The 72089-nt window shown below is 43.3% G+C and overlaps 1 protein-coding gene across 3 annotated transcripts; it reads right to left on the bottom strand.

Annotated features, from left to right (window-relative positions):
• Positions 1-26986: 26986 nt before the first annotated feature.
• DYRK2 (dual specificity tyrosine phosphorylation regulated kinase 2) lies at positions 26987-42369 on the bottom strand. 3 transcript variants are annotated; one of them, XM_082491810.1, is made up of 3 exons: positions 42093-42369; positions 41192-41328; positions 26987-32729 (listed from the first exon to the last, which is right to left on the bottom strand). In XM_082491810.1, the coding sequence occupies exons 1-3, from the start codon at positions 42145-42147 to the stop codon at positions 31128-31130; spliced, it is 1794 nt and encodes a 597-aa protein (XP_082347936.1). In that variant the 5' UTR covers positions 42148-42369; the 3' UTR covers positions 26987-31127. The 3 variants fall into 3 exon arrangements, with proteins under 3 accessions (XP_082347936.1, XP_082347938.1, XP_082347937.1); XM_082491812.1 differs by lacking the exon at positions 41192-41328 and having other exon boundaries at positions 42093-42130; XM_082491811.1 differs by lacking the exons at positions 41192-41328; positions 42093-42369 and adding an exon at positions 40758-40825.
• Positions 42370-72089: the final 29720 nt, after the last annotated feature.

Raw genomic sequence — 72089 nt, 5'->3', positions numbered from 1 at the left:
AAGCAACGGAGAGGACAACACACAGGGAGCCAGCCCCCAGGTTGGAACAGACTTCGAGCTGTGAACTCAACCTTTCCAGCTTTCGAGGAGCTCTGAATTTCCTCACACAAAGATTAGTAACCAAGCATTCTTCTTAAAATGGCTTAGAGCTAGCAAAGCTCAATCGTGAAAGTGTTTGATGCCAAAACAGAGCTTTCCTTCCCATCCACAGCTGTGCGTGCAAAAGATGATAAATTAAATTAGCTATTGTTTCTCCAACTGTTTGCTGGGACGAAGAGTGTGTTTTTTAAAAAAAGCTCTGGAATTTAACAATGAAACTAAACCAGCCCCATTTTAATATTTGTATACATAAACTGAAAACAAAAATTCACTTCCATTTGTGCATTGTTCCCTCCCAACTCCCATACCAATTAATGAATATACATCAACTTAGCTGAACGATCTGTTGTCCAAGGCTCTGGATTTTTGGCTTAGTGCTGATATGCTTGGCACCAATTGCACTAATTTAGAAGTTATTTGGACATTCTAGCTTGCCATTATTCCATTATTTTTTTAAAGTGAAATCCCAAACAATTATTAATGCTCCAAGGAGAGGCTCAATTGCTTTCAAAATCGAACTGAATTATACAAAACCAGGGAGACTGTTGCACTGTGAAGAGAAGAGCTCACGATGCCCTTGCCCCAGCTTGTTTTCCCAGAAAGAAAGTGCAGGTTGAAGCTGTTGAAGCAGCTGGTTCATTCCTCAGCGCCAGGTTCCTGGGCTCCCCGCTACTGCTGGGAGAGGGGACGTGGAAAGTACAGAGAGGGAAGCATCAGCTTTGCTATTTCAACTCAAAGACCCCGGGGAGCCAGCAAATTACTACCGAAAGTCAAAGGGCCGTCCTGAGGGACAGAAGTCAAGCAAGAAAATCACAGTGAAAAGGTTCCTTAGTAAGGACAAATAGCAAGGTAGCCAAAAGCTGCAGGAGACTGGTGCTGATGGAGCCAGCATTCACTGCTCCTCAGCAACAATCCCCCGTAGAAGAAGGGCTGCAAAGAAGATGGAGGCTTCTCTGAACTTGTGGAAGGGTGGGGGACAGCCCCTTCCCCAGGGGGCTGGGCATTGAGACACATTCCCCCATCCCATCTCCAGGAGGATCCCACACTTTACGCAAACCTTAGATGTATCTCCCAGTCCAGTTTTCTCTTGCCAGGATACAAGCAGTCCTTCGCTTATATTCTTGGCAGGAAGACTTGCTTCATAAACAAGTGTTTAGAAAGAAGAAGCAGATGCTCTCCTCCTTCGGCACGTAACAACAGCAAATAGCATAATCGTGGCTGATTACGAGACTGATTTCCACTCTGTAATTTAAGACGTGGAGCAGGTAATGGCGTGTACTGCACACCATGTGCCATGGCTTGCGTGCTGATCATTCCACGCTATAACCTCAGCTCCTGCAAGGCAAGGCTTTTTCAACAGCATTTCTTATTTCTGGGCAAGTTCTCTTAAGGCTGTGAGAGACGGAATAATGTCCTTATTCCGCCTGCAACAAAATGTGTGTTCTGAACACGTAATCCATAGTCCACAGGCTGAGAAGATCAGAAACCCAGGAGGACTAGGCAATTTTGCAGGATCCATTGTGAAAATGTCAGCAACCGCACAGTTTGTTCCAATGGTAATAAGCTCAAACAGGGTGTTTAAACATAGCAATTGAATCACCCAAATGATAACCCTCATTATATTGTGTAAACTGTGTCACAAGTTACACTACAGCAGGAACAGAAAGGGTATCAAAAAAGCAAGATAACGAAAGCTGTACTTTAAACACCGTTCTGAGCAAAGAAAGGCAAAAGACAAGGAGCAGTTTAAATGGGAAGTATCTGAGGTTGCTGAATAGGAACGGGCAATGAAATAATAAACAAAATACAACCTGAGCCCTAGCACTATAAATCAAGCAGGGACAAAGAGGCACAACATTTTTGAAGCTCATCAGGCCACACTAAACAACCAGCCCGCCCCTGGAGCGCCACCAGCATGCCTGCCGCAGCCCGGGAGAGGGACCTGCATGAAATGGGTGGGAGCTGATGGAAGAAGCAGAAATTCATTGCTGACTGGTGGTAACCTCGCTGTGCAAGCTGAGAGGTATGCAAAGATAGATAAATGCCACTTAGAGAGAAAAGCTTTGGGGTTTTGTTGTATTTTTAAACATACAGCGCTTCAGTAGTTTGGGACTCACTCCACTGAGCTTTGTCTTCATTCTTCACTTTCCAGTTGCAAAGGATTTTAGCAAGGTAGCATCTCTGCTTTCGCCCCATCATGGCAGGAGCAGTGTGTGTTCTGTCTCTGGCCTTTGTTCTGTTTTCATCTTCTGCTTGTCCCTTCCACCAAAACCTGATATTCAGGCCATTTATTACAGTTATGGCTCCTTTCTGTGTAACTCCAAAACCACATACCCTCATCCTACCAAATTTTTACCTCTTCCACACTCTTGACTGCTACTGCCTCCTCCTCTCTGGCAACTGTTCTGGAACCATTGCCATCCTGTCTTTTGATATCATGACCAGCACAAGTATAAAAAATAGTAAATATAAGAAATATTGCTGCAAAGACCATTTTTACTATACTTCCTTTCTGACCCCTTTGAGTGACCCCATTGATTTCACCTTCCACCACATCAAACACCAGCTTTCTTTCCTATCTCTCAAAACCCCTTGGGACACAATTCCTGTCATGTCATCTCATTTAGAGAAGGTTACTGTCACTCCATCACCAGGAGCATCCTCAGCCACCTGAATCTCTACTTCTCCAATGTTTGCCCTCTCCCACTTCTCCCTTTACCATCAGCAAAATCCCTTTCAGTATTCATGGAAGCAGCTTTCACCCACCCACCTCAAAGCTTAGTTTCCCCACAAACTATCCAGAAGAAACAATCTGAGGAAGGATGGTCATGCAGGGAGCTGGCTCTTCCACTCCCACGAGAGGAAAAGAGGGTTCACGCTGCCCCTCTTCCTGCTTCCTTTTGTTTTGCACATCGCGTGTACTTGAAGACCGAGACTATGATTTTCTGTACATAACACTCTGCACAAGACCTCTGCCATGACTGGCTTCAGGTACGTACCATTAAGTGAAACTATTACTAGTAGTAAATTTCTAGTAATGAGACTTAAGAAGAAAATTCCTCTCACCTTTTACATCATCTTGCTACCTTGATCTTATTCATATTAAGAATTCTAATTTAATTCTAATTCCAAGTCTAATTTATATTTCTTTTAAATGGTGTTCGTGAAAGACTTCAGAATTTGGAATCACAACCCAACGCTGCCACGTGCCAATGGCGCATGTGTGTAGGCTCATGTATATACACATAAAGACCCTTGATGTTTAGTCTCGCAGATTCTCTTATTAAAAAATAAGACCAGGTTTTAATAAAGATTTCTCATCAGAATTCACCAAGATCATGCATCAATTTTAATATTTATTTAAAACAACTGTGACCTTTTAGAGGCTCACTCAAGCCTTATTACATTTTTCTATCCAAAATGAAATTGCTTTAATTTTAAGGGTTTATTGTTGTTATAAAGATGAGGAATGGCAGGGTACAGACAACTGTAATACAGCAGAATGCAATAAATATGGTTTAGTGCAGAGACTGGCCGAAGTGACCCACTGACATACAGCACTGAACGAAAGCAAGTGTTTTCAAATAGAAAGAATAACAACTTGCAGAAGTCTTCCAGTAAGTGAAAGAACCAGGGAAGGTGCAGTCTGAACGTTGAACTTTCCTCTTTATCGCCCTCCAGAAAGCTAATAAGGGAGAGGAAGGGCAAAGGCTTTCGTCTCAGGGTCTTCCATGGAAGTAGTACGACAGGAAGGGATGCACATCACACCAGCTGGAGCAAATTTTATGGACATCCTGGTATCAGCACGCCCCAGGTGTGTTTGTGTCAGCAATAGCCGATTAATGTACGCACTGGGGTGTTTCATTAGATTTACAGAATTGGTTTGTCAATTATTTTTTTTTTTTAAATTCAATTTGATTTCCATTGCCAAAATTGATTCCACACAGGATCCTAGGAGATCTGAGGCAGCCTGGCAGAAAGGTAGCCACGTTTCTGGCTGCATTTTGGCAAAGGTTTTCTGACACATTTCTGCAAAACCTTTTAGTTTTCCTGCAATGTTGCTGGGTGGCTCTAACAAACAGCTCCTTGCTTTCCTCTCGCTCCTGTCCGTTTATACCCACATCCCTATGGAAACACAGAGGTAACATATATTCATTTAAGAGCAGGGACCGCCACTCTTTCTGGCTACTGGAAAGGAACCTTTTCGCCTGAAAAGGCTCTCGTGTCCCAGGAGAAGCCTTCATCGTTGCTGGGAGCGGGCTGGCCCTAAGCAATACCTTGACCTCACTTCTGGCTCTTGCTGTCAGCGCGGCAGCTGGAGCCTCCTTTGGGCAGGGGGAACAGTTTCACTGCAGATTTCCAGGGCTGGAGAGCTGTGAGCATATCTGTTTACTGAATACTAATAACCTCCATGCGTTATGCAGCTTGATTCTCTAATGTCAGTACTCATTCAGCACAGAAGATAATAAACTGAAGAGCAGAGAGCCACCCCTGCCAAATCTAGCAAACAGAAATTCACCTCCTCTTCTGTATTACAAGCACAATCCCATATTTTAAAAATCTCATCTGTCTATTAGGATATTTACCGCATTCTGTATTCATCCCCATGACTGCTGAGCACTGGCTTATCAAAGCATTTGTCTGTAAAGCGGTAAAAAGATAGCCATTTAATTCTGACCTTAAAAGAAAGGGGGGAAATGCTTAAGTGGCTGACTGGATTGCAAACAGGACAGAGAACCTTCGCCCTTTGGACCGCCGTCTAAACAGTAGCTTGTGGAGGTCTTTGGTGAAACTCAATCAAATTTGCAGCAGACGGTTGTCTGGACTGCATCGGGCAGGTCGCAGTGGCTGTGGAAGGGCTGTAATCCATCTCTCCCTGGCTCCTTCCTGGGCAAGGACTGCTCCAAGCTGAGCCGAGGCGCTTTGGCTTAGTGGGGCTGCACCTCTATTGCGAGGCGGCTGAGGGGGACATCACCATAAACAAGTCATTGCCAGAACTGTCAATGCCTTCTTCCATTTCAAAGCGTGAAGCTTCATTTCCTCCTTACACCTATGCTATAATTTTGCTGTGTTCAATGCTCTATGAGGACTGTTGATATATAAATAACGAATTAGATAAGGCTCCATTTATCTGAGAAAGCCACAGCCTTCTGAAGGCAGGCTCGCAGCAGAGCGGAGACTGCATGAGTTGTATAATGTGCTCCCAGCTTTTGAAGGAAAGCCAGGCCAAGTTCTGTATCGCTTTGTTGACTAAAGGCATACTTTTCCAAATAAAAAATCAAAGCTTAAGTTGGATTCCCAAGTCTGTGTTTAAGCTTCAGAAGTGCAGCTGGATTTTCAACCTACCAACACCCTTGAAGTCGGAGTATGTTCCAAGTGTGCTGGAAGTCAGACCAGTTATGTAGGAGCCAAGGTCTGGCAGCATGGCCAAGATGTCCAGAATGCTCTTCAGTGTTTCAGAGGCATGCAGGAGGCCTTAGCTAAAAATCCCAGCCAAGACATGGGCAACCATCATGTTTTTCTTCCCTTTCCTAATACAAGAAGCATTTCAGTGAAAACAGTGCTCTGACTTTCTCGTGCCCTGTTGCCCTGAGGACTGTCCATCTCCACTGTTAATTAGCATATAGGGTTTGGTCTCTGTTTTAGACTTGGTCAAGTTTCAGACTTGACCCTGGGACATGAAGTACAGAGGGTGGGAAAAGGAAGAGACAGAAAAATACTAGCTAAAGAACTAGAAGACAACTCTGGCAGCCACCAAGCAAGATTAGCCATATACTTAACAGTCAGAGAAGGCTTTTTTTCAAAAAATAAAAACAACAAACCAGAGTTGATAAAGCTTACCTCCAGTTATATGTCCTTCCTGTTATCAGAAAACAGGATAAGTATGGGGATAAAATTCCCCCACCCCCAAAAAGAAGATATTTCTTACTGAGAAAAACATTGATCTGACCATTTTTGTGGATTGAAGTTTGACGAGGCAGCAGCAGAGTCTCTCTCTGGCCTTTAAATACAGGTCTATGACAATAGGAGTGCCTGAAATCAAGGACACTCTCTGTCTCAGTCCTCAGTCCTGTGATGAACACAAATCAAATGGTATTAGACCCCAAGGATGTCTACTCAGAGAGGTTTTTAAAAGGATCCAGAGGTGGAAAAAGGTCTCCAGGCAACCTATAATGACCACTTTTCATGCTGGAATCAGCAAGTTTGGGAAAGATGGAACACCTGTGAAGGCCAAGCAGCAGAGAGACATCTAGCACCTTCAGTACAAAAAGCCTGTGCTGTCAGAGCTTGCCCTAAGCAACTGTCCAGGATCAGGGCCTTACGGGTGACAGCTTTATAGATAAATAGATGAAAGTCTCTCTGATCAGTCTCAATGTATTCTGGATAAGAAGGTTATCTCTGCTGGATTTACTTTTTTCTGTATAGGCACCCAACATTTACTCACCAACGATGTCCCTGTGTGTCTGGTGTACTGCAGTGGCACACTACCTTCTCATACCCCTTGAATATTTCCTACAGATATTGTTTTATTTTACAACACTATGCTACCATGATTAGGGTGTCCCATCTCTTGGGTTTTGCATCACCGCATCATCTTCTTGTCACAAAGAACAGGGAAGTTAAAAGCCAAAGAAATGAGAACCAATTCTGTCATGGCAAAATAAAGTATGACTAGAGTTGAACAGAGTTGGACTACAGGCTCTGCACTGATAGCTCTTGCAGGGGAGTCTGTAGGCAGCCCGTGTGTCCAGATGGTTAAGGTGAAAATATTGGGATAAATTTTTGGCCAAGAAAGCAGGTTCACCCTACAATAATCTGCAAGATGAAGTGTGTGCAATAGTTAAAATGGGCCAGGATCTGATGGCGTGTTATTCCTGGCACTCCTCAAAAGAGCAAACGAGAATACCCCTGCTTTCCAGAAGGTGAGCTGGTGGGTAAGACAGGTTTCACACCGGGACTGCAACTGTTCTGTTCCCTTCACTGCACAGAGGTGTATGTGATGGGATGGGGAGCGTATTGCCAACGTCATGCTAGCGTAGGGGTAGAGTTGGGGCTGATGGAGAAGACAGATGGGCTGGGAGAACGGGCCGTGTCATGGAGCACCAGTTTGGCAGCAGTCGCTGGAGCTCGGTGAGTGATGAGAGCCAGCCTCTGGTGTTCACAGAAGGTGCTGCAATGACTGCACTGGCAAAAGGCACCCCTCTCCTTCGCAAGAGATGAAACTCAGGGCAGACACCAGCAAAGTAATGGTGGCTGCTGGCAAGTATCCTTTAAGCCTGTCTGGAAAGAGCTCTATTGGGCATGAAGAGGACGTTTTGTCTGTCATTTCAGCCTTTATCTTCTTTATTCAGTCTGCTAGAAAGGTTGACAAGCTGTTCAAATGACCTTGACAGCTCTGTGACACAGGTGCCATTACTGGACTGAGACCAACAACTGATTTCAAATAGTCCAAGTAGCCCTACAGTTAAAGAACTTCTAATTTCATGTTACGGACAGCAAATGGAGCCTCATGTCACATTGCATGAAGGTCTTTCTTCCAGCAAATTTATCCAACAGTGGATATGAGTTGCAACAAAAGAAATTCTAATTAGACATTAGGAAAAAAAAATCACCACTAGGATGAACAAACACTGCACCAGGTATCCAGAGGGCTGTGGAGCCTCCATCCTTTAAGCTGTTCAAACCCCAACCGAACACAGCCCTGAGCAATGTGATCTAAGTTAGCCCATTTCTGAGCAGGGGATTGGCTCAGATGATCTCCTGAGGTCTCATCCAACCTAAATTATTCTGTGATTCTGTAATTCTTCTATAATTTCTTAAAGATTTGTGATAAAATTACCCAGGCTTAAAGGAGATGGCTTGGGGATATTGTGGCTTTCCTGTACCCCTTTTGATAGGCTCAGCATTAGAGAACACTTATCTAGTCCAAAGGCAGTTATGTGACAAGAAGAAAGTTCTAGAAAGCTATTTTCTCCTGAAAGTTTGAAAGATGATGTCAGATAGAGATAATTTGGCATTTTTATATAGACCTTTTAAACAGACAAGACAAGGTCACCCAAGCCTCTGTTGTCAGAATCCATCTGGGCAGGTCTCCCCCTTGCTCAGTTGTACAGCCTCAGCATCTTCTGGAGAACCAGAAGGGCAAATCAGAGCCTGGGAGATGCACCACAAATGATGCCAAATGAGCATGGCAGAGGACCAGCTCAACCAGAACCCCATGGAGGATGGGCTGTAGAGCCACTGAGTGCGGGGATGGGGGCAGTGGGTTGAGGGGGGCAGACGGTAGAGTGGCAGCCTCCTCCATCTTCCCATTAGAGACCAGGGCAGATGGAGCGCACCACTGCACTCCACATTTCTGCAGGGACAGGTGAAGGGTACTATGCCATGAATAAGCAGATGCAGAAAACCATAACAGCAGCAGAAATGGGGAGTTTACAGCTGCATTGAAGCTTTTGCATTGTTCTTTCCAAACCAAGTTCAGTTTTGTAGTGCTTTTAATAGCTAAGGGACAAGATCTGAGTACACTGGGAATGGCTGAATAAAAATCATCAGCTTCATGCAACTGTGGTAAAACAAATAAAATGTGCCTGGTGGGAGAATCAAGAATAGTCATTTTTTAATATATGCTATTACAGAGTGTGGATGCTGATGGGATGGTGCCTTCAATGTTGTATTTATCATGTACGTCACTGCCTCTCATCAAAAAAGAGGATAGGAAGGAGAGCGTCCCAAAAGGAGGAAATTACTTCAGCTATGGTGTTCGGGTTGCTGAGATGAGACTCCACATGAGAGATGTAGATCAAACCAGGGAGTACACCTCCCACTCCCACTCAGAGGTGCCTGCTTGTCACAAAATTTGACCAAGTGCAAATTCTGCCAAAATGTGGTCACCCAGCACCTCTGGAAAATCAGCATTGTGAACTATTTAGTTTGGAAAAGAGTTAAGGGAATATGAAACAAGCACTGATTTTTGCCATTTTCCACAATAAAGGGAGATTGAAGGGGGCAATGCTCTAAATAAGCAGGGAACATAGTAAGATTTTTTAAAAGCCCACGTACGTTTTGACATGACTTCTCTTGCTGTTTGCAAAGGACAAGCAGCAGAGAGACATCCTGCACCTTCAGTACAAACTCTGTGTTGTATACAGTTAGTAAGACTGAAAGGAGGGTTAGGATTTATTTTCAGATGCCATTTTAGTTTAAAATAAAGGTGTAATTGGCTCAGACCTCTACACATGAGCATGATAACTTACAGTCATGGAGGAACACCCATACAGAAAGCACTGCAAAATGCTACTTGGTTTTGGCCAAAGGGATTTTTTTTTTCCCACTGCCCATTTTTCTCCCCTTCTTATGGCCAATACTTCCCAGCTCCGAAGTTAAGGATCAGCAAGGCAAGGCAATAACAAAGCACATGAAATTATATACAGGGCTCAGAGAGTTACAGTTACTAAATGCCTTGATTACAAAACAGAGCATGAACAGCCCCTAGATGATGAAATCCATTCCAGCAGATCTGTGCCAGAAAGCTAACTGGGACCGTGATCTGAGCAGTTAAAGCAAACCACAACATTGTTTTACTGCACTCACCACCCTCAAAAGATTCAGTTCAGTTGCTAAAATGATTGCAGTGCTCAAAGGGGGAGAGAAATTTTTTCTTCTGCAATTAAGGAGTCTTAAAAACAAAAGTTGGTCTGTGCCAATGTGTCATCTACTGCTCCAATTATGCTCATTATTCATTATTAATATATTTGTTAAACTATATCAATCTTAATCAATCAACCCATGAAGCAGATTTGCAGTTCCCTCATCCAAAATTGGTTTGATAAATTAAGTAGATTAACTTCATCTTGTGTCATTCTTAGAAGTTTGTTTCCATTTAATATCTTTGGAAAGCAAGATATCCTAAGCGTAAGCAGGAATTCACAGCAACAAAATGTCATCAAGCTTTCATTTTCTTGGGTTTGTTTTTATTGACATTGGAGTCATGTCATACTGGTCAACAGTATATCTCCCTATAAGAAGGTCTGAGCTAGCTGAAAAACTACTTTGTCAGATATATTCTGGCATGAAAAGTCTATAGATGTGCACATTTCAGTAACTCTTGAGCGGGCCATTGCTTTACTGTTGTCAGTTGTCTAATATTTTAAAACACTTCTGATGCAAAAATGTCATAGAATCATAGAATCATAGGGTTGGAAGGGACCTCTGGAGATCATCTAGTCCAACCCCCCCGCCAGAGCAGGGACACCTTAGAGCAGGTTGCACAGGAACATGTCCAAGTGGGTTTTGAATGTCTCCAGAGATGGAGACTCCACCACCTCCCTGGGCAGCCTGTTCCAGTGCTCTACCACCCTCAAGGTAAAGAAGTTCCTCCTCTTGTTTAGGTGGAACTTCCTATACTCAAGTTTGTGCCTGTTAGCTCTTGTCCTGTCACTGGGCAACACCGAAAAGAGCCTGGCCCCATCCTCCTGGCACCCACCCTTTATGTATTTATAAGCATGGATCAGGTCCCCCCTCAACCGTCTTTTTTCCAGACTAAAGAGACCCAATTCCCTCAGTCTTTCTTCATAAGAGAGGTGTTCCAGTCCCCTAATGATCTTGGTAGCCCTATGCTGCACCCTCTCCAGCAGTTCCCTGTCCTTCTTGAGCTGGGGAGCCCAGAACAGTACTCCAGGTGCGGCCTCACCAGGGGGGGAGACCTCCCTTGACCTGCTGGCCACACTCTTCTTGATGCACCCCAGGATGCCATTAGCCTTCTTGGCCACAAGGGCACATTGCTGGCTCATGGTCATCCTGTTGTCCACCAGGACTCCCAGGTCTCTTTCTACAGAGCTGCTCTCCAGCAGGTCAGCCCCCAACCTGTACTGCTGCGTGGGGTTATTCCTCCCCAGGTGCAGCACCCTACACTTGCCCTTATTGAATTTCATAAAATTCCTCTCCGCCCAACTCTCCAACTGTCAAGGCAGATTGAAAAACTGTAGTTACATAAACTATATAATATTCAATGCAATAATTGTGCCACAGTTTACATATGATAGTAATGAAGAGCTAGATATCAGAATGACTAAAAGGTGTCCAAAATTGCTGCTTGCCAGCAGAGAATTATATTCCCTATGAGGTTTTTTTTGCACCAGCCTTGTCATCAAAACATCTTTAAAAAGTTATTAACACCTTCCACGATTTTGCTTTCCCTTTTCTCATCCTCTCCTAAGAGAGGATTGCATTCACTTTCTACTGTTACGTCCTAATAGTGGTTATTTTCATGACTTCTGCTATTGTTTTACATCTTCCTCTCTTTTTGACACAGGCTGGTAGGTACTTACATTAGAGAAGCCAAAGTCACTTGGGGTTACCTGCAATCAGGTCACCCAGTTGGGTTTGGCAGGACTCAGGGAAGCTGAAGGTGAATGCTGGGACTTGCAGGGTTGCAAGCGGAGCAAGTGGAGCAAGTGGAGCCTACCCAAGCTCTCGTGCTGTCTGTCACCCTGGGGCAGTGAACACCACGGACTCCAAAGCTGGTGGCAGTACTACAGAGATGAAGAAGGAGATAAGAGTAGTTGGATGTTACATAGTTGGAGCTTCACATGAAGTACTTTTTTTCCACATTGAGAATAAGTATATGCTGTGCAGGATATCTGTGGAGGACTCCGATTTAACAGGTAAGTACTTACAAAAGGTTGTTCAGTATAAGATATCACAGTAATGCTGCATTACTCTGAAATGCAATCTGAATCCTAAATCCTAGGCATTGACTACTTTGGAGAATGAATGCAAAGCCTCTGAAGTATATATCAAACTAGCCCTGGGGAAAAAAAAGTAACGAAATGATGCTATTTGATGGGTGTGTGTGTGTGTGTGTGTGTGTGTGTGCATTCAGGTCACCCAAGCCAGTGTGCTAGCACTCTGCATGGCACTCCAAGAACCTCACCCAGTTTCAGAAAAAAATGTTGCACCACATTGCAATGCGGATTTTATTGTCTCATCTTTCAGGAGCAGCAGGAGGCACTGAGAGAATCTGCAGTACAGTTAAGACTACTCGATATCTAACAGAGTACTTTATTAGATCCTTCCTTATGGGAGTCTTCTGTTAAACACTTGAAATATAATGTATTGGCATAGATAAATATGTAATAGGAATTGGGAGTTATTAATGCATTATAAAAAGTCTATTCCAGCAAGAGCGGTTACCTTATTAATTAGGAATAGCAATCCTGAAGATTCAGTTATTTATATGATTTTAATTTAGTTCCAATTCTAAACGAAAGTTTAATTATAATTGCACCTAATTCACCCAGAGGATGAAAGGGCCCATTTAACAAAGGACATTCTGCCTTCATTAAATGATTACAACGGGAACTAGGAATTGATGATATTTTACTATATTGTTCCAAATCCCAGGGGATTTGCATTAGATATGCTCCATAACATTTAAGGAAATCAATTCTGGAACCTCAGTAAATGAATCCATAAATTACACTTTAATATCTCAAAGTGCTGCCTTCCTCAGATGGAATTTGTCACTCCCAGGATCGATACGGGGAGTACAGGGTTAGACGGGCTTCATGGAGAGCAATTCATGCGACTGCATCATTCTACTGTGTTTCAGCGTGTCACGTTGCCAATGCATTCGTACCTAAATGAGCAGACACTCCTGTCTTGGAGTGAAGTCTTGATATAAAAATTTGCTACAGGTCAATCCTGTTTCAGAGGAAATAATGGAAATTCATGTTAACCAAACTTGACAAATGCATGGGGAAAAGCAACACCCGTACACATTATTATGGCACTTAACACTTTGTAAAGTTGCTGTCATGGTCTCAGTGCACAAAAATCAAAATGAACACTCCTTTTCAGCACCACCTTATTGAACAAATTTCTCTCTCGGGAGAATTAGATGAGCAAAATTGCCCCCCACTAATGTCCAGATATGATCAGTATGTGGACAATTTCTTCATACCCCACACAGCGAAAGGGTTTGTGGCATCCCTTTGTTTAACTACCCCGGCAGCGAAAGTGGAGTGCCACGAGGGATTTATTTGGTGGGGGTGCCAGGTTTTTGATAGGCACTCTCATACCCGGACTCTGGACTGAAGTGCCTCACTTCAAAGGCATTTTGGAGTGTAATGCTATAGTAGCTCCACTGGGGACAGTGGGACCTGTTGCCATCTCTGTGCCGACACCAAAAGTGGGACAGCTGACATCAAGGGAGACCTATGTAAAAACATAAGAGGAATCGTATGCTGCAGGTAGGGAGTGCCAGTACATATCCATGCGTCTGGCCCTGAAAAGGAAGAGCAGCACTATATTTTCACACTATGAGGGCAAGAAAGGAGAGAGTGTCCAGGGATGGAGAGGTAAAATGAGAAAAATCCTCATTTTCACTCTATTATAATTATGTGAGTGAAACTGCCCATGTTAGCACGAGCCAAGGTCCAGCAGTAACCCATCGCTGTTGGGAGTCCTATGCTTGCATTGTAAGCATTTGGGGCTTTTTACTGTGGACTGGACATAGCCCATGTCCTCTGGGATCCCCTGTGCATGTGGTGGGGGGTCCTGGTTGGAGGACACCTGCCTCACACCAACTGTGGGAGCATCTCTCCACCTGCCATTGCTCACTCAAGACCTCACGCAGAGGAAACCCCTTTTCCTCCTCTGACTCATGCTGCTGGCTCATTTCTGCTTGTTTTGGTCCAGGGCATTTACAAGCAACGTGGGTGCCTGCTAGCCCAAGGGCTTGCTGGCCAAGCCGAGGAGCAGGAAAGTGGTGTAGGCTTGGGAGCAGCTGGTGGGACCTTGGCCCTTGTCCCCTGCCCCATACACTGTGGGGTTCTGCCACCAGCCTGGGCCCCATCAGGACTGCACCGTGATTTTTAACCTCATCCCTCGTTCTTCAAAGGAAGGGCTAATTAATGGGGGCAGACAGCAACAGACACCGCTGGGCATCGCAAGAGACGGGCAAAAGCTGGCACTGTGCTGCCTCATGGTACAACAGTTGAAAGTTTCCATTCTTGGTCCTCATGTACATCTGCAAAATTGTCAATCAATGCCAGGTTTGTTGCACAAGAAAACATGAGAAGAGTTCACTGGTGCGTTCCCACCAAGCAGCCTTGTGTAAGCGCTCTGCTTCTCACACTCTGCTGCTTGCTCAGTCAAGAAAACGTGCTCCTCTCTGGCAGCAGCCAGGATGCCCTGCACAGGGCTCAGCCTCCTCTTGCTTTCTCAAAAGCGGTGCAGCAGCTTTTCCTCCTTCCTTATTTTCTAGGCTCTACCACCACCGAAGTGGTGCTCACTATTACAAGCATGCGCCTTGCCTAGTGGATTAAAAGGAGTGGTTTTGAAGCATCCAGAGTAAAAGGGGTTGCTTGGATATTCCCGCTGTAGAAACGGCCTGGACGGGTGCTAGCATCCAGCCATGGGCTGGTCCTATCCTGTGCTGCAGGGCATTTATTTATCATGTCATTGCTTCTCATCTGGCTCTGGCAATTGCGGTATAACTGACAGGAGAGGCAGGCTTTTTTTGTCTTGAAGAGAAAAAAAAACAACTACCGAGTCCCTTGTGGTTTTTCAGCCTCCTTTAATGCTACCTGCACCCGGCACAAATTCAGTAATAAGAGGGAGCATTAATCCTGTGATCAGCACAATTCACCAGGGTATCCTTCCATTTATTTTTGAAAACTGGTACATTACCACATGAGCATCCTTCTTCCCTAAATCACAGCAAACCTCTGCACATAAGAGAGAACATCACACCTGAACTCGTTGTCAGATCAGAAAACGAGAAATGCCTCCATGTGAAAAGGTGCGAGCAGGCAAGGGGAAATCACAGTGAGAAAGCAGCCAACCTTTTACAAGGTTAGCACCAAAAAATTAACATTTTAAATGTTTTATTTTCTGATTCCCCTCATCCCATTATGTTCAAAGGAGACTTTCTCTGGGTTACTCAGCTAGATAGGAGTAAGGTGCCCCAAATTGAACTTTTTCAGATGTCATCACGTATAGTGAGGTACCAGCCACCCTCATGAATTTTTGTAACAGGGGATGATCCTTCTCCCACAACTTTCCACCTTAAAATAACTGAGGTAGTTAAAGTGTGTCTCCTTTTACTCTCATAGTTGCAGTCTGCAAGTGACTGTACAGGAAAATCAAGTCTCTTGTTTTTTTTCTGAGTCTGAGTAGGCAGGAGACTTTTGCATCTAAGGCAATACCAAAGTCCCTGGAAAAGAAAGTTTCCCAGATTTAGGAAGCACAAAACTTACAGCTGTGGAAAATGTTTTCTATGGGAGAGCCAACAGTTCTCAGACAATGACAAAATGTGAATCCAGAATAGCACAAAACAAGGGCTGTTCTGGGCAATGAAGCAGAGCGGACTGGAGCAGCTATTCTGGGGACCGTAAAGTATACATGCTCAGACTCGGGGGCAGGCAACATCTCTGAAAAGTCAGCCTCTGGGAGCCTAAATTTGGATACCCAAAATTAGAGGCCGTTTTTGAAAATATGAGCCTGGGTGGAAAATTTTGTGCTGCGTATAAGCAACGTGCCATTTTCACAGGCTTATAACCACTTATTCCTAAGCCAGCGTTTCTTCAAATATGACAAAACCACCCCTTTTCGGTTGAGATGAAGTTATTTGACCAGTCAGAGCTCACAAACTAAGGCAAACATAAAACCCAAACACAAACAGTTGCAGAATTATAGCCTGGTATGTGGAAAAATAGTCACCTTGTGCTAGGCGAGTTCAAGAAGAACTTGGCCAAGAAATGTTTTTAAAAGCAGTCCCAGAGAAACAGACCTTAAATTCGCTTAGCTGAAGCATTGTTGCTTTTTCTTGGGGAACTCTGAGCAGAATGAGGCATGACGGCTTTCCAGCCTCGGAGGGCATTTTTGGAGGTTGAAGCCACACTGCGGGAAACCCAAAGTCCCTAACATCACGATGCAGCTCCCAAATGGCACCGGGTGATGCGGGAGGACTTAGCCTATGGCACGGTCAGCAGGCAATGGCTTCAGCCACCCTGCGGGTCAGTCGCTTGCAGATGTCACCTGCGGGAGCCACAACAATGTCCCACTCTGGCTCTTCTGTCCTTCCCACACAGACAGGCAACAATTCTTTACTCGGACACATGAAATATTTGGGGGAGATTAATCAGCTCCTAACTACATGTAAGTTACCAAGCTGATTGCTAAGACAATACTCTTCTGTATGACTATATGATATACATATTGTGTGACAGGATGGACCTGTGACAACTCACTCTGCTGTTGCCAGTTCCCAGCATCTCTCTGGGCATGGCTTCATGGTGCACCTCAGCTCAGGCTGACACTGTTATCCAGCAGCATTTTCAGTTACTGACATTTCCCTAACCATCCTTCCTTTTTTTATTTCTCGTGTCTCTCTTACTTTGGTTCCAGGTAATAGGAACAATGTCATATTCTTCATTTACATTTAATTTGCCTGTGTTTCCCCCCCGCATAGTTTGTACAAAAACAGTCTGTCAGTTCCTCCCTCAGACAGTTAACACTCGGGCTTTCTTCAATTTCTTTTGACCCCTGCTATAAAATTCATTTTGATGAATTATTTATGTCTGGAGCTCCCCAAGGAATTATCATTTGTATCTTCTATAGTTTCTGCCTGTCACCAGCTATTACTGAATTACATCAGCTGGACAGCAGCTGCCAGTTCCTCCTCTGCCTTGGCTTTTTGCATCACCCAACAGACACAAACCAACCAGCTCCTGGAGCAGGTTATTTTACAAGCCTGATGCCTTGGCCATTTTGGAGGTTAAAGTTGGATTCTTTTCTTTTTCCTAAGTAAGTATGAAAGGCAGCAATAAAGAGAAAAATAGATGCTGCTACTTCTGTGCATTTAGGTGTGCAAACAACGCAAACCCCCAAATCTATCCCAGCCTCAGGCGAGAATATAGCTGTATCTGGCTATGCTCATTGTCAAGCAGAAATGACTGTATTCTCCTAAACCAACTTAATTCGAACATCAACTTCAGGAAGCAAATGCACCCACAAGCTCCCTAAGCCCTCCCTGAAAAACAAAGGAAACTCTTGGGTGTGAATATTTACTTAGGCAGCAATGGACCTTGGTTGTCATCTCCTCAGTCATTCATCCAAAGCCAGACCATAATAGTGGCATGTTTTCCAGTCACCACAAAAAGTGGGTTCTTCTGGTCTTAAGGTCCTTACTGTTAGATCTTAGAGCAATTAAAAGCTTGACAAAAGCCCTTTGAACATGACTTCTAATCCACCCTGGCAATAATAAGTGTTTATGCGTATTAAGCTAAACAGGCAATAGAATCTTCGTAGGATGGGAGTTTTTGTTAGATAAAACCTCTGTGTACAGAAAATCCACATGTAGGCCTGTTTCATTTGTTTAACTGATTTTTTTTTTTTTAGTGAATTTTCTGTGTGTCTGAAAATGAAAGCTCTATGCAAAATTTCTGCAGTGTTTTCAGTTTCACATTTAAATTTACTTCCTCTGGCTTCTTTCATTTTTAATCTGTTTTCTCCCCCTCTCCAGGTTCCTGCGGCAAAAAAAAAAAAAAGCAAGTGTTGAAAAGGAAAGAAAGAAATAATTGAGAAGCGTGAGAAGAAAAACAAAAGCAAAACCTAACACTTAAAAAATCATGCTTTTGACAGTATTTCAAAATAAATATTCAAAATGTGTTTGAAAAATGTTTTTTTCCAGCTTTAAAGCAGCCATCCATAATACTTTCTTGCCCTTCCATTCCCTATATTCTCTCAGCTTGTCCAGGAAACTTTGTATGGAAGGAAAGCACAGAAACAATCCCAAACAGAAGTCTGTCTTTGCAAGAAAACCCCATTCTTCTGTACAGGAGGGAGTTCACCGCTAAACAGAATAAAAAGAATGGGCAGTGAAGACTTACAGTGAGGCTTCCTCCCCGGTCATCGATGTGGGCTTTGATTTTTTTAGGGAAGTGCCAACATTTGGGATGCACATCGTACAGAAGAGCTAGCATTAGGGGTCCATACAGTCTAAACACACCACCTTTGAAGACATGCCTTCAAACCTTGACTTAAAATCATTACTGAATCTGACTGAAGCCCACAAGTTGGTACATCCAACCCCTCTCACCAGCTGCAACCCTTTTGAGTGATATAGAAGTGGGAATTGGGAGAGGCAGGAGCCACCCCGTATCTCGTGTTCTCATGACCCATGATAAGAGAATGCCCCACGAAGTTCAGTCTCGTTATTTGTTCATCACAGGGACTAAATTCACCCCAGCAATTTTAAGCATTCCCTGTTTTCCACAGCTGCTTTACTATTTTCTTCTTTGTGCCTTTTTAAGAGAGTAAGAACAGTGTACCTGAGTGCTCAGTGTTAGGCATTGTGATGCAACATGGCCACATATGGCACAACAGTACCACCACACCTGGCTCGATGTCTCTCCATGAAGTAACTCTCAATTAAATATGTAGCAAATCAGGATTTTTGCTTATTTCACAGGGTTTTGATACCACTGAGGACTCTGAACCCTCAGAAAACCTTAGCAATATTGATACTCGTCCTGAAAGACGAGTAGAATCAGTCTAGAATTTAAATCTGCTTTCTTTTTCTAATCTCTTCTTTTTAAGTTCACAGGAATTGTTCTCTGGATTTGGGGTTTACAACATACTTCTTTCCAGATATAGCTCTACGACTAGTAACTTTTATTGCAGTAAAAGGTCAGAAAATGTAACTGCATAATAATTCTAGGAGCATGGATTTGAGGAAAAACACCAGTTGAAGTCATGAGAGCTGGCAGCATAATAGTCAAAACATCTTTACTATTTTTTTTGGTGTAACAGCAACACCTTGATGCGTCAATGTTGATTAGAGCCAACTGCCTCACATCCTGAAACAAATCTTTGAAAAATGAATGCTGAATATGATTATTTTTTCTTACAGTCACATCATTTCTAATGTTTTCCTAAAAGCTCCAGCTTCTCAAATTCCATATACTCATGAGAATCAGGGGGTTTCATTTCTCACGATAAGGCGATGGAAATCTAATAGAACAAAGTCAAGCAGTTAGATACCAGCCAAGAGAAATTTTGCTGTAACTTGCATCTCATCAGCTGTACGCGGCAGAGGGGAGGAGAGGCAGGGGAGCAGCCAAAGGACTGAGGAACGGCCCTGAGCTGCTGGCGTGACACAGAGGAGAAAAATCCTGGGATGTACTGGGTGAAGTACCGCAGTGGGAAGGGAGAGGTATTTTTCATACTGTACATAACCCTGGTGGGACTGCAACCAGAATGCCATCCACGGCTCTAACAAAGCTGAACTCAAGCTAGAACAGGTGCAAAGACCCAGTAGGATGGGAATGGGGAGTCAGTTCTACTGATGAGACAAATATAGCTTAATAGGGTTAGGCTAGCAAAAGAAAGGCTGGAGGGGATACAATTACATGTTATAAATACATGCCCAAATACCGGCAGGGCTGCAGGATCATTCACGCTATATGACAATGCTGGCACAAGAACAAATAGCATGAGAAAAGTCATCAACCATTTTAAGCTCGAAGCACATTTCTAACCATCGGAGTTATAAAGAGTGGTTTATAACAGTCTTCCAACAGCGGCAGTAGGTTCTAGTAAGCTAGCTATTTTTATAGCAGAAAAATAGTAAATTTATGTAAAGGATTTTATGACGTGGTGTCTGTGGTAATAGTGAGTGTCCCTTAGGCTCTATGCTCCTAGAAAGGCTCTGGCTTTCATGGTTGGTAGGTAGAAAAGAAATAGATAGATGTAAACTCTGAAAGCTGAGACCCCTGAAGGCAGGTAGTTGTTTACTGATACCCAAGTCCAACACAACAGAGTTGGATGAAACCAGTGAGAGGAAAAAAGTGACACCTTGTTTCTTGCCTATTCCCCTTCTTTGCAACTGCCACGGTCCCTGTCTCTCTGACCTGCCCACCTACACAGAGGGCAGCTCATGAGGACTTCCTCAGCATTGGCCAAAAGGGGAGTTTGTCCACCCAGCACTGCCAGACCCGCCTCAACCAAGGGAAAACCAAGAAAGTGGGAACAAAAAGTCTCAGCTTGATCCCCTTCTATAGCTGAGGATGGATTATGTGCCCAGCTCCTTCCCAGTCACACCATCCCAAGTGCCCGTTATGTTATAGTTTTGTCAGAGGAGAAAAAAAACAAACACATTTGTGTCTCTTCAAAGCCCCATAGCAGCCGTCTCTCTCCTGTTTCCAATCTTGCCCTAGTAAGCCCACTCCAGAGCCACCTTTTTTGGCAAGCAGGCCAAGTGGCTTCTGCCAGGTGGGGAAAGGTTTCTGCTTCACATCTTTCAAAGGCAGAGGCACACCTGCCTTCAGCTTGATTTCACGCACACTTCATTCACAGGCTCTGAAAAGGCTGCCAGCGTCGCTGCTCCCACACAATGGATCATAAATAACTGCACGGGTGAGTATTCCACTGAAGGCCCTTGGAGTGCAACCCTGTAACTCCTGTACAGTCACTGGCCATAAAGATAATTTGTCTGAGTCAGGACCAGAGGAAGAAGGAAATTTGGGGTTGAAAGGTATCTGCTGTGAGAAAACATCAGCGTGCCTTTCTGGCAGCTCTGCTTGCATCGATTTGCTGCAGGCAATTCTCAATCAACATATGAAGAGCACTGGCAGGAGCTACCTCCTAATTATAAATCATTTAGTCAATCAAAATATAGCTCCTCAGCTACGCAAAGATCTCATTTCTTCTCAAGAGCCTTACATGGAAAGAAAAATGGAAATGCTGTACCAGGAGGAGGGAAAAAGCTTTATTTAAAAGTGACAAAAAGTGAAAGCTTCAGGATCCCATTTGTGGTGTAACTTACAGCAACTTAGGTACTTGTCAAAGCTAATTAAGACAGGCCATCTGCAAACGCTTACGATTGGAAACATTCCCCCCTGTGCCAGCAGAACAGCGTGTTACAGCCTCCTCACATCCCACCCTGACAGGCGCTAAGCTGATCTGCCTGATGCCACCCATCCTGGGGTCGGGAGCACTTTCCTCTTCCCGCAGCGTGAGCGTGCATTACCTGAGCATCACCTTTCGGTTCTGCCACGCAGGAAAGGACGGGGACAGCGTCCCGTTAGAGACAGGAGCACCCTGCATGAGTAGAGCAGGGCCAGTGCCACCTTTGCGCAGGTGCACAGCCCGCTCTCGGCCCAGCTCCCACCGGTGGGCTGGGACACTTTGCCGGGTACCCTATGGCAGCAGCTTCACCTTTGAGGCACCATATTAGCAATTCATTGCCTTTGGCAAGCGATTTGCAGGCAGAGCCATGGCCAGTGACAGGCTAACTCAGTCCTGCTGGTCTACCCCAGCATGGTGGACAGATGGGTGCTGGCAAGCCTGGGAGGTCTCCATGGAGGAGCAGGTCCAGAGGGGCAAAACAGCTCAGAGGACTGACACCCAGGCAAATAGCAGCACGGCGTCCCGTTGCCAGCACGCAGTGCCCTTCGTACACAAATGTTTAGTTTCTCCTTAGCAACACTGCTTTTTTTTTTTTTTTCCCCACCCATGAACTGTTCTTTGTACTCTGAGGAAGCCAGAAGTGCTGGAAGCTCGTAGGAGCGCCAGCCTCGAAGAGGAGATGGAGGCACTGCCATCTGTGTGCAGGGTAGGGAGGGCCACCAGCCCACGGCTGTCCTGAGCAAAGCTCATCCGTGTCTCTGCACAGGCCTTTGGAAAGGTCCTTTAAATCTTAGAAGCCATTTTGGAAGTGGCACGGTTGGACGTGACAAGTACTGGGATGTTTAGAAATCCATTTTTATTCCAGCTGTGGGCTTTACAAGCTCTGCCTTGGCCTCAGGATTTCTTCCTCTGCTGGAGTTTATCAACTAAGTGCATGGACTTCGGCTTTAATCCTAAAGGAGACACTTCAGTTGCCTAACAGGGTAAGCTACAAGACGGCTCGCAAGTTGGAACGTCCACTTCAGAAAAAGTGACAAGGACTACCTGTCCTTGGGGTGACACCCACCTCCCGCTCACCGAGCACCCTCTGCCTTCTGTGGGAAAGCTGAGGTTGGCTCTGCGCATCCCACTGGTGAAACAGGGACTGCAGCAGCAAGAGCATGATGCAAAGACGTGGGGCTTACACTGAACCTTCAAAGAGGCAAAGGGAAAACAAAGCCACATCTCTTTTCTTTGTAAAGCACAAAGAAGGCCTGCAGAGGTTTTGGCTTTGTTTTTCAAAGAATCAGGTGTGTATATATATGTTGTACACACACGCACGTTCTTTAATTTTAGGTCCTGCTCATCTGTCAGGAAATTATATTTGAGCAGATCTGTATACCTAGAAGGCTTGAGAGAATTATATTTGTAGTGTCTGCAAGCACTCACGGAATCACGGAGTTTCAGAGTTGGAAGGGACCTCTAGAGATCATCTAGCCCAACTCCCCTGCTAAAGCAGGATTGCCCAGAGCACATTACTCAGGACTGCATCCAGGCGGGTCTTGAAAATCTCCAGAGAAGGGGACTCCACAACCCCCCCGGGCAGCCTGTGCCAGTGCTCTGTCACCCTCACCATAAAGAAGTTTTCCTGTGTATTTGAACGGAACTTCCTGTGTTCTAACTTGTGCCCATTGCCCCTCGTCCTGTCACTGGGAACCATTGAAAAGAGCCTGGCTCCATCCTCCTTCAACCCACCCTTTAGATACTTGTATGCCATAATAAGGTCTCCCCTCAGCCTTCTCTTCTCCAGGCTAAAGAGTCCCAGCTCTCTCAGCCTTTCCTCATAAGGGAGATGCTCCAATCCCTTAATCATCTTAGTTGCCCTTCACTGGACTCGCTCCAGCAGTTCCCTGTCCCTCTTGAACTGGGGAGCCCAAAACTGGACACAGTATTCCAGTTGTGGCCTCACCAGTGCAGAGTAGAGGGGGAGAATGACCCTTCGACCTACTGGCCACACTCTTCCCTATGCAGCCCAGGATTCCATTGGCCTTTTTGGCTACAAGGACACATTGCTTGCTCATGGATAATTTACTGTCTACTGGGACCCCCAGATCCTTCTCCTCAGAACTACTTCCTAGCAGGTCCGTCCCTAACCTAGACTGGTGCTTTGCATTCTTCCTCCCCAGGTGCAGGACCTTGCACTTGCTTTTGTTGAACCTCATGAGGTTCTTCTCTGCCCAGCTCTCCAGCCTGTCCAGGTCACGCTGGATGGCAGCACGGCCCTCTGGGGTGTCAGCCACCCCACCCACTTTGGTACCATCAGCGAACTTGCTGAGGATACACTCTGTTCCCTCATCCGGGTCATTAATGAATATACTAAACAAGATTGGACCAAGTATTGACCCCTGGGGGACACCACTGGTTACAGGCCTCCAACTAGACTCTGTGCCGCTGATCACAACCCTCTGAGTTCTGTCCCACAGCCAACTCTCAATCCACCTCGCTGTCACCTCATCTAGCCCATATTTCCTCAGCTTCCTAATGAGGATGTTACGGGAGACAGTGTCAAAAGCCTTGCTAAAGTCAAGGTAGATGACATCTACAACTCTCCCCTCCGCCAGCCAACCAGTTATAACATCATAGAAAGCTATCAGATTGGTCAAGCATGATTTACTCTTGGTAAATCCATGTTGACCACTTCCAATAACTTCCTGTTCCTCAACGTGTTTGGAGATGACATCTAGAATGAGTCGCTCCATTACCTTCCCAGGGACAGAGGTGAGACTAACTGGTCTGTAGTTCCCTGGGTCCTCCTTCTTGCCTTTTTTGAAGATCAGAGTGATGTCAGCCTTCCTCCAGTCCTCAGGCACCACATGCACTCCACATGCTTGGGAAAAAAAAAAACAAATTCAATGTGGAATTTTTACTGCCACACTGAAGCTAAAGTAAAAATCTTAATATTACCTCTTTATTCAGATAATTTTTATTAAATTAAATTAAACAAAACAATACTATACTTGAAAACTGAGTTGGGCTGAAAGTCTTTATAAGACAACTGCCAATTGCTTTTCTTTTCTGCTTGTTGGACATGTCCCTCACACATTATGTTTAATCAAGGTTTAATACTTCACTGCACCTCTGTTTTGCAATGCTTTGCATTCAGATGGTCTTACATGGACCCCGTGGGCGCTCTGCCCAGGGTACCATCAGGTCAGACAGTCTCTGAATAAGAACCTCTGGTTTTCCCAGCGCCAATGTTAGTTATAAAGTAATACTTCACCGTTTGCAGCTACTCCAGACAGTATCTTCAGGTACATAAGGTATGCACAGTCACTTCCAGCTTGCAGATAACCAAAGCAAAGCAAAGAAATGAAAACACAGCCTACTAAAAGGGAAAACATTTCCCACTCTGTCAGCAGGAACACTGCATTTGCCACCTCCCAGGGTGGCGTGCAGAGTTCCCAGCCCAAGAACTTCATAACAGAACCTCTCCTCTTCATAACAGAACCTAATTCCGGCTATATCCCAAACTTTCTCCAAAAAGATGTCATGACTTTGCTTTTGTAGGCTCTTTTTCACCCACAAAGTGACGGCCACAAGCCATTTCATTCTGCAGCACTTGGCATTTCTGCTGAACTTCACACAGAAGTTGAAGAACGTGGTTAATGCCTGCTGTGGAGACTGAAACCCAGCAGCTGGAGGTGGACGTGCGTTCCCTGTCTTTGGAGTTTGGTACTAAGCTAGACTTTCTGTTTATTGTTGGGAAAAAGCTAAAGAAACATTATTGTTGTAGTACTCCCTATCCCAAAGTGCTTAATAGTCAGCAGAGATTCAAGACTCACCACAGACAGAGGCTGGAAAGAACTTCTTAAAAACAAACAAATGAACAAGCAAACAAACAACAGACAAAACCAAATAGGGAAAAACAACACAGAGAAACCCCAGTTGCAAGAGTCACAGAGGATTTCTGTGAAGGAACAGAAACCTGTTCTATCAATGCCACTTTTACTCTTCTATAGCATATCTGATGGCTGGAAGACGACTAGTGTCACATACTCAAGACAAAGACAAGGAATATTCTTCTTCTCAGGAACATTAAAATATAAACCACAAGACTATGCTAGCAGTATAGTAGCATTATAAATCACATTTTTTAAAGAAATGTATAATAATGTTTTTGAAGTTCTAGCCACAGAAAAGACCCTTTAATATTATCCTTTAATTATTAGCATAGAGTTTAAAACGACAAGCTCCCAAAGAAAGATATTTTTCCACTGAAATAATAGGTAATTGATGGTTTTCAGACACTGAGGTGCCTTTAAGACTTTCCCAATCTCAACCCAACACTGCCACAATTGTTGAACCTCCACTGAACCCAGGAAAGATCACGCTTACCTCAAGCTTGGCCCTATTCATCTTACAGGTATCTTTTTACCCTCTATATACCAGCACCTCACCATAGACAGCCCTATACAGATACTTCCCCCTGCTTTTTAATTTCTCACATTCTCACAATGAAGAGTAAAATTCATGCTGGATCTTTCAGTAAGAGCTTAAAAAAAAAAAGGGGGGGGGGACGACAAAATGAGATTAAGAAAAGCAGCAGCACGTAGAAGTGAAGAACACGGTACCTCATCATAATTACTCATTCTCACATTCTTTACTTAATTTGCTGTAAAAAAAACCCCAAGAGCTGCACAGCTGACATCCAACGGAAGCCACAATTTCTTCGCAAAAGGAAGTACTATGGAGATAACAGCAACTACAGACCATCATTTAGGGTGGGGTTCCCAGGATCCTGTTGTAGACAGGGATCGGAGCGCTTTGTCAGAGGCTGGGGGGGAGCAGCGCGGGCTGAGGGCAACGCAGTGTTCCCCACCAGTTACTGGAAGTCTCAGCAAACGGCCCAGTCCAAACCCCAACTTCCAGGCAACCAGAATCAGGCGAGATGGCCCCTACCCTTCTTCAAGTGAAAAAACAGACGCGGCAGAAGTGTACAAGAGTTGGCAAGAGGGATAGATGGCAGGAGGAGAGGGGGTAAGACAGATTAGAAGGAAAAGGAATCCATGACAGAAAGCTGAAATAACTAAAAGGAAAAAAAAAAAAAAAAACAAAAAAAAAAGGCCTTTGTCCTCAGAAGAGCACAGTAACTAACAAATTAAGTTGTAAACCACACCAATGTAATGTAATTTTTGTCTTGCCGTAAAGTAAACTGGGCTGTAAACTGTGTTTATCTATATTTAATCTTGATGAGTTTTGTGCTCTGGAATCTCCCAATTATGCTGAAAAAGAGACACTAAAGTGCAGTTAAAATCCCTTGATTTCAGCCTAGGCTCACCTGCATCGGAAAGCTTTCCAGTGAAACTGCTCTGAGGGTACATGGACATTACCAAGGAGAGAATGCGCTCAGTTACAAGACAGTTATGTGTTAAACAGGATGTATATGTGAACAGATATTAGCTGACAAGTTCTGAAAAGTCGATTCAACTCAAAAATCAGTGCAGAAATACGGGCTTTTAAAAAGTAGTTTCAAGAGAAAGAATATACACTGCACTTTTCTCAATCATGTATTTCTTATAAAATCAGATCTATTGTTATTTTAAAAAAATCTTTTAAAGAGCAGCTAAAGAAAAATTAAAACACTCATGCAGCCAAAACTCCTCCCAAAGATGTTTTCTCTCAAGTATGGGTCAAATGAAAAGACAAAATATATTGCTTTCGAAGTCCTGAGAAGAACTTTAGAAACCTCAGGGCTAAAGCAGCCTTTGGGCAATATTCAAGGTTGTCAAGGGCAGAAAAGTCATCCTCCAGCAGTGGGTAATTACTATACACAGATACCAGTAAGGATGCTGAGGGACAAAGGCACTGCTGGCATGGACTTCAGCAGGCTAGGAGAAGGCCTTGCTGTGTTGAAGAGATGCCAGCTCTCCAAGGGCTCTCTTTACAACCAGAAAAAAACCCAAACTACAGTGGAGAGAAGTAAAGTAGGACATAACATTTTATTCTGAAATGATCTCTGGCCACGACAATAAAATGTAACAAATATTCACTAGAACAGTCTTAACTCCTGTCATCAGCTGTACAATGCATACAGTATCATAAAACTGGCCACTAGGATTAAAACCCACTACAACATCTTTAATGTTAAGTGGCAACAGCAGCATCTCACAGAAAATTATACATACATATATACACAGTCCACATTCAGTCATTTTTCACGTTTTCGGTACACACAGTTGCAGCATATTACAGTCACGTGTCTAAGTCGTTGCCCAATAAAAACCCAAGCTACTGCTTAGACGTAATTGTAGCAGTTGAACTCAGTAATTACAATTTGTAGCAGAGATGTACAAGCCCCTAGAAACAATAATTCACAAATGTTATTTTATTTAAATGCTACCATAGCATTAAACTGGGCAATATTCTAATCTTTGCTGACTGGAAAACAAGTTCTTTTTGTACTTATCACAAATATTATTGATGAAAAAAAATATTAAAAAATGGAGAGCATTAAATAATGCACACCCTTTTCCAAAGATTCTAATATTGCCCAATGCTACTTATGTCTAAAGTGTTTTCAACATTCCCATGAAGTCATTTATAACTCCAAACCACCCACCAAGTTAAAAGTGGCTTAAGTGCCTTGCACCCAAATTGTAAAAATCCCTGGCCGCCTTTATAAGAGCCAGGCACATATAAAAGGAATGCACTTTGGTTCATACCAAATGCCCTGGGATTAAATCACACTATAAAACTAAAGAGCTTGAGGTAAATTTTTACAAATACAGTTGATTTCTGTCTAGTGTCACCATAACAAAAATCTACTTAAAAAAAAATCAATTTGATGTTAAAATACAACCAATGAGGAAGGGCCACCTTTAACCCCTTAATGAGACGTACCACAAGAACAGAGCATCCTCTCCACCCCAGCAGTGTGATTGCCTTATTGTTTCTATTAAGGCCTCAATCATCTACAGGATGTTTTAAGACAGGTATAACATTTAAAAATAGATTTCATCCCTACTATCCAGTATTCAAAGGGTTAAAGAGGCCAAGATGCATGCCCTACAACACGGCATTTGTAACAAAAGGCACATTGTTAACACCAAGGGCACAATCCATCCTCTATTGTTAATCTACACATCTTGCATCACTCTGTTGTTCCAATACACTTAAGTGGTAATGAACACTCCGGTGGTGCAAGAAACTGAGCCAAGTGAGACTGCAACCAAAGACAAGACAACACTGTGCTATTACTAAATCTGAAAATAGCTCAGACATCCCCAGACAATGGTAACATGTGAGACTAAGCACTGTTTCCAAGCCAACTTCTATCAGCCTAATTATCAGAGCCCTTAGAATAAAATCACATCAAAGCAAGAGGCAACGTCCTTTCCCCCCTCCCTCCTTTTTTACAGGTATAAATAAGCTACAATAAAAAGCAGCTACATCACTTAAAAACCTTGATGTAGCTGCTCCTTTGTATAGAGGAAGTTCCACTGTATCTGGGTTAAAAAAATAGCTCTGCACACTATATTTTGGCCTTAAAGTTTCCGGTAGCATTTATGAAGAAGGTGGATCATAAATGCATTATTGGCATTAAGAACTGGTTACATGAAAAAGAAAATTTAGTGGTTTTAGCCCATTAATGACCCATGAACATTATGAATGTTTTTGCCTTAAATTGCCATGAAAGGCAGGAACATGTATCAATGTTCCCTTTAAAATATATTAAGGGAGGTGATTCTTCTTCCGCCCCTAACATAAGCATCCTTATTTCTTAACTTCTGCAGGAAGAGTTAAGGTAGAAAGCAGTGGTAAAGCCAAGTAGGTGGTGGAGGAAGTAAAGATTCCCAGTTACTGTAGAAAAATACACAGTATTGTATTCCCACAGTAATCAGTCAGTTAACTTTATATGAAAATTAATATATCTCTTTTCCAGACTTAGAATTTACTGACCATAACTTACTGGATATTCATATTCCAAAAGCCACTTTTCTTAGCTGTATTACTATATTTCATTTTTAACATGATTTCATACATGTTTACATATTGCACTTACATACATTATTTAAAGTTGTGAACATTTAACACTAAATAATTTAATTTGACTAGAGGCAAGAAACGATCTTTTTTTTAAAAAAAAAGTAAGAAAAATGGTTGATTGATGCTCTAATTTTTACAGTTATCAATCAACAAATACCATCTTCTACTCAGAAATTATTTTTGGAGCTTCTTTAGGTGTTGACTTTTTGGCAAGAAGTTAAGCGATATGTTTCCTGAGAATTCTGTCATTTTGTGTTTATATCCCTCCCCCAGTCTTGCATTAAATTAAAAATAAACCAACCAACCAAAACAAACAAAAATTAAGCTGTAAGTGGTAAGTTAATGAATATGAAGGAGAACTTAACCGGAAACTTTCTTGGCCTCTCAGGGGACCATGCTTTAAGTATTTCTCATAATTTGTACAAGTAACTCAGTCAAATCTATGCATACAGATGTTGCTTATAGTAAAGTTATTGAGGTTTAATGCAACTCATTCTAGTATGTCTTGTTCTAACATCCATAAACCTTCTACATTATGTTCTATTTTGTTTAAAATTCCCTTTTCATGTTTTATACATCCAACGTAGACTACAGCCATTGTACATAACGAAATACTGATCTTAGATTTTAAAATGTTCCTGCTGAAAACATGCTACAACGCGTGAATATTTCTCTCATAGGTCTAGGTATTATTCCTCAGTAAAGACCATTTTTTTTCCATGAATGCAGTTTGAAGTAGAAAAGAAAACACAAGCATTAGCACACACACACACGAACAAATCTACACGTATCTCTAACTGTTCCTTCAAAGTAATTTTCAGCTATAAATGCCAAAGATTAAATCAAATTCCAACCATTTAACTTTCCTTTGATAATGCTCCCTTATTACAAAGTATCTAGGATCAGGTTTGCCAACTGGAAAGCTTTCCACTGAGGATCCTTCAATCTACGCTTATGCTGTCTAAGGTGAAGTACTTCTCTACAGAAAGCAATGTAGTAACATAGTGTTTGCCCCTACATGCAGATTTGATCTGTAGTGTAAATGTACCAAAGAGGTCACAGTCACTCTGACAAACATTGTCATAAGAAATAAAAGCAACCTGTGAAACCCATGTAGCATAACAGTCTGGAAGTTATAGTATAAAACTGACAGAATGAGCACTTCTGCCTATGTGATTTAGGGAGACCAAGCTGCACGTTTAGGAGAGAAAAGAAAACAGGAGAGGAGGAAAAAAAAACCTAAAAGAGAGAGAAGCCCAGCGTAGATGTTCAATGAAGTCCAGAACATTTTGCTTTACCAACTCATCAGTCACTTTCAGATTTAGAGGAACATAAGACATACTTCCATTTTCTTCCTTTCTGAGACCGCCCGTTCCTCTCACTCTACCACACAGCATGCAAGGTAAGAGAGTCATTTTAGCCCTGGAAGTTCTTATTTTTTCCATTGTATTTAAATGCTCATTTTAATCAAAAATGTTACTTTTGAATGGAGAAAGCATTCCATAGGAGTTGACTCTATCATCAGCGATACTGCTACCTTCTCTGGGCTACCATATAGAAAACGACAACGTAACATATTCTGGCTCCACTTCAAATTACAAGTTTACAGGTGCTTAACTGTATTTCTTTGAGTATTCTCCCTGGAGTCCAGTCAGGCATAGCTGTGAGTGTTTGCAGAATCAAGACCCATAAAATCCAAAAGGTAGAGTCTGCAAATTTACCCCAGGTGAAACCTAATACGAACCATGGAAGAGAAAGGTTACCTTTGACACCACGCTGCAATGCATGACAGTCATGTTGTAACCAGTGGCCTGCCACTGATGTTTATTACTGTGTCACACTAGTTACAGTAAGGCTAATTGTACTGTAGAAGACAAACATTTTAAAAAATAAGTATAAAAACTTAAAGCATTGTCCCCGTGTTTTTATAAAAACAAAATCAACATTTCTTACATTTAAAATGAGTGCTGAAAGATACAAATGAATAAAGTTATTGAGCAAATAAAAATGTATATCTGAGCTACTTTTTCATACAAATAAGGCTCAGCCACATTGTATCTCTCATATTAACAGCATTGGGTTTTTCAAACTCAGCTAACGAGTTTTGGCAACACCGTTCTTTGCTGAATATTCCCATTGGCATCTGTCATCTGTGCCAAATTAGTCCTCAGTTTTGAAGCTGAGCTTGAAGTCGGAGGTAACTTGGAAATCGACGTTATAGCACCAGTGCTCTCTGTAATTCTCTTCGCCGAGGCCTTTTCCCCAGTTGGAGGCTTTGGCAACCGTCTCCTTAGCCAGGGATGCCGCAACGCCTGGCTGGGTGTCATCCGGCTAGCAGGATCCCATTCTAAACACTGTTTCAAGAAGTCAAGGAACAAGGGATCATCACATCCCTTTAATGCATTACCCCATTCTCTGCTCTCTGGTGGGCCACGTAGTTTTCCCCTCCGAGAGCGTCCACCGTTAAGTATTACAGAGCCATCAGACAAGGTTGTGATGCTGCAATAGCGTGGATAACCCTTAGAGCTCACGAAGTTTTTGGCTCGCTTAGATGAATCTAAGAGTTTTGGAGAAGGCATGCCCAACAGCTCAATCATACAAGCCAGCTGGTCTCCTTCATCTTCTCCAGGTAAAAGTGGATAACCAGTAAGAAGCTCTGCTAGAATACAGCCCAAGCTCCACATATCTATGGGCATTCCATAACGAGCACCAAGGATGACTTCAGGTGCACGGTAAAAACGTGACTGAATGTAAGTGTAGACACGCTGATGCTCATAACAACTGGAGCCAAAATCAATCACTTTAATACCACTTCTACCCTGTTGCTTCAGCAGGATGTTCTCAGGTTTAAGGTCACAGTGAATGATTCTGTTTTTGTGCAAAGCATCCAAGCACTGTAAAATTGAGTGGGCAAACTTGCGGACCAAAGGCAGGCTGAAGCCCTGAAACTTGTTTTTCTTTATTAATTCATACAGGTTCATGCTCAGCAGTTCAAACGTCATGCAGATATGGCTGCGGAATGTGAAGTTTTCCAACATGTGAATAACATTCATGTTGTTATCCTTATCTTGTTTCCGGAGATGCTCCAGGATCTTAATTTCTTCCGCTGCTTGGCGGTGAAAACGTTTTTCATTTCTCACCATTTTTAGTGCCACATGCTGATGCATCTTGTGATCGTAGGCCTTCACCACCTGCCCAAAGCTTCCTTTCCCTATAACTTTCAGGACTTCATACCTGTACGCAATATGATCATGGGGTACTTGTATATAAGAGCCTTGGTCATCATCATACCCGCAATTGTTTGAACCACCAATCACACCTTGCCGCTTCTTCGCATTTGGACCCAAAAAGTATATTTCAGGGTAGCTAAAAATCTCATGATGCTCAAAAGCTGTTAATTTTTGCATGTATTGCTTCATTGCCTGCTCTGGTGTCATAACGGAGGCTTTCACCTTTCCCGATCCATCTGCAGATTTTAAAGAGCTGGAGCTCCCTTGTCGTCTGTGAGCACTCTCTGACTGTCTTTCCTGAACCACTGGCAATCCAGATTTGCCTAGCGTTGTAAGTCCATTTGGCTGTGTTGTCAGAACCGTCCTCTTGTTACTATTATCTTCAAACAGCTGCTGAACCTGGATTTGTCCATGGTTACCAACATGGAGGTGCTCATTCATTGTGTGCTTACTGCCTCCAACCTAAAATCGAAAATAAATACCCAGTTAACATGAAAGACGTGAACTCTATGCTTCACCATTCATTCTGCAACCCACCATCCTGCCTAAATCACCTCAAAACTAAGTATTTTCTTAGAAGTCAGCTGTCTACAGATAATCTAAAAAATACAGCACATACACAGTGACACTGCTAGATGCTATTAAATTTTCCAGATCTTTGTTTCTCAAATGCCACTTTGATGACTCTAAAATGTTTGCAACAAGGCAATCACAGGTGTGCTACCATGATAAGCCAACAATTCCTCCAAGAAGGTAACACTCCCATAGCATCAAGAAGTATGCTTGAGGGACATTAAATTAGACTTTACAGAACATAGTAGCAATTTTACTCATGCTGGAGATCAATATATAATGCCTGCTAGAACTTACATGGCTAAAGCTCTCCTAGTCACCTGCTCTCAGAAATCAAGATTTTAACTTGTTCCTCAATTTGCTGTATATCAAAAGCTCCAGATACAATTTTAAGCAATAAGGAATGTGCTGTGACACACACGAAGAGGAAAAGAACCTGCCCATTTCTGAAGTTCAAGAGATGCCATTCACTGCTTGCAATTGAGACAGTCACTATTCAGCAAAGCATTCAGATCAATGAAGTGTAAACATATCCTTTAGCACTTTCCCAAACCAGTCTTATAATAACTTTTAACCAAGACAAGATTTGGGGCCTTATACAGACTTGAGCAGAAAGAAAAATCTTTGCCTTGAAGAACATAAAGGTAATGTTATTTTAAAGGAACTGAAAAAAGGATTAGTTGATTTTAGAAATTACATTTTTCTTGACAGTTTTAACAAGGGGATAAACAGCAGCACTCAGCATTTTCCAGCAAAGAAACACTGGAAGTACTGGTGTGTGAAAACAACTATTGCTCAAAACCTGTTATTTTTAAGGAGAAATGAGAAATTTACAAGCATATACTTGCCACTAAAATAGCTGTCCTTAGAATTCCTCATTTGCTCTAAAGTAGAGGATAATTAGTTTGTCTTCTGCCTGGTAATACAAACGTGGGGAGAATTCACCTGTTGTCCCTCCAGCTGATTCCCCAGTTCTAGTACTTATGCCAAATTACTAACCAAAAGTTCACTGATACTGTCAGTCAGATGATCAAGCCAGGGTTGAGAGCACTTTTAATCTCAACTTTATTTTTTCTAGGCAGCTAAGAAAAACACATTCCCTGGTCACTTAAAGTTGCTGAATTGAAGTCAGAAAATGACAGTTGTGTGTTGTGATATGAGGCAATGAAATCTGTGCTGCAATTGCAGAAGTGCTTCCTAATGAGAAAACCAGGACATGCAACGCAGACTCTAGCATACTTTGTGCTTCTGTAAAGGTATCAGTCTGATATGGTAGAAGCATGTTTTTGTAAGTTCAGTAACTTGTTCCCAAGGAATAGCCAGCTGGACACCAGCTTCCCCTTTGGATAATACTTTGAAATTTGCAGCTCTGAAACTCACACAAGAACGAGAGCTCTCAGGGGTTGCTTCTGCTGAGTTGGCTGCTCTTCTGATTCCACTTTGACTCAATGTTGAATTAACTGGTCCATTTTATTTCATCATTGCAGTTTGACTGTGTATGTTTATTTGCAGAGCAATTTGGGCTCACATTATCAAATTTGATCAATCTCATAGAAAGCGTTACCACACAATTGCAATTCAGAGCAAAGACATTTACAACACGTAAGCACAGTGAAGATATACAGGATATCGACCTTAATTCCCTGCCTAGTTTGATGTCTTGAAAGTACCAGAATTATTAAATCATGAAAGGGACTAATGAGTGTATCATGCCTACAGGGAATTCCTTCAGGTCAAGTTTGAAGTGCACTGCAGTAGCAGTGTTCCCTGAAGGTTGCCTAGATCCTCTATATAAACAGTACTTACTGAAAAAAAGAAAATTTGTCCCCAAGAGCTGCTACATGATGCATCTCAGAAAAAACAGATCTTGGTTAGTATGATGTGTCAGAGTTTCAGCACATGCAGTGTTGCACAGCCACGTAAGTGAGAAACGCACAATGAAGCAACAGAGGTACCTGTACAGGTTACAAGTACTCAAGCTAGGGAATTCCAGGTACAAATGTTTTTTTCTGTGGCACTGGTTGAACAACAAAGCAGAACGTATCTGGACAAACCAGGAGTAGACAATACTAATGTACAGACAATGAGGAAGAGATAGGGGAGAAAACTATCTTTAAGAATTTCTTAACCCAAGTACTAATTGCCACAGTCACATCTTGATTTTTTTTTTTTCCACTTGAGTCACCTGTTTTCAGAATTAATTATTTTCTACCCTTCCTAAGCACTGCTGGTTTCAATAAATATACTGGGGAATTCTTCAAATTTCAGTTATTTGCTTTGTACCAGAGCTTGGAAAAAAAACAAAACTTTATCCACTCTGAACAGGGACTAGAGAGTTCTTTTTCCTAAAAGCATGTTTGCAAACACATTCTAAAGTGTAAACCATGTAGCTCTGCTTCCTGCACCTTCAGGCAGCCTCATGATTTCTCTTGCTGCTCAAAGGTTGGCTTTTTTTTTCCCCAAGCAGCAGAATGAAACCACCAGCATTATCCCAGCAAATCTAAAGTGACCGGTTTTGCCAGTTTCAGTCAGCTGCTGCTTGGGAACGCAAATGCAGATGCAGACAGTAGCACTGGTTTTCTTTGTGAAAGAAAAGACACCAAGTTAGCACAGGCTCTACTCCAAAAGCTGTGGGGAAGAAGAGAGCTCCCTTTTCTTTCAAAAACCCCAACAGGAGTTTCAGAGCCATCAGACACATTAATATGAAATATGAATGTCAATATGTAAAATGGACTTTCTCCATCTCAGGGTACTGCCTGCACAAGAATCGCCACCTCTTCTACTTCCAGCCTGGATGAGGGTTGGATTCTCACCAGTCCTTTGCTCTGCCTATCTACTTCTGGCTACTGGGTATTTGAGATTGCTGTCAAGTTCAGGCTTGCACTGCTTACAAGCTCCACTTGCTTCACAAGTGATGCTGTAAGTTTCCTGAACCACAACTAATGGGCTTGGGAAGCTACAAAGGACTACAGCCTTCTTAGTCCAGTAACAAACTGTTCACAGTACACACAAGCTCCATCAGGCTTTCATCTGAAACCATAAGCCTGAGAGGTTTTGCTACTGCAGATGGGTCTGTAAATTCCAGAACAAACAACCTACACAGCTGACAATCCGCATGCACTTACGCAGCTTATTGTATATTTTATTGCCTGTGCTGAGACCCATCTACACTTTCTAAGATTTACATATTTTTATAGTGCATATCTTCAAAATCTTATTGATGTACACATTTCTCCATAAAACATTGAAATAACAGGTAAGCTTGAACTCAAGAGCTAATCTTCCTGAATCTTCTGGCAACATCAATTACAAAACAGCAAATGTTACAATGTTGGGTTTTTTTCCCCTCTCTCAGTAGTTTTCCTAACTTCAAAATCACCACTACAATTTTGCTTTAACTTTGGTTTGCTCAGTTTATGAATGTCAAGGGCTCTGCCAAAAATATTCACCTAACCTTTGAAGTAGAGACACCAGGCAAAACAAGAAAAAAAAAACCTTGGGAAGTGTTTGGGGTTTGGTTTTTTGTTTTGTTTTCACAATGGGTTTAGGGACAGAAGTAGAACAGTAACTTACTGCACTTAGACTACAGACTTGTAACAACATAGAAGTAGCATAAAACTGGGTCCACCCTGCCAACAAGAAGGCAAACCAACTGACAATTCCTTTGCAGTAACACTTAGCCAATGCAATGGTCTGTTTCAAGACCTTCTACAAGACTATGACTATAGGACTGAACACCAAAGGAGCATACACCTCTTCTCAAATTTATCTTACAAAAACATCAAGCCATTATGTAGTTGTATCATATTCCATCTTTGTAAAAGTCACTCAGTATGATATCAGCACCCTATAAAACTACCCAAGACAGACACATGCTTCAGCTATATGTTATCATTTTATTTTGAGCAAAACCCCGGAAAAGAAAGTTTGGCTATCAGAATCTAAAAAGGTTTATAAAATGAATCTTAATAACAAAGCAATCATGATGGCCTTATACCTGTACAGGTATAAGATGTCTTTATCTGCTATTACTTTGCATAGATGAGGACAAGGGAGAAAGTGTTCCAAAGTAATACCTTAATTAAAGAATAAATGTTACACTGTATACCCCTTTCTCTACAGCATTTCTGGGCATGCCAGTTTCAACCCTACTGTGTCTAACATGCTTGAGGCATACGGTACCAGGTGTACCACGCTTCACTGCCTGTTTTGTTGACTACAGCCTAAGCAAATGTACAAAAGGCCTTTTTTTCCTTGATAAATGAATTCAACAGCATTCCTCTGTTCAGAACTAAAAATAGCTACTAATTAGTATGATACCAATAATGCAGGATTATCATAATGGTTTTATTATGAGTATGGGTTTTATGCACCAAAAAAGACTAAGCTCTTGTCCTAAAGAGCTTGTGGCTCAACAAGAGCTGTAGAAAAAGCACACCATTTGGATTTTTTGCTGCTGTTGTATCTGGTCCACATAAGCTTATTTTTGAAAAGTTTAATTTGACTTTATATAGCAAGTATTTTCACAGAGAACTATGCCTCAAGAGTGACAGTGATTCATAAATTTTGTTCCTCCTGTCAGGACTATGCAGGTGTACTGCTGGGACACCCTGCATGCATTACACATGTTGAAAACAAAAAGGACAGTCAGTGCACACTACATTGAACCCTTCAGGTACACTGAAGTGTACACATAAGAGATGTGCCCAGATGGACTGCAGTCCCCACAGCACAATCACCAACTGCTGAAGCCCAAATTTCAGAGCCTCGCCCATTAAAAGTTAAGATAGCTTCATATTCCTCCTAGACACAGGTTTTATATAGAAGAAACACCCAAAGAAATCTAGATATACCGAAGTCCAGGTCATGACTGCACAGTTACTTCCACTCAAATGTGACAGCATCTCTGTGGCAATTTCTTACATGAAAACACCACAATAGGAAGGTATTTTGTTTGGTTTTACCTTCTTTAAAGCAGCTGCCCACAATAAAAATTTGCAGCATGTGACCCACCAGATCTTCATGTTAACAGAGTCCACTGGAATCTCTGTTCCATTATAATGCAAATTAATCTTTAAAAAAGTTTAAATTTAAAAATTTTAAGATTAAGGCTGAATGACTGATGCAAAAGTATATGGACAGACACTCATCCCTGGTGTCAAAAGAAAACAGGCTTGCTGTAGGGAAATCTTAGAATGGGCTTGAAGAGGGAGGGCACTGAATCATGCACTGTAAGTGGGTTGTTGTTACTGTACTAGACAGAAGGAGAAAAAGATTAAGACTGCTTTACTGCAAAAGAAACAGGAAAAGTGCAGAATGCAGGGATACAGGCCAAGTAAGAAAGAACAGAGACGGAGGTAGGCAGAAGACAGAGTGCAAGAGTCTGGGAGAGGGACTCACAGACGGGTAGGGATTTACACGAGCAGAGCAGCAGGCAAGCAAGATAATCTCTACTGCAGTATGTCAAGTGGATGTAAGAACACCATAATGAAACAGGAGAGAGTGAATAGAAAAAGGTTCCAATCATCAAGGCAAGAACTTAAGGCTTCAAAAGAGAAAGCAATGACTTTGGAGAGGAAAACGAAGAGGACAAGGGGTTGGAAATGAGTGTATGTTTTCCACCATGAGCCAAAAAGATAGTCAGGGATGGAAACAGACATAAATAAGGCTAAGATGGAGCCACAATTTTTTTTAAAAAATAAACAAAACCTTTCCCTGGTACAATACACAACAGCCTGCTTAGCAACAAAGGTTGCTGTGATTGCAGAGACTGCAGCCAAAACCTCTGGCCTGTTATATGAAGCCTGTGTAAAACAGCATCTCCCCCCCCAACCATGCTCTCCCATGCCATTATATTCTACCAAACAATGAAACTTCACTTGAAAGTAGGAGACAACAGTTTCACTAGAAGCTAGATCACACAATTCACTGCTGCAAGAAATACGACAAGTAGTGGATTTCTTCTCTGTCTGAATTAAAAGAAAAAATTTTTAGCTTAAACAAAACCTATCTTCAATATCAGTTTCTCTTCACAAGTAGTGTATATACAGTGCATGCGCTAACATCCAGCCACTGGCAAGTTCAACCACTTAAGCAAACTATACCTTCTGAAAGTCTGAAACACAAAGAGAAATACTCTCAATTTTTAGCTATTACAGAAGCCACGTAGATACAACAGGAATGAAAACAGAATAAGCAAATGAACACAAAGAAGGAAAATGGTTTAAGAAAATGGAAATGTTCCATTTTTAAATAGATCTGATGGGAGGAAGTAGTGGGATGCAAAACCAGTGTTTTCAGTCAGTGTCAGCTGAGGTCAGTAGGCCTGAAGTTTAGAGAAAGATCACATAACAGATATAGCCCTTTTTATTAAGGTTAAAATCCAGCATTCTGATGTCACATCTGATCCTTACCACAAAAAGTTATGTTAGCCAACCACAAAATAACCACCTACAAAATTCAGAAAGGCAGTTGGAGGTATTACTGTAATAGTACCCAAGGCTAAATAAATACTGTAGAGCAGGCTCTGTATCACAATGGAAAGGCAGAGTTTGCAACAGTAAGAATCTAGAGGGACATAAAACACAGCAATATAATGCTTATCATCCCTGTGTGCTTCCATAAGAATTTCATCTCTGTGTATATATATGCACACATGCATATACGCTATATATACACATACACACACTATATATGTATAAAAGTATTTGAAACAGAAACATAACACTTGAACACTCCTTGCATGCTTTCATAAAGACTTCATCTTTTATATATATATATATACACAGACACTATATATAATACACACACACATAAATTATGTATAAATATACCAAAGTTCTGTACTCCCAAAATTAGTAAGTAGTCCCAGATATACAGCTGGACCACCACGCTTTCATGAATCCTAAATTAAGTTTGGGCTCTGTTACATGTGGGCCCCTGTTATTTGTGGGCCCATCCATATGTGCAGTTTCACGACTGGTGTCCAGGTTGTTTGTACTATGTTCCTTCTTTTCTGTTTTTTTGTTTTGTTTTGTTTTGTTTTTTAATTAAGCTGCTGTGCCAACTCTAAAATCAACCAGCACTTAGTGGTATACAAATGTGAAAAAAATGGCCTTCAATACTAATGAACAACTCAGATATATACCCTAGCTACATGAATATACAATGATGATGATCTCAAGTATGCAGCTCCACCTTGAATTTACAGAACATTCATCATTCCTCTTGAGAACATCCTACATATACTGATTTTTTTTAATTTAAGCCAATTCTTTCTATAAATGGATTTGTATAAGATGCTTTTATCCCTGAAGCTACATAGAAAGTCACTGAAACACTAGTATCTAAATGCATAGTTTCACCTTCCACTAGCCCATAATCACGTTACCATTTAAAGCCGTGCCATATGTTTACAAAGATAGTATGTGAGCATCCATGAAGAACTCATTAATTCTAAGAAAAGTATGCCATCAATGCCTTTCAGGGTCAGTATGAAATCTTTCATAATTTAAAAGGAAATGTATGCAGTAACAATTTCAGATATTTAGTGTTAACATGACAGCATATAGACCCTTCTCTCTACTTTGTCATGCCTTCAGGACAGATACCCTGTCTCATCCATATATAGTGGCATTCTTGGGAAGTTTCATTCCTAGTAGATTAGCTAGAAGTGGGAGATAGTGTGAGGTATCACAGGACCAGAAAATAACATCCTTTTCATGCCATCAGTGCTCATTTCTTTAGGTAAACTACTGCAGCAATAAAGTCAGATTCATCCAATCATTGCCCCTTAGTATAGTGATAGCTATTTCTAGGGAAGACAGCTATCGGCCTGAGCTAATCAGACATATAAGGGGGAGAGCAGCCTTCATTTTTCACTACAGTTCATGCGACCCTTTAATCACAGTGACTAACCTCATTGCCAAAATAATGTCATCTCAAAAAATGCATTTACCAGAACAGCTCCTCTGTGTGAGTGTGGAAGATCGAATTTGTCACTGAAAACAAGACACAAAACCAGACTGAAGTGGGGCTGGGGAGGTGGAGGGAGGAAGCTGCTTCTCAGTGCAGTCACAGAGTCCCAGCCTCACAGCAAACATGCACATTTGATCGGAGTCTGCAGAAATTAAACGCAATTTGCTTAAGCACCAAGCGCCTCATTAGGCTAGACGGGGCGCCCGCGGCGGCGGGGCCCCTGCCCTCTCCCGCCCCGGGGTGCCCGTGAGGGCTCGGTCCCTCGGGGAACACCCGGCGAAAGGAGAGCGGCGGCGGCGCGACAAGCCCCCGGGTCCAGACTCCCCTTTTGCCCCCCGTCCCGTCCCGTCCTCCCGCCCCGTGCCCGGGCTCACCGTGTGGGAGGCGTTGCTGGCCCTGAGCGGCGGCAATGCGAGGGGCGACGGCGGACCGGTCCCAGCTCCTGCCCGGGAGACCCCGGCTCCGGTGCTCGGGGAAGACTGCAGCGGGCGGCCGCTGTCCCCTGCCCTGCCTGCGGAGAGCAGAGGGGTGAGCGCGGGGGGCAGCGGCGGCGGCCCCGGCGCTTTGCCGGCACCGCCGCCCGTCTTGCTTCAGGCAGAAGCCATTAAAAGCTAATCACCGCCGTGGCGTACACACGCACCGATCCGGCTAATAGTGCGGGTGAGCTGTGCTCGCCTGGCTAAACCCTTCATCTGAGATTAACCCGCCACCGGCAGGCGCCTAACTGGGAGAACAAGCCGGCTCTGCTCCGCACACGCCTCGGGGCTGGGCGGTCGCCCGACCTCCCCCCCCGGAGCCGTCTGGCCCGGCGAAATCCCGGCGCCGCCGGGGACCCGCCAGGAGTTCACAAGTCTGCAGCAGGAGCAGGACGCGAGCACCGCTGCCCCCTGTCAAACGCGGCCGCTCCGGCAGAAGCAGCGATTCCAAAATTTTCCTGTGTCGTTTTTCTAAGTGAAAAACCTCCACCCTCCCCTTCCCGGAGGCGAACTCGCCACTCCGCACAACAACAGCACGCCGGAGCCGAACACGCAGCCCCCCGCCGACCCCCCAGGCTCGGTTGCCGGGGGGAGGGCGGATCATTGTTCCGACACACACGGCCCCGCTGCGCCGGCAGCCGCGGGACGGCCGAGCCTCTCACCGCCCCCCCCCCGCCCAGCCCCGCACCGCACCGCACCGCACGGCCCGGCCCGGCTCGGCCCAGCGCGGTAGGGGCGGCGCGGGGAGCCAGGAGCCCGCAGCCCGGCGCGGCGGCGATCGCGGCGGCCCTCTCCTTACCGGCTGGGTAGGCAGCACCAGCGGCGGCGCTAGCTGAGGGTTTTCTGGTTAACATGGCCGCTGGAGAGGAGGGAGAGGAAAAGGCATGTCAGGGTGGCTCTCCTCCGCTGCTCCTCGGCCTCTCCGGTCGGCGGCTGCCTCTCTTCTCCGATCAGCTACACCCAGAGCCAGACACGTCCTCCGCTGCATCCCCCTGGCCCCGGGCCGGCCGGACAGACCCTCCAACGGCCCGCCGTCGCCTCCCGCCGCCGCAGCAGCAGCAGCCGCGCCGCCGCCGCAGCCCCCGGCCCAAGCTCATCACCTCCCCCGCCCCCGCCCCGGTCGCCCCGGTCCCCTCACACGGAGGAGGGGGGCAGCAGAAGGCGGCCGGACAGGGCCCTCCTCCTCGCGCGGCGGAACAGGGACAAACAGCGCACTGGCGGGGCAGTCCCCGCCCCGTCGGCCGCCTCCCCTCCCTGCCGCCCCCTTCCCTCCCCTACCACCCCCTTCCCTCCCCTACCGCTTCGCTCGCCGCCGGCGCGGCCCACCGCTCCCCCCCGCCGCGCCACCCCGAGCACCCGCGCCTTCCCTCAGCGCGGGCTGGGGGAGCGCGCCCCGCCCGCCCAACCGCCGCCGGGCGAGGGGGCGCGCGTGCCCGCCCGGCCGTTGGTCACCCTCCTCTCCCCCCCCCCACACCGGGGTCACAGCCATCTTGGCTGGCGACCGGCGGGCAGCCTGCGCCTCGCCCCGTCAGCCCCCCTCCTCCCCCCCCCGCCTCCGTGTGGGGCTGGGGCAGGCCGCCCGGCCGGTTCCCCCCCCCCGGCCCCGACAGCGGCGGTGTGTGCGGCGGCGAGGGGGGCGATGGCGGCGGGGAAATCGGCGTGTGGGGGAGTCGGAGGGGGGGGGGGGTGTCACCAACTCCCTCAGGCAGCGGGGGTCACTTGTGTCAAACTGGAAGGAGCAAGATGGCACCGTAGGAGGAAGGATAAATGACTCGAAACGTGAAATGGGATGAAAACTTGGAAAATGGCAGTGAGGGAAAAGAGTTTTTGGGGATTGCCCTGGAGTCGTGAGTGGCTCGAGCTGGGGGAGGGGGGAGGCGGGGGCGCGGGGGGGGCCGTTATTTGCCTTGTTTTCCAAACTGTACAACGGGCCTTGTGGAGTACAATGCTTTGAATTCCTGGTTTGTCAGTTTGAACGTCACTAGAGCCAAAAATAGATATCTGAACATTTGCTCAGCTTGGGACAGCGTTGAAATGAACTCTCCCACCTACGCTCAACCCTTTTTGAAGTCTGTATAGACCACACATATTTTCCTTTTTGAAACAGCTGATAGGTATGTAGACAGACCACCCTTCATCCCCTTGCATAGAAAAAGAAAAATAAATCTCCCCTTTTCCTATGCCTTAAAAAAAAATAAAAATCCATCCCTGCTGCCAGAGAGGAAGACTTTTGCCTCTTCCAGTGCCACAGATACGTGCATAAACAAAGACATTTCCTCTACTGGTACAAAGAAATAAACAATTTCCCTAACCCCTCCTGTCACGTAGAGAAAACAATCATACCTTCTCCCGCCCACACCCACCTAATCTTTTCCCTCCACTGCAGCAGAAAGCAAGCTTTGTCTTCCTCAATATCCCCCCAGATGTCCATGGGCACTCCCAGTGTCCCTTCCCCTTGGCTGCCAGGTGTAGAAATGCTGTTTTCTGATTACTCTCAGTATTTTCCCATCATTTTCACAGGCAGCGCATGCACATCGAAAGCATCCGAATAACAAGCTCTGTGATAATATTCTTCCTGAGACACCTTAAATATTTAAGGAATGGTCAAGAAAAAAGATACTTTTCTAGTCAGTTTAAGGAGGGGAAGGGGGAAGAAGCATATTCACATTCAAGCTAGATAAGGAAAATTGAAATTGCTATCAATTATCTTTTCGTAGGGCTTGCAGGAGTTCTTAGTTCATCTTATATGATGTGTCCTCTGATTGTCAAAGTCGCTGAGTCTTCGTGCACGTTCTGGGGTTAGTTACACCTAAACATCGAGATAAGAGGAAGCCCGTTAAGTGCCCTGTTTCAACCCCTTTCCAGTTGGGTATACCATTCACAATATGCCTTCCACGGTTTGTTCAGCCCTGGACCACTATGAAAAACTATGTGAAAAACGGAGCTAGTCTATCACATCATAAACAATCTTTTAATTAAGTCAGTGGAAAAACAGTACATTGGTACCTGTCCAACTGGTCCCTTTCTAAAACTGTGTGCATTGTAAGCTTTCAGCATTAGTCTTTAAACCTCAGAGTGGCTTGGGCCCACCTAGATGCCTCTCTTTCCATCTCTTTCTCCATCTGCAATCTATCGCGTCGGCTGCTGTCAAGGATAGTACCTGATGGACTCTGAAGCGGAACTCAAGATGAGGGAAAACTCATCTTGATTCCGTCTGAATGCAGCGCAAGAAACTTCAATTTAAAAGCCTCTTTCATACAGGATTTAGGTTGACAAAGAGGAGGAACATGTTAATATAATTGTAAAATACCTCAGCTCCAAATAGCAATGCCTTTAACAGCCTTCTTCAAAATCATAGTTGCAGATCTACAAAGAATAGAAGTAAAGCCTAAATTCTCAAAGACAAAACAAAGATTAATTCTTTCATGCCAAGTGTTACACTCAGGAATCTGAACTATGTCCTGTTGAGTGGCCACAAAACTTTCTTCTTTCTGATACTAGCCAATTGAACAAATCAGCACTTTCCAGACCAGTACTACACAAGATGAGATCAACAGAGTTCAATTCCCAGGACAGAAATATATATTAGGCACCTGACAGGAGAAAGTGTACGGTGCTCAGAAATTTAGAAAGGAAAGTGAATCAGGGTTTTCTTGATCCTTTTTCCTGCTCCCTCAGCTTTTATTACCCAAAAGTGTGAACTAACCTTTAATCACAGAAGACTAGTTTTCCCTTTCTTGCAAACTACTACTGAGCGTTCATAAATGTCAGACTACTTGCAAGGGGCTGGTAAGGTAGGGTCACCAAAGCGCTTGTTTTTAAGAGAAATAACTGAAAACTTTCTTTCCAGATGGAGATGGGTACCCAAAGAGTCCTGCAGACTGGAAAGTGCCAACTTGGTGGGACACAGGCAGCACTGGTTCTGCTGCACAGTGGCCACCTAAGGAAGGAGGTGAAGGGGTCAGCAGTGGAGGTGCAGGTGGGATCAGAAGGCTGCTTGCTGCTGCCGTCTTGAAGAAGCTTAGGTTGGACTATTACAGGTATTATCCTCCTGTGATAAACTGTACAAGATGTTCTGGAACAAAAATTAGCAGCTATTTGGTAAAAATAAAGTGGTTAAATCACAACCATTGAATGAGAAAATTAAAATTCATTAAAAAAAAAAAAGAACCGGAATAGTCTAGAATAAAACATGTTATCTGTAAAACCTTGTCTAAAAGTATTCCTGCCCACATAGTACATTAAAATGCATTATTGAAGATAATATGCTAGTACAGTGAGGAGAGATACAGAGCGTGCTGTGTTTCTTGAACCATTCGGTCAGGGCCTTTGTGACCAAGACAGATATTCATTCCAATCAAACTGTGAGGGATTCCTGGGTTTTGTTTTTCCAGGCTGACTTGGGACCCAGTTCATATCTAGTTGTCCTGTTAGAGCACTGTACCTACTTAGCGTCACTGTAAAATCTCCCATGTGAGTCATCTTACCCCTCCAAAGTGGATGCTGGTTAGGGTTTAATTATATAAGGCTTTGGTATGTAGGTGTAGGGCAAGAGAGGCTGGCTGGTCAGTCACACAGCCTCTCTGCCCCTGTGGGATTAGCAAACGCTTATGTGGTCAGACACTAGGGAATTCCTGAGACGCCATGCGTGTCCAAAGCTGCGGTGATGACTTTGGGGGCTCCCACAGTGATGGGTGCAGCGGGTGCTCAGCACCTTGCTATGCGCTGACTGTTCTCACCGGGCACAACAAACTATTTTGGCTGTAGATAAATGACCGCTAGGTAGAGCAAGGATCCTAAAACATATGATGGGGATGGAGGACATTGAGCTTAGGGACATGCTTTAGTGGTGGGCCTGGTAGCTTTAGGTTAATGGTCAGATTTGGTGATCTTAAGGGTCTTTTCCAAACTAAATGATTCTATGATTGTATGATTCTATGAAAAGGAGAGGTAAGACAAGCCTAGAACAAAGAAAGTAAAAATGTGTTTTTCTGCTACCTTTTAATCATCATACTAAGCAGAATTTTCATAAGAAGGAGAATCTATACTCTCTCAACCTCTTTTAAAATGTTCTCGGACCTAAGCCATTTAAAAATATATGATTTTTCACATTGTTGTTGTGAAGCAGGCCTTAGATGATGAGGTGGAGACATTAAAACACTTAGGATATGTCTCACCATCAATTAAACAAAGGTCCAAGCCTGTTGTCTCAGCTGATAGTCTGTATTTTAGAAGTAAACCCTTAAGCCCAGTAAGTGGTTGCCTCAGGAGGGTCTGAACACAATCAGCACCAGGTTCTCATTAATGTGTTGTGGATAATTTAGGCATGAGCAGGACTGTGTACACTACAATGTGGTCTTTCAGCAGATCATGTGCACACTGAGCACAGTGTAGGCACCTCAAAATATAGCAACCTACAAATGCTAGCATTGCAGATGGAAAGCACACAGGTCAGGGCTCGACTACCTCTCAAACATGCACTTCACTGTGTGGTACACATGTAGGGTTTGCAACTCCACTCTCTCTACCCTCCCCAGAAGAAAAAAATAAAATCCCAGCAGAGCATCACCTGTAACTTAGGATAAAATTGTGTTTCAGTACAACTAGAAAAAAATTAGGTTATGTATTCAGACCAAAAGTGCAGAGAATTACTGCCACAATCAGTTTGCTAGTACATATTCATACTGACATGAGGGTATATGAAGCTAAACTGGCTTGCCAGGTTCAGATGTTTGTTGGCCTTTATTCCAGTGTGTGTTCTGTTGAGGCCAAACTTTATTCTATGTTCAAGGGTTTACTCTTTTTGCTGTTTAAGAACACATAAGCCACCACTTCCATGGCAGTATTAAGAAACAACAAAGGATGTTTTAGTGGTCAGTGAGTATACCCTGAAGAGATACTCTGAGATGCTATGAGTCTGCAAGCATATAAGTAATATTTTATTCTTATGCTAGTATAGCTATTTTGCGGGAGATTATCTCACAATATATTTGTATTTTAGTGCTGGCAAATTGCATATTAAAGAAAACGTTTTTCCTTTTCACCAGACCATGCCAATGTTTCTAAGTTGCCGTATTATATATTTTCTATTTAATTTCTGGATTCTTATAGCATTAGTAATCATTAGAAAATTAGACTTTGTCCTTTGTGTAAACTCCAAGCATATGTAATGGGAGGAGCAAAGTTCCTGTTTTCCTGTCTCATATAGCAGGAGCCAACCTGATGGAGTCCGTGGAGTAGCATTAATATAAAACTAATCTCAGGGAAAAAGCCTAATGGCGGCTGATTCTTTTCAGCTGCTAGCACACCCTTCTTTATGTACTCAGAAAAAAGTGAACTCTGGAACAAGAGAAGAAGAAAATGATGTATGTGTCATTGGCCCTTCTTCTGTGGTCCCTTCCAACCTTGTCTGTGAAGCCCCTCCATTCCCGCAGCTATGCAAACAAGGGAGTTGAGGTACTTGCAAAGACAATTTAAAACTACTGGCTCTCATGTCACTTGATGTTAGTCTTTCCTAAGGAAGTCCCATAAAAGAACTGTTACTGCAAGTGTAGTAAGCAGATGATAGTTAAGATTTCTACCAAACTGTTTCAGAGAGAAACCGCAAACCTGTTAAATCTTGTGTCATTCTTTGAATTCAGTTTCCTTTTCTAATCACCTTGAAAATCAATATAGAAACTCTGTAATCTTTCTTGCACTCATTGTGTGGGCTACTCACTTTCAGAACCAGCTGTTCACACACAGGGTCAGTCCCGGCTGTTGAAACCCTGGTAGCCTTTGCTTGTCAAATTCCACATGTGAAACTGAAAGAGATTTAACTTTAAAGAGTTTATGGCAGTCAGTTGCTCTCCACAGCAGCCTTTCACAGAAGCTGGGATTTAATTCTCTCAGGTGCTGAGAGGTTTCTGCTCCCTTGAGTCGGGGAGCCCAGTGTCTCACAGGGTGCACTGAAATTGAGAAATTACATATCTCACTCACTTGTGATAAAGCTCATTAGAATCATTAAACCCACTGCTCTACAAGAGTACAAAAGTGAGGCATAATTAAAAGATAATGGGTCAGAGGAACTCAGAATCCAGAAAGAACTCTGACCAAGTTCTTTTCCTCAGCCAGGCTTTCTCTGGGCAGAATTTATTAATAATAAAAGGAAAATGAATCATTAAGATTAACTCCCAAGTCCAAGTGTTATATTATTAACTAGTATAATCTACTGTCGAGATTTACATGGTGACTTTTGAGTTAAACCATGAGCCACCTGCTGAAAAGCAAATTTAAGGCTACATGCTGGGAAAGAACTTTCTCATTAAAATATAATCAAGGTTTGTTAGGGCAACAAGAAAAGAACCAAACCAATGTACTGAATTAAACTGAGCTCTGCTCAAAGTGGTAACTGAAGGTATCAGACAGCTCTGGAGAGTTCGTCAGCTCCCCATTTCACAGGATGTAAACCCTACATGGACTTCCTTTGGGAAACAGAGACTGCATCTGTTGAATGCACGTGATAAGAGGAGCCGCTGACCATGTTTCCTAAGGATGGCACGCACAACATGCTTTTTCTCCAGTGGTGACCATCCTTACCCTTCTCCATTTGTGTCAGGAGTGTAAAAAAGTGTTTTAAGTGGGCATGATCAGACTGATACTTGAGTAACAAGAAGGGATGTGTGGGCATGTATTTATATTGGGGAGGGAAAATTAAGAATGATTTCTCCGATGCCCCCTTCAGTACCTTACTATTGGTCCTTTGGTGTGGAAGTACCCTAAGCTGCCCAGCCTCTCATTTAGATTGCTGCATGAATGTTTGGATATGTGTATTCAGATGTGAAGAGCAGGAGAAGAAAAATAGCAAATACATGATGTGAAAATGAAACAGAGGCTTTAATTCGCTATAATAATTAGTAATCTCCTTCCAAAGGAATACATGTACACATTAACACAGAACCAGTTCACAATGAATTCAGAAAATTGCAACATAAAATCATTGTATAATTTGGAAAATTAAGTAAACAAAGGAGAATTCCTGCAGATGTTCTACAAATAGAGAAAAAGAAAAAGGAGGCCGAAGGGAACGCTTCCATATGTGTGCTACTTTATTAGTAAAATTAATCCCAGTGATTTCAAAAGGACAGCTCACACATAGTTCCACCTGTGATTAGGATCCAGGCTTTAAATCATAGAATAAATTATTTGGTTAGCTGTGATTTTAATTTGCAGAAAGGCAGAGGTTGCTAACTACAGGTAACTCCCTATAAACGGATTTAGTTGTGTGTGTGAAATGGGTAACGTTAAATGTTTGGGGCTAGGTCTAATAAGTACCTAGCTCATAAAAGGAAATCACATGTGGCATTAAAGATAGGTGCCAATGCTTATTCCAGTGCTTGGAGAAGTGTTCTGCAAAGTGCTGTGAAAGCAGACAAAGAGAAAACACAGGTGACTGGAATACCCCAGAGATTATGCCCTGCACAAGCTGGCCAGCTCAAGAAGATCTTCTGGAGATGTTGCCTGCATATTCTTTTGAGACAAAGAGTTACTGTCATCACAGAGTCCCCATACATACAATAAACTAGTGGCAAAAGCACTCATTTGGGAAAGTTCAGTACCTTCGACCTTCAGCCTCTGAAGGTTTGCAACAAACTACAAGCTGCTGAATCTGGAAACAGGAATTGATGACTCACTGGGCCAGAGAGACAAGGAGTTACAGAAGAGAAATTAGAATAAAGAAGAAAAATACTATTGCTGTGAGGTTAGACTTTAAAAGTGTTTTTTGAATGTTGCGTACAGCACAGTCATATTCTATCTCTCCAGTACTGCGATGTGCAAAGTTTTTGTCAGTATTTTGAATAAGAATGAGTATTTTCCAATAGAGTTTATCTTCAGTTTTTAAAGGCTAATGATCTATTTCTGTAAACAGAAAACACACTGAAAAAACAGGCAGTAAATACCTGAGAGATGGCAAAGGAAGACAATATAGGGTAGGAAAGATAACATGAAAAAGATTATGGAAAGCCGCAGAGAATGAGTAAAGAGGATGAAACTAAGAAGCAAAACATAATCATCTTTTATTTTCTGGCATTATCTTCCTGGTAGTGTGACATTTGTCTTCTTTCAGTCAATGGGGAGGCTGCAGATGGACCACAGCCCTGCAGTGCCACACTGTCCATCTCCCAACAAATTGTGTCATCACAGGACTGCTCCCTTCCAGGAATTAGAGTGGGTGAAGACTGGAGTCCTACTGTCTGCAGGGCATCAGCTAGGAGAAAGGAGAGCTGAAAGTGTGAGAGGATGACTGGGCAAGATTAGTGGGCTTAAGAGGGCTGAGCAAAATTTCAGGGACTTCCCTGAATGGAATAGTTCACCATTTCCTCAGATTCTTTCCTGAGGGTTCTGTGCTAGTCCTACCCCTACAGCTGCAGAATTTGTGTCTGAGGCACTTACACGTGACAATAGCTGCAGCACAAGGAAGCACAGGGGATTGGGCACTCAGCTAGTGGCAGCCTATTGGCAAGGGAATTGAGGCCCTGGTAGGTAAATAAAAAAAAATATATATTTTTTCTAAGGAACTGACTTCTTGAAAGATCTTTAGTTTCAGGTCAATCAATTTTTGCAAAATCCATATTTTATTTTATCCCGTTTTCCACTTATTTCTGTGTTCTTCCTTCCCTCCCCCCCAACTTGATAAATTTATCCAGTCTGCAATTGGAGGGCTGAGTTCTTCCCATACACTGAGGTCCTCCTCTTCCACTGCTATGCTTTTTATCATCATAGAGAACTATAAAATGAATGGTACCCTGACAGCCAAGTGTTTGTGGTTGCAATGACATCTTCATGATTAGCTTTCTGGATAAGATTTTCACCTTGCACTTAAATTGCTCAGTAAGGCACAACAAGCTTCTTGACACTGTGAGATAACCTGTACAGCATGAAATAGCCCAATGGTCTCCACATTCCCAGGAAACACTTTATTGCAAGCTGGCAAAAATTCAGAGCTTCTGAACCTAATAGCACCTCAAAATGGCATGGTCAAAGGGATTAATTCCTTAACCACTGGATACATAAAGATTCATTCAGGCAGCAAAAAAGATGTCATTAAAAGAAAAGTGTGTCTTCTCCTGGAATTTTTAATGGGGTGTCAGACTTGCGACTGTACCTAAATTGCAGTTTCAAGAATATGTGCTAAATGGTGTATTTCTGAGAGGTAACACAAGCCTTGTGTGATGTGAGGTTACAGCACCGAAGGCATCTTCAGTATCTGGGGAGTGCCACTGAACAGAGAGGTAATATATATATATTGCCGAAAAGAAAGTTAAAACATTTTATTCAAAGCAAATGCTCCTCTCTGGCTTTTTAATGAAGTAATTCTGTATAAATATGTGCCACTAATTTTTTTCTTTTTTTTTTTCTTTGTTAATTTTAGAGATGAAAGTCTCCATTGGCAAAATGCCAGAACCACAGGAAGCAAACCAGAGGACCGGAGGCACAGGAACTGATAAGAATGAAGAACGTCTTCCAAGGATAACTGATTTTTTTTTTTTTTTTAAATCATTTTCCTCTTTTGGCTTTTAGCGAAAGTTGTGGTTGCTGCTTCCAAGACTTAAAGTAGAAATTCCACACTGTTCCACAGCTTTTCCCAGATCCTGTAAGAATACAAAACCTTTTGGTCCATTTCCTACAGTTTTCCCATGGAATTCAGTATGAAAGAGCTCTCTCTTTTCAGGCTGAAAGTTGGACTGCAAAGAAGTATACACAGAGGAAAATCATTGCTTCTGCTTCATATATGTACATATTTATTTTTTAAATGGAAAGATAAATGATCAAACCATGTTAATCCCTTGAGAATATAAGGCTTCTGACTAAATATTCAACTATCATAGCATTAGGTGTTCTGTAACAACTTCAGTTGAGTATAACAGAACCCACATGCTCACTTCTAGGGAGCTAATAGCAGTAGAGAGCAACTTGTTTGACAAGAAGGACATTCATAGTGGCCATCAACATCAGGCATGACACCTGACTGTTTCATGTTCTTTGCAGAGAAAACCATAAATGTTTAGAAGTTTTCTATGCAGATTCGTATGGAGAAATAAAGAAACTTCAATTATTTGGACCTATCTTCATGAAAATTTGAGCACTTTCTTTGCTACTGTGGAGCAAAATCCCCCAAAATCTACCCGAGAGGATAACTGGAGGATCAAAAGCCATGAAATCTCAGACGTGAAACTTGACAATCTTTGAACACACTTCCAGTTGAGAAGAAACATTTGCTTGGGAAACAAACCCAAAAGTTAACCTCGAGCAATCAAGCCTCCCACAAGGAGGCCTTTTCATTTCCCATCTTCCCCAAACACAGTGATGTGAAGTCTTTGAAATGACAGTAGCTGCAAAAGACAGGGGCTGAGGCAGAGAACATGCCCTGGGGACATGCTGTGGATCCAGCAACTGTGAGGAAGGCATCGACTTACAAAACAGCACCCAACATGGCACCTCTGCCATAAGCAGAGGAAGCATGGAAGAAGGCAAAGATAATTTCCCAAAAGCCAGCCATCTACAATCAATGCATTTGCCAGTAACTTATGTAAGAATGTCTATCGGTTGATAAATGCCGTTCATACAGCTCACTGACTAAAACAAAATTGCTTTGGCCATTCATCTATAAGCATAAGGCATCCTGAAACCAGGTGCCTCACCAAACTGGACATAACATATTTGTTCTCAAACATTGTCCTTTCTTCCGAGTATTGTACATTTTAACCGGAAAATAACACCAAGGTCCAGTTTTCTTTAAGAGCAGATTTAGAATGTTACAACTTCTACTTTTGAAAGTAGATTGCTTTAGACACCTCTGGGCTTTGCTCTAAATATAAATCACCCATGCAGTATGCTTGTCAGCTTAGGCCAGATATGTCATACAAGGGTTGGTTGGGTTTGGGTTTGTTTTTTTTTTCACCTAGATATAAGCAAACCTTAATGTAGAAACTTGAAAAACAACCAGACTACTGTCATCTTCACTTGAGAGAAAGAAACAGAAGCACTATGCTTAAGCCTTTCTTTCCCATATGGCTCATAAAATGTCAAGACTGCCATTTTCTTCTCCTGAAGTAATTCTGAGTTAATTTCCATTTTGATACAGATCCCAGGGAATTAGACGGAACATCCTGACGTTGCTTTTTTCGTAGCAGAAGACGGACCTGGTATGAGACTGACTCATAAGTACTAGACATTATGGCAAACACGGAATTCACTGTGCCCCAAATGGCAGTGCTCAGTACCAGTACAGTGCTGGTAGATCTTTAAACAAATGAGCTCCTCATCCAACTCTAATTATGAAACACAACTTTGCTGTGCTGTTACCAGTGATATTGCACAAAATCAATGAAATTCCCCTTCTAAAATCTGCATCTTTAAAATGTTTCAAATCAGTGATTTGGCATCCTCTTCTTAATCATTGGGTCATAATGCATATCGTCTGTGCTTGCAAAAAATTTAGCTTTGTATCTTTAAGGGTTGCGTGTTTCCTTTGAGACTGACACTAATTTCAGCAGGGCCGTGGGCAAGAATAACATGAGTGCTGCAAACCTCCATGGGGCTCCCTCCTCAGCAGTGCTGTGGAGAGAGCATATTTGCACATCTATGACAAGCCCTAACCTTTTCTCCCACCCTCAGCTGCCTATGACTTTGCCCTATGACTTTTGAAGGAGAAGGATGTGTTGAGATTGAGAGGGAAACTGGGGAATTCATTGTTTGCCATGGCCTGCCAGTATCAAGTCAGTGCACAGTGTGGATGGGGAGCTGTGGACTGAAGGGATAGATGGCCATGCTTGTGGAGCAGAGGTCTGGGAACAGGGGGCTCTTTGTGGGTAAACAGACTGCGTACTACAGTTAAGGTTTCTTATTCCATTTAGTAATACCAAGGAATCTTTGTCGGTTCCTGCAGACTTTTTCACAACATATGGGGTACCCTTTATCATATGCAATATGAAAGAATCTGGCATGCAGAACTTCTTCCAAAAGAAATTATGACCTTGATTGCAGAAGAATGGATTGATGTCCTGAACACTACAAGCTGTGAGAATGGGCTCGTGAGACTCATTCTCACTTTTGACATGAAGGAAATGAACTATTTGGATCTCCAGGAATCTCCAGTCACACATGACGCACGCACAAAGTTGACAGCTCTGTTTGGTAATTCAGATCTTCCTGTAGGTTTTGTCTTTCTAGCCCATCTGTCAAAAAGATACAAAACCCACACATCTAACAACATGGGGAAGGGGGAGCAGTTATAGCTGTAGACAAGAATTAGTCAAGTCTGTGATACCTGGTGACTCTGATCTCCTCTCTGTTACCATTTCTTTCACCTTGCAAGCTTTCCTAATCAATGCTCTTGTATCACTCTTGTCCTTGTTCTGTATTTGAAGATCATCTGAGATATCCTTAGTGTGACCAATCTGTCAGCCGGATCTAGATTAACCGTTCTATTTTCAGCCCACAGGCATTTTTCTTGTTAGACAGCTGAACAGCAGCTTCTGAATCTAGACTGCCTCTTCAAAGTTCACCTTGCACAACAGCATCTCAACTGCAAGTGAGAAAAAAAGGTATGAGAAAATGCAGCTATTGTCACAAATGGAAACAACTGCAAAAGTGGGTCATGAGACTACTCTACAGCAGAAGCTCTAAACCTAGGAAATGTGTCAAAATGTAAATTACCCCAGAACTCTCAGGGTCTACCTGGGACAAGCGCCCATCTGCACACTGATTTCAAACCTGTTTCAACATACAGATTCATAGATTTTAAATTTAGATGGCTCTATAGTGATCACTGGTCAGAACTCCTGTGTAATACAGGCCTGAGGACTCACTAAAGAAAAATCCTTCTTTAGACCCCACATCAGTACTTGAAATAGAGCATATCTTTTAAAAAAAAAAAAAAAAATCAATCATGTTTCCAGTGATTGAGAATTCATCATAAGCCCTGTGTGTTGAACCTTAGTGACTATGCTGTTACAGCACTTTGATTTTATTTCTGGTCTGAATTTGTCTAGCTTCAACTTCCAGCAATTGGTTCTTGTTTGAAGCATTTTGTGTCTGATTTGTGTGCTCTCTATTACCAAATTTCAGCTTCTCACTAGATTATCAAATGCTCAGGCTCCCCCCGCATTCATGTTGCATATCATTTGTGTGTGGTCAGTAGATGGAAAGTAAGATTTATGATGTATACATTCAATAAAAATAACTATTTCAAGATAAATTAATAAAATGTTGCAGAATATGTGTATTTTTTTCAGAATGGACATTAATATTCTTCACTCCTGGACCACATAGGTCAGATTTTGCTTGCTGCCTGCAGTTTGTATTGTAATTGCTACCATGTAGAACAACCTGACATTCTTCCCCTCAATCGCAAAAATCAGGTTGTTTTGATTCTTGAGAAAAATGACTCATGCAAAAAAAAAAGCAAAAAACACCGACCCAAAACCCATCATTAAATTTACCTGACTGCTAGATTATATTTCACCATCCATAGCAGAAAATAAATATGTAATTCAGAAGTAGTAATAGAGACACAAATCTTGCTTCCCAGAGCTATTAGGCATTTATTTCTGAGCATAACCTCATTTATTTTTGTAACCCTTACCTCGATTTCAAAAGAAATGTATGATATTGTAGCTAATTTCATCCTGATATCAAAGCTAACTTATCTTGCCTTTACATGTAGCATCGTGTAGCTGGAGAAGACTGTTTTATTTGGATGTTTTCCCTGGAACTTAGAAACAACTGATTCCATTCTGTGCTTCACATTTTTCAGGTTTGATCTTATTCCATTTTACTCTGTCAGGGATATTATGCTACTCTTTCTAATGACAGCAGCATTGGAGGTTTTAGGCACTACATTAAAATACTCCCAGGTGAGAGAAGCAGCACTTTGCAGCCTCTGACAGAGAGACCAAAACAGCTACAGAAAATACAAAGCAGAGCAAAACCAATCCCAGTAGGATTGTTTTTGTAACTATGTTAATAGAACTGGATCTTCTGAAATACCTTTGGATTCTTTTGGATGAAGTGAGTCATGCTCAGGTAAACATAGGTGACTAGTATGAAATTTTAAGTATTTTTTTTTCTGGATGATTCCAAAATACTTTTGACAGTGAAATGGTAAATTAAAAAGTGAGTGAATTCACTTGTTTGGTGCTCAGGGATGAACAGTGAAAACTACAAAAATTCTCTCTTGCCCAGGCCAAGAGGTTAGATGTATTTTCCTTTAAATCACTTTACCCCATCAATGCAGTAAAATCTTTGTTTGTACAAAATAGGGTATATCTGTTTAATATCTATTTTATGTGATATTCAATATATCACAGTCAGACTACAAAGCTGTTGAGGATAAAGTCATAAAATAGGTGACATACATGATATAACTACGTAATTGGATGATGTATGTTCAAACAATTCCAGCCAAGGAGAGGAAAGCAAGTCCTCCTTCCAAACAGCACAGGGCCCACCATAGCATAAATCAGAATGCAGATACTATGTTTTTGTTTTTTTTTCCATTGCTGTTGGAAAAACCTTTATATAACACTGAGGTAGTTTTAGGCAAATAGAGTACCAGGATACATGCAAAATATTTTCTGTAGGTTTATACAAACTAAGAACAATGAAAAGGGGCAGCAACAACAAAGATAGTTAATGTTTACCCTCCATGCTTCCACAAGCATTTTTTAATGCTAGGAGCTAGCCATACCAAAATAAAATCTGCCTGATTAAGCCGTCATGGATACGTATACAGCAATAATGGTTCAGCTTCAGGCTATGGCTATCAAATCTTAAGGTGTTTTTTCTCAAAAGTGTTGACTATGGGATTTCTTTCTCCTTCGATCTTCCAGTGCCAAATTCTGTCAAGGTCAATCAGCACAAAGTGACATAGCTCCAAGCACAGCGCGACTGACTGGAGCGTGGTAGTCGTATGTTTGTCATTGTAAAGAGCCTGTTTGAATAATAATTGAGATTAGTTGTATAATGCAAAAATATTTGGCACTACTTAGTATAAAAAGTTGGGTATAGGCAAAATTCAGCCTTTTGACTTTATGCAGCCACTTTCTAGGAATGTCATGGTTCCAGGCTGTTGTGGACACCATCTGCTGAGAACCAGGTTCTCTCCAGATTCTTCTCCAGGAAATAATTTTATTTTTATTGCTTCTGGGTTGTTGAACAACAACGCAAAATTTTGCATGGAGTATAACCTGTATCTTCCTGATACAGGGCTGGGGGAGCTGGAGTTTTTGTCATCAGGAGCAGCAGCCTCTCTGCCAAGTTTAGTTCCCAGGATAAATTAATCTTTTATTTTTCTTCTCTTATCAAGGAAGAGACACAGACACCTTTAGAGTACCTCAGCAGTGCCTATTTCTTTTCTCATTTAAGATAGTTTTTTGTGGTTATATCTCCAGAGGTTCAATAGGCCGTACTATGTCCAGTCCAGCTCTGCAAGTATAATAAATCAGGAAACTTCAAACAACAGTTTGAAAGAAAAAGTTAGTTTGTTTTTGTTTAGGACAAGGGTATTTCCTTCTTGTGCTTCATGGCTGACCTATAATAGAGTCTTCAAATCAAATTTTTTTCCAAATATAGCTCTGCTGTTGGCTTGGAGGTTGCTTGCAACACTAGAAAATGGTACTGCTTCAAGCACTATATGGATGACATAATGAAATGTCTTCCAGCTGAAAAGGTAGCAGTTCCTCACAGAATTAAATCTCCAAGATTAGAACAAATTTAGCAACCGTTTTTTGTAGGATAAAGCAGTTCTTAGCATACAGCCTTGATAAAATAGTACAGGCTGAGAGAGTTGGGGTTGTTCGGCCTGGAGAAGAGAAGGCTCCAGGGAGACCTTATAGCAGTCTTCCAGTACCTAAACGGGGCCTACAGGAAAGATGGGAAGGGACTCTTTACAAGGGCATGTAGTGACAGGACGAGGGGGAATGGCTTCAAACTGGAAGAGGGGAGATTTAGATTAGATATTAGGAAGAAATTTTTCAGTTTGAGGGTGGTAAGGCACTGGAGCAGGTTGCCCAGGGAAGTTGTGGATGCCCCATCCCTGGAGCTGTTCAAGGCCAGGCTGGACGGGGCTCTGAGCAACCTGGTCTAGTAGAAGGTGTCCCTGCCTATGGCAGGGGGGTTGGAACTCAATGACCTTCAAGGTCCCTTCCAACCTAAACCATTCTGTGATTCTGTGATTTTTTAAACTAATGGGAGGTTTTCAGTAGGCTAGCCTGGGAGTTTGATATCACAGCATATATTTAGCTGGATGTATTTTCTTCAGTAAAGCTGCCAGTTTGTTCATTAGCCCTGTGTTCACAAACCAGCATTTGTTTGTTAAAACATCTATTTTTGCACATGAAGTTTCTGCCAAACTTTTTAAAGACTGTTTTATCTCTCATCTGTGTTTTTCAGGGTTGGCATATTGCATCTGAAGTTTGAGGTAGGTTTTCTGGGACAAGTTATCTGCGAGATTTCATTTCATTTAAACATAGTCTTCCAGTCTTACTGTCTTTGTACAATACTATGTAAATACTTAATAACGGTTCTATATGCATAAGCAAACCACTCCCAGCCATTTCCCTGTTATAATATCAATTTTGTAAAAGACTTACGATTCTCCAGGCTGTTTAGCCTGTGCTCAATATTTAAATGTGCTCCAATTGTGGACTGCTATACACTTCATCACTTCTATGCACTGCTTCCGCACATAGAATTCCTACTGCTTCAGAGCAGCTGGTCATGCATGATTATAAGCAGATATAGCTCTACTTTCATCCTGTCTACAATCTTGATGTATCTGTCCTCTGCTGAAAATGAGTAATGCGGCTTCATGACAATTCAAGTGTCATCACACAGTGTTAACAAGGCCTTCGTATCAGCATCAGGAGGAAATGTGTTGACACCTTGTTTACAACCACCCTCTGTGGACGTCAAGAACTGACTCTCCTTTCACTCACATCTATTTTACATCGGTGCAATTCCACTGGGCTTACAGGTGCTTTTCCTTGATAGCCATCTGAGAAGAGAATCAGATTCAGAATTCACCAGTTCTGCTCATTCTGGAATTGAATGTTAGTTTAAGATCTCAGGCCTTCTGAATGTTTTGAATGACTTTGTGCATAGTTGTTTTAAATGTAAAAGTGTAAACATAATAGTGTAGTTTTAAATGTAAAAAACCCCGTTCAAATGTGTAAGTGTAAGCATAATAAAGCATAAGCTTGATATTCATGTGAACCAATTTTTTTTTCAGCCCTGAGTGCTTAAGGTTAGCAATTTGGTCTGGCCTTCAAATATGGACTAGTGATTTCAATTTTAAGTCTCTGATATGTCCTTTTTAGATTGAGACTTAAGAGAAATTCTGTTTTTTTCCTCAGTGTTTAAAAATCTGTTCCAATTTTAAAGTATTATTGTATGGGTGAGGTGCATCTAGAAATAATTAGCGAAAATATGGATTCCTCTGTATCTCTGGTGCCACTGCTCTCACAATCTCTGTCTTCAGAAGCTTCAGAACCCATCAAGACATCCCCACTACCTGATAACCACCTGCTTATGGTGTTTTACTCCTCAGTCGATCCCAGACAAACTGGTGGTACTCCCCGAACTGCCTTAAATACCACTCCCACTCCGGTTTTTGGGGTTTCTCTCTTTCCTCTTTCAGACATCACGTTTGCCAGTCACAGAAATCTATGACTTTACTGCTGCAAGTCAAGTGTCCTTCTCTCTCCCTTATGTTGATTTTCCACATTCCCTCTGCTCTTCTTACACCTTCTTCACTCTTCTTCTTTCATCAGGTCTGTTCCTCTGTGCATTTTTTTCCCTGCTTCTTTTTTACCACAGCCATCCATGTCATCGCTGCAGTATGGCTTTGGAGAGAAACTATAACACTTCCCGTTCCCTCGCTCCTCCCCACAGGATTCTCTTGATTCTTATAATGAAAAGAAATCAGGGAGGAAGGAAAGATGGGCAACAGAACTGTAATCTCCACTAGCATGAGTTCATCGGCTTCATCTTTTCTGCACTGTAATACCTCTATTATTCTCATCTGACTCATAAACCATGCCTAGTAATACCATCTTCCTTCCACATCTTGCCAGCCCCATCATCCCCTCAGTATGATCCCTGTTGTGGGTTTCCCTGTCCTTTCATTCTGCCACAGAAAAGCTCTTTGATTTTGTTGTCAGCTTACTCTTGCCTGTGTTTCAATTTGCCCCTTCTCTCATTGCTCTCACCTAGTGGTATAGTTGAGAGACAATGAGGTCCACCAGCTTCTACTTCGGGAAAAAAAAAAAAGTTCTTTTCAACTTCTCCCTGCCCAGCCAGGAATGCCGAGTGAGGAGTTGGCACAGCTCTTGCTGCAGCCTCCTACTCCCGTCCCCAGCAGCTGCCACGCCGTGCTCACCCCTTTGCCAGGTCCTCCTCCAGCAGCCGGCTTTGCCACGCAGGACGCGGGACGGCTCCTCCTGCCTCTGAAACTCCCCGCTGCCCTTGGGCATCGCAACTAGCAGTTCACTCATGGCTCAGGGGACTGAAAATGTCTGCTTACATATAAATATGTACACAGACACACGCTCACATGTATAAACATGTGTGTGTATATATATTTCCATGTGTTCATATGCTTATCAATATGTATATGTATACACTCTCACATGGAAACAACTGACGTCCTGGTTCTCTCGTTTCCCTCTGTAGGGCGTGTTAGTACGCTTGTTTGAAGTGCTGGCGTGGCACACCAGTTTTATCTGTTTGTTTCAAATCTTTACTGGAGGAAAATTACACTTTTCCGTGGAAGTATGTATGCTTGCATCGTACAGACTTGGCTGTAGCTGATTTTTCCAAACCCTGTCCATGTCATTTATCTCTCTCAGTCCTTACATTCTTTGAGGCAGGACTTGGCTTTTCATACCTGTGGGCAGCCCAGAGAGGCTCCAAACCTTACTGGTGCTGGCAAAATATATTTTTAAAATAAAATATTCCTAAAAATATAACCTTCAAGAACAATTAATGCAGATTATATCTTCCGGGGTCCGAAGCTTTTCAGAACACTCACTACTAGGTGGAAAAAAGCCCAGCTGAATGTATTACAAGTGTGTTAAATGCAGCTTTAAAATTGTTGTGCTGTGGCCAACACGCTGTAATTTTTCACAGGCATTGCTGCGCTGTGGGAAAGGAGGAGGAACACAGATGAGCATTTCTTTGTGCAGGAGGCTGGGTGTTTCTCAGCGGCTCTGTCCTCTAGGCTGCTTGCTCACAAGCTTGACTCCTTGCCTGAGGCTGGCAAGAGGCAAGTCTCCTTCTCTCGTGTTTCTCGCTTTCGCTCTCCCCCATCTCTACAAATCCACCAAGGAGCTCCACCCCTGCATTCTCACGCTTCTTACTATGACTATAAACAGCACCTTATTCTCTGCCAAATCAAGTTATCTGCATAGGTCATTTCAACCTAACTTTTGTGCCAATCCCATTTTCATTCAGCCAGAATACTGGCAACAACCTTTTCCTTTCCTTGGATTACAGGAATGCTGCCCAAAAAGTATCTACTATTTCAGAAACAAGAAATGACTTGATGTTAGAATCTCTGAAGGGATGACTACACTGGGGAAACTGCTCGTGTTTTTCCCTTGGCTGCACAATCTTGAGCCTTGTCTCTACTGGATCTTAATCCACCAGTGTCAACGTTTCCGAATAAAATCCCTTGTGTAGAAACAATTGAGATCACCATCAGTATCTCTTTTCATTGGCCAAAATCCCAAGACAGATTGGGGCTTGCCCAAGACAACTTATTAGAAGCCTGTACCAGGGCCCTTTAGTTACCAAAGCCAGAAGAAGAAGTAAACATCTATTTTCAAAAGACCGATGCAGGTCTGGGTATAACCTAGAGCTTACAGATATGACCCCATCATAACTGATGATTTAATGCATCTTCAAAAAAACCCCGATGAATAAAATGACTCATTGCTGTTACCTTCAAAGCAGCCCTGTCATCAGAAGAGACACTCCCTTTTGGCAATGAAAGTCTCCATGGTTGCAGTTTGGCAACTGGGACACAGTTGTGCCCTCTTAAAACAGAACAAGCAGGGGAGTCCAGGGCAATAGGCAGCTCTATACTTGACTTCCAAAGCAACCCGTGCAGGGGGCAGAAAGTTGTGTGTTTGAATACTTGCAGTTCAGGCTTATGCCAAATAGTGCACCTTGATCACAGCATTGAGATGCTCCACAGTTCTGCTCCTCTCTCCTTACTCGTTCCTCTTCACCAGCACATTTTTCCCTTTGTATCTGCCATCTCTATTTTAAATGGGCTGCTAGCCATGAGTGCCCTTTTGTTTGACTTTCCCTGCAAAGGTCCCCAGGACCTTGTTACAGCTGTGACACCAACAGCCCAAACCAGATGGCTGCTAGCCTCTCTTTTTTGTATCCAATCCACTGTTGTAAATAATTAAAGGGAATCTTCTAATGAGAATCAGGGATAGTTCAGGTGACCCTTATGCCAATGCTTTCAAGGTTTTCAAACAATTATGAGCCACACCTTGTGCCTATAGTTAAACAATCAATTCGCCTTTGTCATTTCTCTACTGTTCCATGTTTGTCAGATGCTCCCTTTCTTCAAGCTCATTTAAAAGCCCTGAGGGAGAGAGAAAATGATAGCTTCTCACAGATGTTTTTAGTACCTGGTCAGGAGGGGATCCTGGTTTTGAACATGGCTTGCGCTCTTATAATGCGGCTAAGCCAGATAAAGCGGGACTGGTGATAATAAAGACCACTGTATCAGCGTGAGGCCATGGTGATAGCTGGGTGATATTTTGGATGCTTCCGCTTGCAGGTATGAGCAATCTGAAGGTGCCAAATGATTGCAAGATAATAACATGAGGTCATGAAGGGAAATTGCAGTAAGAACTCTAATAAAGCAACCTTTCCAGGAATCTTTATGGCCTGGAGACCTCAGGGGTCAAAGACAACCCCGGAAACACAGGCGTGCCTTGTACTGTGGACAGGAAAATGTTGTGTGTCCTCTGCAGGAAACCCTTGCCTTGGGGAAGGTCAACAGAGAATACACATAGAGTGCTAATGAAGAAGGAAAAGGATTAGCTATGATAGTTGTACATTTGGACTTTTTCAGGGCTTAAATATGGAAAACCTCAGATGGGCTTAATTGTTGGACCCTGACAGGCTGCTTGAGATGGAACCTGCCAGTATGACCTCCTCTGAACCTGCTTTCTAGCCATATTGCACTCTCCTTCGTGAACTCTTGAAGTGTGTTGTAGGTGTGGAACAAGTCAAGGAACCTCAGGGGTTAAGTTTGGCTTCAGGACAGCTATCTGAGGCTCATAGTTCAAATGATTGATGCGGGTCTCAGCAACAAACAACCAAAAGCTTGGCTACTGTTCAGATTAGAGGCCTGGGTGCTAGACTGTTGGATTACACTGCTGATGTTTTGGCAGTATGCTGAAGGCAGCAAAATTTAAGTGAAATTAAAAGAGATTGCTTGTTCAACTGACTAATACAATTAACACCAGCGAGGGGAGGGGGAAGAACAGCAACTCAAATTGGAATAGGGCAATGACAGGTTAGAAAGCAATTGGTTAAACCAGATGTGTTCAGGTTGCCTTGCATCTGGTGAAATCTGCCCTAGAATAGTGAAGGAGTTGGCTGAGGCAGCCTTAAAGCTGCTTTCAATTGTTCTGAAAGAATTGTGGCGGAACAGTGAGTATCCACGAGACTGAAAGGGGGCAAGGCTAACACCTACTCAAAGGGGCAAGCAAGCCACTGAATTGTCAAGCTGGAAAAAATGAACAATCAAGCTCTTTGTGACCATCTCAAAGAACACAAAGTGGTGAGTAACAGCTGAGATGGGTCGGAGCAAATCTGATCTAATCCAGTCCGAACAACCTAATTTCACATGATGAAAAGCGGTCAGATTACTGCTGCCTTCTCAACCTGCTGTCAGCTGAGGCAGGCGGCGTATGCTTGACCCACCCCATTTGTGCAAAGCAAGCCTATGCCTACAAATAAATGTATTCATTGGTCTATTTTTCTTCACAATTTGTGGGAGGTAAAAAGGCACACATAGAACATCAGTTCATATTTTTTTAAATTTTTTATTTAGAGAACAGAAGATTTTTCATCAGTTGCAGAAAAGAGAAAAGGAATAACTTGATCCCCACATGCACTATTAAAAAGAGAAGAATAGACAAGGAAATAATCTGCAACACACAAAAAAAATCACATTATACAGAACAAAACTGTTTGATCTTAAGGGTAATTTAGTGTTGGACTAGATTGTGCAATTGCCATCATCTGATCTCCTTAAGAACTGATGAGACAAACACCTGCTGGGAATCACATGGTTATTCCTCATACTTCCAGTTTTATTTTCTGTGGCTTTCTGTGATTTAGAAAGACTTGTGGTCTCTTCTAGCGCTGGTGAAACAAACAAAACTTCCTCCGTCCAAGTAGTAAGGTGCCTTGCAGTTTGGGGGAACTCTAACTACTGAAACAGATACCCCAGGCAATATTTCCTGTCCCTCTTTCCTAAGTTCAGCTCCCAGTTCCAGCCAGTTCAACTTCGCAGGCTTTTTTGCTTTCACCTCTGCAATGTCTAAATCTGTGGTAGCCAGCAGCCCCCATGCCATGCAGAACGCTGCGTTTAGGGCCGCTCTCTGGTGTTCGTCTTACGATGCATAAGGTGGAACAAAAAGGGATTCAATGTCCTGTAACACCTGGGGGATGCAGCGCACTATCAGATAAGCACCGACCTCTCTGCATGCACCGGTATCCTCCACAGACATTCAGCAAACATTGCTTTATAAAGCTCTCCCTGCCTGCTGTACAAGCACTGCTGGCAGGACAGGGCAGCTCCTGTCGGGCACTGAGCCCTGGGTGGAAGCTTGATGTTCTTACTGTGCACCTTCAGCATCGGGTTCCTAGGTGTTTTGTGGGGCCAAGACAGCTAATGAACAACTGGTCTGGTAAAGAACATAGCCAAGACACTTGTAGAGACTGAGTCAGCAGTTTGTTTAGTTTGATACCCTTTTCCCTCCCCAATTTTAAACTACTTCTCCTCCAGGGTTACTGTATTGTTCTTTTATGGAGCAACAGGCTCAGCTGGAGGCAGGAACTCAGACAGGGGATGACACAAGCCTCTGGGGGACCAGCACAACAGAGAAATGTGTGTGGCAAAAAACTTGACCTTTTGCATCTATCCTCTGTTTTGCTGGGCAAATCTGTGTAAAATCAAATCCACTCTACAGGATTAGCTAGAAATAGTCTCTAGAGCTGAAGTGGTTGAGTGTCCCACAGGACATTCCAGCTGAGAGCCATGCAACTTCTTTCCTACTAATTTCACCTGGAAATCAGATTGTAAAGCAAGTAATCCATTTAAAATTAGTCTTTGCAGATTGGTCTTCCAGCAGAAAATAATAGAAGCAAGAGTAATCCACAGAGACCAGCAAAGATTCCTGCGGAGCCTAGTGGAATTTCCATTAAAGACATGACAACTGCCCTGAATTAGCAGCCGCTGTCTTTGGCAGTGAGAAGCTAATTTTACCAGTACACCCCTATCAATTGCCAAACAGATCATTTAAAAAGAGGAGTTAGTGGCTGGCGTTTAGGTGAGAAGTGGTGCTAAGGAAGCTGGATAGAAGTGCTTTGCAGAAGGGAAATTGAAAACACGAATCAGGCTGTGCCAAGGGGAGAACCTGAAACGGGCAGTTCGGATCAGCAGCGGGCAGAAATAATGATTTGCAGAGAGGTGGGAGATGCCAAGGAGGACATTAATTTTCCATTGCTTGAAGTGTACCTGCCAAAGGACAGCCTCAGTAACCCCTTCTGGCCCTTATGTGTTCCCAGGTAACAGTAAACTTTCCCCTCCGAACTCTTTTGCTGTCTTAGAGATCATCCCTTTTTTCTCTCCTTCTGTCTTTTAAATTGTTTTTGAAAAGGTTTCCCTGAAGGATGCGCGATCTATCAGTGTCATTTATATTATCTACAGGGAAAACCAGAGTGTGAACAGCTGCTTCCACTCGTGATACGCCCCTCTATTTAGGCCTTCTGCTGATGACCTCTACAGTACATGTGTTGAAATCTAAAATATTTATACATTGGGGTGACACTGTTCTTCTAATTAGTGCAAATGATGTTCCATGTCTTTCATAGCGTCTCCTCCGAGACAGCATATGTGATCAGCTGTAGTAATAAATTTGTTCTCTCTCTCCCCTTCATTCTCTTGCTCCCCCTGCCATGCTTAAAGCTGGTTTTATTCTTGGCCGAAACCCCTTCCATTTAGCACTGTCACATTTACTGAGTATCTCAGAGTAAAACTTGATTGTATTCTCTCCCAGGAACCAAATAAATGTCTTTATAATAAGAATATGGCTAAAGCACGAGGAATAGTATACTACCCTCAACCCTATTAAAATTGAAGCCGTGCTATTGAGTTTATTTAGGATACCACATCTCAAATGTTGTTCCTCCAAATGATCTGTATGACGGTGAGCAGGACAGGTTGGAAGTAAAAGCAACATAAGCCATTGCGTCAGGGCTCATGCTCTGGAAGGAGCTCAAAGCCCTGCACCGATTTGGCATTGCGTGAGCTGGAGCTTGATCTTTCTGGCTGTGGCTCTGAACCTGGCTGAACTCCGTCGCTCCTGGCAGCCCGGAGCTCTACTCCACCTTGGGCCCCTGCAAACTCTGTGATCGACCCTAAATAAAATGAGAATGGGCTTAACACTGCCAGGTGTCACGGGTAATATTAATTTGTCATATAACTCTCCAGAAGGCCAAGAGAGAAAATAAGCAGATCTGAAATGGATGCCATTCCAGCTGCTCACTGAAAAGCGCTTCATAACACTTTCCTCAACACTGTGTAAATATGAAATCCTTCTGCCAGTAACCCTTAGTCTTACACCCAGTTGGGACAGGCTGAGAGAGTTGGGTCTGTTCAGCCTGGAGAAGAGAAGGCTCCAAGGAGACCTTATAGCAGCCTTCCAGTACCTAAAGGCGGCCTACAGGAGAGTTGGGGAAGGACTTTTTACAAGGGCATGTAGTGACAGGACGAGGGGGAATGGCTTCAAACTGGAAGAGGGTAGGTTTAGGTTAAGTATCAGGAAGAAATTCTTTACTGTGAGGGTGGAAAGGCACTGGAACAGGCTGCCCAGAGAACTTGTGGAAGCTCCATCCTTGGAGGTGTTCAAGGCCAGGCTGGATGGGGCTTTGAGCAACCTGGTCTAGTGGGAGGTGTCCCTGACTATGGCAGGGGGGTTGGAACTTGATGATCTTCAAGGTCCCTTCCAACCTAAACCGTTATGTGATTCTATGAAATGAGTAAATTGCAGCACAGAGGAGTGAAATCTCTGTGGGGGGCAATGCTGGAGGAGAACTCAACAGACTTCTTCCAGCTACCCACCCTGAGCACACCGTGTATGTGGTCTACCCCTGGGGCTCCTGTTGCAGCTCGGTGTGAGGGATGGGAGCGTCAGGTGGGATTTAGAGCAGCTTGATCGTCTGGTCCCTGAGGCACAGCTTAGAGCAGCTCTGTTGCTATTCCTCCGCACGGCAGCAGCTTCCCACCGCTGTGGACGGGCAGTGCTGGTGCCCAGGGCTGGTGGCGATGGGCTGGCATTGCATGGCTGCGAGACAGCCAGGTTTCACTGCTCCAGTTCAGCATTATAACAGCACAGAAGGTGCTGCTTTCTGCTTCTAGACCTTTCGTTCTGCTGTGGCAGAAGCATATGGGTGATTTGGATGCTGGTTTATAAGCCAGACAACTTCAGCAAAGTCCATTTTAAAGGCTGCAGTTGAACTGACTAATTTTAAGTCAGCCAGAGTTTTGCCTATGGTCTCATTTTTATACAGTTTGCCCCAGTGGAAGTTTAACAGTAAATTTAGTCACCCTTTTTGATCCTGTACTGATTGCGCCTTCATAAATTAGGGCATGTGCTGCTTTACCAAGGTGTGAGGGTAGCAATGTACTTTTTCAGGACCAACTCTTGGGCAATAATAAGTTGTCCATTAGGCAGTATTAAAGTTTTCTTACAATCCTCCGTCTGCCTCATCTTTCTGCGGAGATTCTTTCTGTCCCTTTATTCCATTTTTCCCCCCAATGCTTCACATGTGTACCGCTCAGCATCTGAATTTGGCCAGGCTGTGATCTCGACCAGGGGCAGAGGGGGCCATTGCCACGGAGCCCCCGTCTGCCCGGCTGTGGCAGGATGCTTCGGAGGACACCAGCCGGGGTGAGACGCCGGGATCCGGCCGGGTCGGCATGGCCATGACGCTACCGCCGGGGCCCATCTGGCTGGTCCATCAGCCAGCCAGGCTGACACAGCTAATCCCCCTCGCTGTCAGGGCCAGCTGTCAAACTGTGCTGTCTTTTTGGTCACTGCCAGCCCAGGCCAGGTTTAACTGGCGTCCTGTGGATGGCGTTGGATCTCATCATTGCTCCCGCGAGTGACTTTCCCTTTGTTTTTTAAATGGGAGGTTATTCTGCGGGGCAGGTGGTGATAGTGCTGGTACAGCGAGGTCGCCTGAACCCGGAGAGCCAGGGATGCTGAGCTAACCAGCCCTACAGGTTTTAATCTGGGAGGCCAAGGTCTGCACCGATGCCTGTAAAATATAAACAAGAGAGCGTGTTCAGCAGTTGCTCTAAACCGCATCCATGCTTATTTTAGTCCTGACTGCAAAGGTCATAAATCACGCAGATGAAGGCTACTTCTAATTATTATGCCAGTTACAAAAAAATCCTACACGTGCCGTCATCCATGCAGAAGTGAAGGAAAATACCTCTTATATAAAGCAGCAGCTTTGGGGATTCCCTTGACTTTGTGTGTGCATAAGTACGTGTAACATTTGGTGAAAAAATGCTCTTTCTCTTGGAACTGGTATTAATCATTAATATGGTTCCAGTTTAGCTAATTGCTTTTGACTAAAAGAAAAGAAGGGTAATTTCCAATAAGTCTAAATACCTTACTTAGGCATCTTCAAAGTGAAGAGTTTCAAATTCTCATTTTAAAAGAAAAATTTTGCATTAATATCAATCTGTCTTTTTAAAAAAAAAAAGTTTTAAGGGGAGGAATAAGAAACTAAAGAAAAAAGGAAGCAGCTGACCTAAAACTACGTTTGTCAGATATTCTAAATTTGGCCATCTGACTGAATGAATCCATCTTTCACACAGCCCCTTCTCAGAGGAGGTGAAGTGCAATCTAGCTGTTCAGGGTGAGTCTTTCAAAACCTGCCTGATGGAGAAGTCTCTGCATACCACAGGGATGAAAGTAGGCCAATCTTTGTCCTTTAGAGAGGCACCTGAAGCTGTATCAATGAGGATTAAAATCTTCTGGGACTCTCGCCTCCAAGATGGACAGATGGCAACTCCACGTAACAATAAAAGCATCCTTGCAAAATAAATGAAAGACAATTAGTCACCTCCTACATATCGGGAGACCTTAATCCAGGCAGCGAGTGTTTGATGGGGATTTGAGAGTGATCAAACAAGCTGCTCTTAAGCTATACTTTTTCTACGACATATGGAGGGTAGAGTTTAGGGCTGTGCAAATAACAGATTTTTTTTTTTCTTTTTGGTTCTGCAAATGAATGGCAAAATCAGAAATAAGAAATTAAAATTTGGATTGAATTCTAGGTTTTCTCCTCTTTTTTAATTCCCTGAAACAAGACTAACAAAAATAATTACATATTCACACAGATCCCATGTATTTCATTTCACTTTCAGCCATTTAAAAAGCCACACCAACACATGGTCCCATTAAGAAAACACTGTTAATACCCCTCTCTTATTGCAGTATTAGTGATTACAGTGTTGGGTCAGGATGCGGGATACCCGCACTGAGTTCCCTACTCTACCAAAGGGACTTTCAGTGCACTTTCTCTGGACGAGGCTCTTACTGTGCGGGTGCCCTGGAGCTTGCTCTGCTGACATTATTCAGTTTCTTTGTATTTCTAAGCAGATGCTGAAGGGGCGGACCTGCTGGGAAGCCATTAGGTCCGCCCAGGTTAGGGGTGGACCTGCTGGGAAGTAGCTCTGAGGAGAAGGATCTGGGGGTCCTAGTAGACAGTAAATTATCCATGGCCCAGCAATGTGCCCTTGTCGCCAAAAAGGCCAATGGAATCCTGGGCTGCATAGGGAAGAGTGTGGCCAGTAGGTCGAGGGAGGTCATTCTCCCCCTCTACTCTGCACTGGTGAGGCCACAACTGGAATACTGTGTCCAGTTTTGGGCTCCCCAGTTCAAGAGGGACAGGGAACTGCTGGAGCGAGTCCAGCAAAGGGCAACTAAGATGATTAAGGGCTTGGAGCATCTGCCTTATGAGGAAAGGCTGAGAGAGCTGGGACTCTTTAACCTGGAGAAGAGAAGGCTGAGGGGAGACCTTATTATGGCATACAAGTATCTAAAGGGTGGGTTGAAGGGGGATGGAGCCGGGCTCTTGTCAATGGTTCCAAGTAACAGGACGAGGGGCAATGGGCACAAGTTAGAACACAGGAAGTTCCGTTCAAATACACGGAAACACTTCTTTACGGTGAGGGTGACAGAGCACTGGCACAGGCTGCCCAGGGGGGTTGTGGAGTGCCCTTCTCTGGAGATTTTCAAGACCCGCCTGGATGTAGTCCTGAGTAATGTGCTCTGGGCAATCCTGCTTTAGCAGGGGAGTTGGACTAGATGATCTCTAGAGGTCCCTTCCAACTCTGATAATTCTGTGATTCTGTGATTCTGTGTGAAGTGTAGACCCCACCCAGCAGCCTCACCAGAAGGGTGGTCCTGGGGGTGGTGAGTGTGGTTGCTGGTCCCTCCTAGTGGCAATGGGTAAGTCAGGGGACAGTGCCACAGCTCTGAGAGCAGGACAGAGCCCACAGCCACGTGGCACTCCAGCTGAGCACTTTCCAGCTCTGCTTCAGCTTTGAACTGAAGCCTTCCTAGGACATAAACCATGGAGTACTGTGTCCAGCTTTGGAGTCCTCAGCACAAGAAGGACATGGACCTGCTGGAGCGGGTCCAGAGGAGGGCCACAAAGATGATCAAAGGGCTGGAGCACCTCTCCTATGAAGACAGGCTGAGACAGTTGGGGTTGTTCAGCCTGGAGAAGAGAAGGCTCCAGGGAGACCTTATTGCGGCCTTCCAGTACCTAAAGGCGGCCTACAGGAGAGTTGGGGAAGGACTTTTTACAAGGACATGTAGTAACAGGACGAGGGGGAATGGCTTCAAACTGGAAGAGGGTAGGTTTAGGTTAGTATCAGGAAGAAATTCTTTACTGTGAGGGTGGAAAGGCACTGGAACAGGCTGCCCAGGGAAGCTGTGGATGCCCTATCCCTGGAGGTGTTCAAGGCCAGGCTGGATGGGTCTTTGAGCAACCTGGTCTAGTGGGAGGTGTCCCTGCCTACGGCAGGGGGGTTGGAACTCAATGATCTTCAAGGTCCCTTCCAACCTAAACCATTCTATGATTCTATGATTCCATGATAAGGAAATGCTGTTAGAAGTGCAGAGGCTTCTCCACCGGTGTGTGTGTTTGCTTTTCTTCTGGCTTTCAGAGCATTATCATTCCTAGTACCTGCATGAAAACATAGCCTCTCCACCAAGGGGCACTGTTTTGTTCCTCTGTAACATCCTCCCTTCGTTCTTCATCTGCCCAGCCCAAAGTGCTGCTACCAAAATTGCTTCTGTTTCGTACTGCTCTGGCCACATCATACCTGTTCATTCCTTTAGGTTCTCAGAAGCATCTGCACCAGGTTAATCGAGTCCTTGTGTTTTCTGTAAGCCTCACTGCAGGTTTCACCCCT

The sequence above is a fragment of the Vanellus vanellus genome (assembly GCF_965231255.1).
Source record: "Vanellus vanellus genome assembly, chromosome: 1".
In the NCBI taxonomy this organism is placed as follows: Eukaryota; Metazoa; Chordata; class Aves; order Charadriiformes; family Charadriidae; genus Vanellus; species Vanellus vanellus.
This window is presented reverse-complemented; position numbering and strand designations above follow the sequence as displayed.

Coding starts and splice junctions, on each gene's coding strand:
- DYRK2 (XM_082491810.1), bottom strand. CDS start 42,147: ATGTTAACCAGAAAACCCTCAGCTAGCGCCGCCGCTGGTGCTGCCTAC. Junction 41,329..42,092: donor TGGTGCTGCCTACCCAGCCG/GTAAGGAGAGGG, acceptor TGCTCTCCGCAG/GCAGGGCAGGGGACAGCGGC. Junction 32,730..41,191: donor CCAGCAACGCCTCCCACACG/GTGAGCCCGGGC, acceptor TTTCGATTTTAG/GTTGGAGGCAGTAAGCACAC.